We start from the raw sequence: 60,948 nt of genomic DNA on the forward strand, positions 1-60,948 counted from the left end.
TCCCCCCCCTCCTTCCCCCCTCCTCCTCCCTCCCCCCTCCCTCCTCCTTCCCCTCCTCCTCTTCCTCTTCCCTCCTCCTCCCTCCTCCCCCTCCCACCTCCTCCAATTCCTCTCTCCTCTTCCTCCCTCTCCTTCTCTCTCTTCCCCCCTCTCCTCCTGCCTCTTCCCCCTCCTCCTGCCTCCTCCCCCTCCTCCTCCCCTCCTCCCTCTCCCTCCTCCTCCCTTCTCCTCCCTCCTCCCCCTCCCTCCTTCTCATCCTCCGTCCTCCTCCCTCCTCCTCCTCCTCGTCTTCCCTTTCCTCTCTCCTCCCCCTCCCTTCTTCTCATCCTCCCTCCTCCCCCTCCTCCTCCCTTCTCCTCCTTCCTCCCCCTCCCTCCTTGTCATCCTCCCTCCTCCCCCTCCCTCCTTCCCATCCTCCCTCCTCCTCCTCGTCCTCCCTCTCCTCCCCCTCCCTTCTTCTCATCCTCCATCCTCCCCCTCCTCCTCCCTTCTCCTCCTTCCTCCCCCTCCCTCCTTCTCATCCTCCCTCCTCCTCCTTCTCCTCTCCTCCCCTCCCTCCTCCTCCTTCCCCTCCTTCCCCTCCTCCTCCTCCCCCCTCTCCCTCCCCCCTCCTTCCTCCTCCCCCTCCCTCCTCCTCCTCCTTCCCCTCCTCCTCCTCCTTCCTCCCCTCCTCCTTCTTCCCCCTCCTTCCCCTCCTCCTCCTCCTTCCTCCCCTCCTCCTGCCTCCTCCCCTTCCCCTCCTCCTCCTCCCTTCTCCTCCCTCCCCCCTCCCCCTCCTCCCCCTCCTCCCCCTCCTCCTCCTCCTCCTCTCTTCCTCCCCCTCCTCTTCCTCTGTGCCAACATATCTCTGCACCATGGCCTCAGCATTCTGACGATCTCTTCTCCAGAAACAATTTTATAACAAACTAGAATAGGCTTCAATCGCACATAAGCAAAGCGAGACTTTATAGTATTCAAGCACACTTCTGAATGTACTGAAGATACATATAATCTGAATGTAAATTTTATGTCTATTTTGGCTCCCAGAACTTAATGACACGCAGAGTTTCCTACAATGAGTCAATAGCAGATCCCAAAATACAGAACAGTTTATTGGTTGTCTACCAAGCAAGACTTCAAGGCTTTGGGTGTGCGTGACTGGCTCTCGGGCCAAGACCAGACGCGTGTTCACACACACACAGATGCCCTGTCCTTGCCCGTGGCCCAGCGCTGTACTGAGAGACAAGGCCATAAGTGTCCCTGTCACGGGAGGAGGTTACAGAGGCTTGCTGTAGGACGTCACTATTTTCAATCCTATGAGTCATCACGATATTTCCTGAAAAGAGCCACCTCAGCATGTGAAGGCAGGAAATGGCATGTGAGGCCCACGGCTGGGCCTCAAATCCACCTCCATCCACCCGTGGCCGGCGACACGTGGGTTGCTGGCAGTGCCCGTGCCGTGACCTGCGAGCCCAGCAGATGCCAGGTCACCCTGAGCCACAGGGCAGTATTTCCAAACTCAGCAAGACAGTCTTCGAGGACATGCACCCATCTACCCCCAACCGGGGATGGGGCCAGGCCCCCATCCACCACCCCGCCCTCCCTCCCCCTGGCGACAAGGCGGTGGGGCTTCGAGGGCTGGACATTCTGAGGGCCAAGCATTGTCCCCCCACGTCAAGAGGGAAGAATATGCTTGCATTCCCACAGGAGACCAGATGTGCCAAAGGCCACCACAGCCCCACGTGGCTCCCTTGCTGCTCGGCCCTAGCGCCCACGGCGGGCAAGGATGAACGCCCGTCCCAGGCCACCCGACGCGCCGACAAGGCCACTGCTGCCAGGACCACCGGCCCTGTGCACTCTCCCAACACCCCCATCCTCACCGCCGAGGGCCCGCCTCCTCCTCAGGGTGGGGGTGCACAGGGGATGAAGCCCAGAAATGGGTCAGGATGTCTGTTTCCATCATTCTTAGGTGACCGAAAACCATGAAATGCGGTGGCCTGATTTTCAGGTCCTCTCCCCCATCCCAGCACCTTGACCGTGGGGGCCATGTCCACACAGGCCTGTGGGAGGCACGAGATACCCCGGCAGACCACCGTACCGGCCCCATCTCTGTCACTGGTTGCTGGTGACTCCGGGCACTCAGGCCTGGATGCAGCCGCACAGAGTGAAGCCGTGACAGCCACGTGAGTTCAGGTCCCACTGCTTCCCTGGGCTCCCAGGGAGAGGCCAGCCCGCATGGGCATCCCCCACGCCCAGTGGTTCCACTCAGCCTGCACGCCCACACCATGGCCAAGGTCAGCCTTTACCCCCAGAACTCCGAGGCCACTTGGAATGGGCCACAGAGCCTGCGACGACGGCCATGGGTGCAGACCTGGGTCCACCCGCACAGAAACGGGTTCCAGAGGGTTCTAGCAGGCCCCGGAGGCCCAGCTGGGCTTTGGTGGCTCGCCGGCCTGGGCCCACATGGGCCCCAAGCCAGGTATCTGTCCCCCCATCAGACATGACCTCCTCCCAGCGCCTGCACCCTGATTGCTCACCCCCCGTCAGACAGGATGCGCCAGGGGGCAGCGCCGGACCTCAAAGCTGCTTGGTGCACAGCGTCCGTCCCTTTCTCACACACACTCCGTCCCAGGAGCCCAGAACCTGGAGAACATGGCCTGGGCGTCACCCCGAAGCAGGCTGGGGACCCTCAAGGCAGAAGGGCTTCCGTGGAGGGTCCCGGGAGGGTGGGGCAGGGGCAGACCAGGCTTGTCCAGGCAGTACCAGTCTAGTGCCTTGACTTCAGGCTCCCGAGTGACGGTCTGTCATTTCTTCTGGAAACAGCCACCGAGGCGACTCCACCAGCAGCTCTCCAGGCCACATGGGGAAACATGGAGCCACCGCAGCCAAGGCCTCGCATGCAGTCAGGGCCCCAAACAGGTTCAGGAGGCTCGCGGCCCTCAGTGCCCTCTCACCTTCATCAAGGGACCCATTGAAGCCCCGAAGTTCCCTTATCGTGTGGAGCCACAGCCACGGCCCCACGGCATCCCCTGCTCCAGATCTGCAGCCACAGGACCAGCAGAAGTCCCACGTCATGGTTCTCTGCACCCAAAGTCCCATGTCAGGGTTCTCTGCGCCCGGAGCCGTCCCCTCCCCGGGCTTCCCCACCTACGTCCCTGAGCCGGTCCTTCAGCCTCTGGAAGAGGGCCCGGGAGAGGACGTCCAGACGCGGCCACGTGTGTTGACTCTCTGAGGACCACACCTGGGCCCCAGGCGTCCCCCGCCTTGTTCCAGCGCCCCACCCAGCACCCCAAGCCAGGCCTGCGTCCACCCTGCGTAGCCCCAGCGCCTCCTCTCACGTCTGCCCGCGAGGCTTCGGGTCCCGGCACAGCCGCGTTCTGGGCACTCGACCCGCTGTGTTCTTCTGGCACCTTCCAGAGGGCGCCCGCCCCAGACGGCGTGAACGCTTGTGACAGTCCCCCCACAGGGCGCACGGTCGTTCCCTAACTCGGTTCAAGATTTCTCAAGGACGGCGCTCTTGGGTGGCCCCAGCCCGTGGCCTCCTGGGCCTATGGTGTGTGGAGGATTATTTCACTCTTTTTAAAAATGGGACGAAAGCTACTTTTCATGGAAACCTTGGAGAGCATCCTCCACCATATTGGCGGCAGTGAAAAGACGCACACACACCAGAGCAGATGGCTCAGGCTGTATTTACACAACAGGAAAGGACGTTCTGTTACTTTAATGGGCTGTTTTCCCCAAATCCTTCATCTGGACAGCACAGCATCCTGACTCAGGGCGAGCGCAGGCTGGATTCGGTCCACGGCAGGCCCCGAATGGCCCTGGCGCGGTGAGGGCGCCAAACACCAGCTCAGATCCCGCTCCCTCCCGCCCAGCCGGCCTCCTCCCCTCACGGCATCCTCCAGCTCTGTGGGCTTTTCTCCCCAAAAACGGCACTTTGAAGTGCAAGCTTCCCCAGGGCTGTTTCCTGCAGGCGTCCTCACAGGGAAGGGGACACGGCCACACTGAGGGCAGCACTGGACTGCGGGAGGCAGGGGGCTCCCGGGCTCAGTCTGCGCCAGGCAGGGGTGCAGAGGCCGGGGCCTCTGTCCAGGGTAGCTGACGGGTGAAACGCCCGCCTCGCCTCCGGCGGGAGTGTGGGCCTGAACGGGGAGCCCACAGTGCGGATCACGGTGGAGAAGTCAGAAAATTGGAATCAGAGCAAATTGCCACAACATGTGACTAGAAAGTAAGAGCTCTCGACTGAAGGAGCGTCCAACGGCCAAATGTGGGACCACTTCAACCATAATAATAACAGATTGTGTCCCATGGGACATAATAAACACCCAAGGGCTTAGGCTGATACAGATAAATAGTTGATACATAAGGGGAAAGGGAAGCTCTTACCGCGGAATCTAACTAATAAATGTAGACTCGATGATGGAAATAGAAATCACACTTGGCAAGCGACACGGTGATAATTGTCGAAGCCAGAGCCATCAATGCCGGCAAAAACTGGTAGGTGAAAATATAACGAGGAACGGGCTATTTGCCTTGTCCCAAAATATCTTCCCATAAATACTTACTGGTTACCAAGAGGAAAAGCACAAGTTCACAGTGGAGACAACTGGCAGGCAGGGCCCTGAGCACCTGACGGAAACAGCCTTCACCAGGGGAGGGACACCTGGGCACCGGGCACCCCTCAGGCCCCACTTGGGTGGACTTCTGGCCAAAGACACAAACTCGGGCTTATTCATGAGGAAGCCCCAGGCAAACCCCAACTGAGCCATGTTTTGGAAAATCACAGGCCGTCCCTCTGCGAAACCGCCAAGGTCATTAAAGACAAACGTGTACGAAGGAATGGTCTCCGATGAGAGAAACACGCAGACATGGGGCCCGAGGCCAGCTCTCAGGACGGAAAAGGGACGTTTGTGAGGAGGGTGGCAACCTTTGAATCGGGTCCGTAGATTAACCAGCAAGAATGTACCAGTGTTAACTGCCTGATGTTGATAACGAGCTGTGATTCTACGAGACGGTGACACTTGGGGGAGTTGAGTGAAGGGTAGGCGAGAACGCTTTAGTTTTGAAATTATTTTGTAAATCTGAGGTGATTTCTGAATGAAAAGTTACAGAATAAAGTAAGGCTGTTGACGAACAGGTGCTCCCGTGGTCTTCTCCCAGGACCTGCTTTGACCACGGGCACTGCCCACACCACACCACACCCCCCCCCACCAGCGTGGGGAGACTCAAGTCCCTGCCACTCAGCTGGTGGCCGTCCCCGTGGGGCCCAGGCCTCTGTGCACCGGGAAGCTGGCAGGTGTGTCCACTGGGCCTCATCTCCGCTGTCACCCTGCGCACTAAGAGCCATCCAGGACCCGCCCCAAGCCTCCCACTCTCCCCTTTGAACACTAGGACCCTGCCACCCACCCAGACAGGGACTTTCCTGGAGGACAATAAGGGCCAGGACTCCGAGTCGGCCGGCTTCTCACACCCCCTCCGTGTGGACGGGTCCGGCTGCCTACGGGACCTGGACAGGAGCTCCACACCCTCATTTCCAGGTCTTGCTTTCATTGTCCTGCAAAGTGGTTCTAAGGATCACCGGGTCGAGCGTAAGGAAAGGGAGAGGCATTTTCTACAGACGCTGGTGCTGTCGCCAACAAGGGTGACGCACTCATTGTTCCCTTGGCTGAGACGCACGGTGACGTGGTTTCCGGAGCAGCACGGCCCTGCAGGCCAAAACGCCGGGAAGTGGATGGCACTCCTCTCTGGGTGGGCACGAAGGAGCCGCGTGGACACAGACCTGGCATGGTGCCCGGGCCCAGGGGGCAGTCTGGGGTGGGGTGGGGGGGACGTGGGGTCGGTGCACCACCCATGGGGGGCACCGTGAGACCACCGGGTGACCCTGGGGGCGAAAGCATGCACGATGTCCGGCACAGCTAGGAGCAGGTGTGGGTGAGGGACACACAAGGAGGATGCAGTTTTGTGTCTCAGCCCCAGTGAGCAGCCCCCTCCTCACGGGACCACTGACACCTAAGCCTCGTGTTAGCGTGAACTTCACACACACACGTGAAGTACACGCGCGCACACAGATGTGTCTGTGAATAACACGTGCATGCTCACCTACGACAAGCACAGAGAGCAACGGCACACGAACACAGCACACGTAAGGTACGTGTGAGGTGTGCACGACACTCATGGAAAAAACCCACACCCGTGTTCTGTCGTGCGTCTAAGAAGTACAACATGCAAGCATAGCAGCGTCGTGCATGAATGTCACAGACACAACACATAACGCACACGTGCGGTACGCGTAACCCGCGTGTGAGGAGCCCACGCAAAGATGTAGGTAATATCGCACACAACACACATCGCAGCGTGCGCGGACGGCACCTGTAACATGTAGTGTAAACGTGCGACACACTAGAACACACGTGTGTAAAATGCCAGGCACCTGTGACAGCGCGTCTCCACGGCAGGCGTGGTGAATTCACAGAGCGCTAACACCTCCCCCCATTTTCTCAGAGGAGGCCGCACACACCTTCGTCACACATCGTAAGAAAGTGGTTGGTTTGCTGAGTGTCAGCTTTGGAAACATTGTCCCATTTGGGAAACCTGGCCGGTTCCGCTTTCCTGGACTCGCACGCAACTGTGGGCGCCGGCATCTGGGCCCAGCCGCCCTGCACGGCTCACACGAACTCCCGAGCGGCGTCCAACCAGCTAGAAGCTTCCCTGGGTCATTGTCCCCGAGCCTCAGGCTTTTCCAAGAGCCCGCCCCACCCCGAGGGGCCCCTCCCACACACGCCGGGCGCCTGGCCTCTCCTTCTGGAAGCCACAAAGCCTCCTGCGGGAGTGGGAGCCGCCGGAATGAATTGCCACAGTTAGCACTTGCAGCAAGAGTCCCGCATTGTGGCCAAGGAGCATAATAAGTGTGTCGTGAAAGGAAAATACTTTTAATTAAAGCTGCTAAGAACAGTGCCAAGAAAACCGAGGCTGGAACAGGAGTGGGGCGGGGGGCTCGCCCCGCACCTGCCTCTGCTGCACAGGCGGGACGGGGCGAGCAGAGCCGGGCCAGGGAGCCCCCCACCCCCACCCCGAGCAGGCCGGTCAGAGGGGCAGAGAGCGGGCGCCACGGTGAGCAGGCCTGTGCTCCATCACGGCCAAGGTGGGCCCATCTTCTCCCCATTCTCCTTCCTCGGAGCCTAGTGAGGACCCTGCTCTTGGCCGTCAGGCTCTCGCTGCTGAGCCCTCTGCTGAGCCGCCCGCGGCCAGCACGCCCGCTGTGAGCACACGCTGCTGCCCACAGGTCCTGCCCTGCTGCTGACGCTGGGGTCGCCCGGAGAGACGCGTGCACCTCGGACGGCATCCGGGGCCACAGTGACGCCAGGGAAACTTCCAGAGGCTCTTCTTGCTCCTGTTACTCGGAGACACCTGTCAACTCCAAGTAGACAGCCGGGCAAGCTGGTCATGAGCGAGACAAGCTCAGGAGAAGGAATGGGGAGGGGTCTGTGGGGTGCTGTGAGGTCACGTTCACACCCTCCCCAGCAGAACCCGGGAGACGTGAGGGCTGCTCACTGTGGCCCTACAACCTTCGAAAGTCGGCCCCCTAAACCAGGGACGGAGGTCGCAGGAAGGCGCTGGCCGGGCCGCCCCTCAGGCCACAGGTGTGCCGCGGGCACAGGGCAGTCAGCTCCTCACTCGGCTGCATTGAGACCCGTTCCTGGCACGACTTTTACCAAAAACTTCTGTCTGGCTCATCCGACTCCAGGCCGCCTCTGGTGATTTTTAGTTGCTTTAATTTAATTAACTTTCCGAGACCCAGAGCATATTGGTAAAATACAGTCCCCGGTCACATCTACACGATTGCTAACAACCTACCCAATTACAGGAGGGGGTCCTGACCTCGCACCTGGTAATTAAAATTGCTAATCACTAGCAATTATCTGGCTCGGCTTTAGAGGCGAGGGAAACCGTGTGACCCTTCGCTCACAGCGGGAACAATGTTTGTGTCCATCCCGCGCTTAGCAAAGCCGTCCTGGCCCCTGCCTCTTAAGTGCCACTAATAGGAGATCCCACAAAAGAGCTGTGACATCTGCAGGGACGTCCGGGCCCAGGTCTGTGCACACAGGTGCTGGCATAAGGCTGCCAAAGCGGGAGCCCCGAGCAGGAAAATGTACCAATAATGAAGCGCCTTCGCAGCCGGCCTCTCAGCCAGGACCCGGCCCCAGCCCTCGGAGAGCGGCGCACGACCAGGCCTTTTGTCCTGCAGGCCCGCCTGGTCAAAAGCACTGGATGGGATTTCTTTTTTTTATCTTCTCTTTAATGAGTCTTCTCCGTGCTCCAGCAGAAGTGAAAGATGTTGCCTAGTCTTTTATTTTGCAGGGAGCCGGGGCTTTCTCCCCCCATCTCAGAGGGCGGAGGGTCTGTTTTCACTGCTGGGCTGAAGTGGTTCTTGGACAAGACCGGCTGTGACCGGCTGCTGGAAAGAGGCCCTCAACTAGTTCAGGCTCCCAAGAGGCGGCTTCACACAGCCCCGGGGCCCAGCGGGGGCTCCCAGGGCCCTGCCTCTCCATCCGGGGTCCCGTCCTGCAGGCGCACACGCGCCTGCACTTTCCCCCTGGCCGTCTGAGAAGGAGATGGCCGGGCTTGGACATACGAGGTCATCAGCACAACACGGGGACCTACGTGACCCGGACTCAGCCACCGGCAGACAGCAGGGGACACTCCCGGGGGACTTTCGTGCCGGCTGAGGACGGTGACGGGAAAGTCAGTGCAACACCCCCTTTGGCCCTTTATAAAAACATAAAGTAGAATTAAGTACCATGGATTCTAAAGTATGCCTTCTAAGGAAAATATAAAAAGAAAACACATAAAATGAAATGCCTTCCCATGTTTGGCTCCCCACTTAACCCTCTCTCAGCCTGTCTTTCCCTCTCCCTGGAACCCAGGGGTCTGCCCTAGGCTCTCCCCAGAGTGTGGCCATGGGACCCCGGGGGGTCAGCAAGGTCAGAGTTGTTTTCCCGACAACGCTGAGATGCTCCCGGCCTTTTCACTGTGTGGACATCTGCACCGACGCCCCAAAGCAACAGCGGGTCAACTTCGGGGACCTCAGGGTGAACCAGGGCAGCGGCACCCAAGTGTCTGGTGTCGTCACTGTGCTGGCCACCATCACCCTCAGAGCAGGCCCAGAAAATGCCAGTTGCACTTAACAATGTGCTTGATGAAGTCATTTTATGAAGTCTGGCCGCACAAGAATGCGGGGCTGGCCTCCCAGGTGAGACACCCAAGCACCCCCGTGGCCTCGGTGCGCAGAAGGGCCAGCGCGCAGCTGATGCTGTGCAGTCCCCATCTCAAAACTCTTCATTTGTCCTTAAACAAGAGCCCCACACTGTCCTTTTGCACCCAGTCCAGAGTCCGGGTTTTCCACAAAGGCCCTTCCTAGGACATCGGCAGTGCCGTGCACAAGGCACACGTGTGCACACGGCACGAGAGAGCCGTGCTACCGCGAGGAAAAGGACACCGTGCCGCCGTCTGAGCTGCAAGCGAACTGGCCGCTCCCTCGTGGAACATCCCTCTTCCGTAAAAGACCCACCGGCAGCTCAAGGTTCAGACCCGGCTGTTGGGCAGAGACATTGTCCCGGGGAAAAGGGCAGTGCGTGCCTAGATCTTTAAGGAGAGAAGCTGGCAGTTACCATGTGGCCTTTCAAGCAAAAACCAAAGAAAATGGATCTGTGCCCCTGAGCTTGACACACTTGCCTCCTAACGGTGTCTCATCTTTTCTGGCGAGGTCAGTGGGGCTGCCAAGGAAGGTGATCTTTTCTGATATCGCATGACGATGTGTGTCAACACCTGGAAAATCTACGTCACCCTTGTGCCAAACGGGCAAAAGATGTGCTCAGAGCCCAAGACAGAGCAACGGGCTCTAATGTGACAGCGTGGGAACAGCTCACCGCGAGGGTTTTAGACCCCACCGCATAAACACCCTGGAGGAAGCCACCACACGTCGCGGTTTAGTGCGGCCTCAACGAATATCCACATTCACCTGAAAAAGCTGTTGAGATGCCCTTCCTGTCTCCAACCAGGGGTTCCGTGTTGGGCTCCGACGACAGAAATGCAAGAACTTATTTTCTGTTCTCTTAACACTAATGGCATTTCCCAAATGAACATCTATCACTTTAAAATCCGGTGTTACTTTGGCAATAGAAAAATATGCTGTTTTATTTTTAAAAGAATGAGTGCTCTCCTAGCTAATTGATCCACAGGAACTGACGAACTTGATACTATATTCCGAAGCTCTATAATGAGTTCTTGCTGAGACACGAGCGAGGGTCATTCCTGGAAGAAACCACCCTGGTTCTCAGAAGGGCGGCCCAGAGACGTGAAATCCCAGCTCTGAGCCCAGAGTCCTGGGAAACAAGCGTAACCAAAAAGCATTTCCTTCTTTATGAGAACCACAGTGCTTTCTTTTTAGAGTAATAGGTTATTTAATCCAATATGTCCAAACTGTTACCAAGTCGAAATACAATCAATACACAATTGCAAATGAGACATTTTGCGTTACTGGCGTCGAGTCCCCTGTCTCGGGACAGCTCGCCCCCAAAGCCCCTCCCCATCAGACTCGTGGAGCACCGTGGTCCGTGGCTGCTGTGCTCACATCCACAGTTCTGGCCTCGGAAGCAGGCTGGCTGTCATCCGTGTGTGTCCCCACTGGGCCGTGGAAAGAGCTTCCCACGTGATCTGAAATTGGCCTGGGAGCCAGGGGGCGGGGGGGCGGGGCTCTCCACTTTGCTCTGGCCAGCAGCAGAGGCCCTGCCTGCACCTGCGTGGCTCTGCCTCAGGCCCCCCAGGCTGTCCTCAGGACCTCCAGCGAGACCCTGTGTGGAGCCCCCTCCCTGAGCTGCACACGGTTTGCAGTCTAGGACAAGAAATATCCAGCCAAGCTTCCAGCCCCCGCCCCCAGGACATGGCTCCCCCAGAGGAGAGCTTACACAGGGTGTCCAGATCACTCGCCCTCCGAGGACATCTGCCCTCCTCTGGCCTGATTTCTGGTCTGGGAGCCACAGAGCCATACCTACCCTCCCCCCTCTCAGTCTCCGACCAAGTCAGTTTCTGAGGGTAGATTTCTTTTCCACTTTTTAAACCATTTCTCAGCAATCCTACGGCTTCTCCCCCATGGCCTCTCTCTGGATTTAGGCTGGCCTCCACCACCAGCCTCCCTGCCATCCATGCTCCATGCTACGACCCGAGACTCAGGGTCTGTCCACCCACGGCAGGGTGTGGGGGGCTGACAGGGCCTCCCTGACCGCTGACTCACCTGCCAAGCAGCCAAATCCCCAGTGCCTCGGGGTCTGGGAACTTCGGGCTCAGTGACACTATCTCTACCCCAGTTTCTAGTCACCGAAGGTTCCCCTCCAGGAGGCTGGAGAGGTGGGACCCCAGGTCCTCAGCCACGCACCCCAAGATGCCCACAGCCTCAGATGGGCTTGCCTTGAAGAGGGCCACCCCTCGCTGCCACTGTCAGCTCCGGAGGGAGGGGGCCAGCTGTGGGGCGGTGCCAACAACGGCTGCAATTGCCAGAGCCACCAGAGGAGCCCCGGGGCTGTGCGACCCACAGCAGGACAGCCCTGCCAACAGCGGGCCTTCTCCACCACGGCAGCGCCATCAACCTCGGGCAAGTCGCTTCACCTGTGAGATCCTTCAGTGGGACTGCGGTGGAAACTGGACACAGTAAGTGGGGCACCAACACCGCACCCTGCTCTCCAAATGTGATCAGTGAACGGTGGGAGCCTGTGTTATGTCAGTGCACCCAACCGCTCCCAGTCCGGTGAGCCCTCTGCTGCTACCAACCTGTGTGTGCATGTGTGTGTGCGCGTGCACGTGTTACCAACCCGTGTGTGCACGTGTGTGCATGTCACCAACCTGTATGTGCACGTGTGCGTGTGTGTGCACACGTGTTACCAACCCGTGTGTGCATGTGTATGTGTGCATGTTACCAACCTGTGTGTGCATGTGTGCATGTTACCAACCCGTGTGTGTGTCACCAACCTATTCATGCACGTGTGTGTGCACACACGTGTGTTACCAACCCGTGTGCACGTGTGCGTGTGCATGTTACCAACCTGTGTGTGTGTGTGCGTGTGTGTCACCCTGTGTGTGCATATGTGCATGTGCGTGTTACCAACCTGTGTGTGCACTGTGTGCGTGTCACCAACCTGTGTGTGCACATGTGTGTGTGTGTGCCAGCGTGTGTTACCAACCTGTGTGTGCACGTGTGTGCGTGTCACCAACCTGTGTGTGCATGTGTGCATGTGTGTGCCCGCGTGTTACCAACCCGTGTGTGCATGCATGTGTGCACGTGTGCATGTGTGTTACCAACCCGTGTGTGCACGTGTGCATGTGTGTGTTACCAACCCGTGAGTGCACGTGTGCGTGTGCATGTTACCAACCCGTGTGTGCACGTGTGCCCATGTGTGTTACCAACCCGTGTGCATGCATGTGTGTGTGTTACCAACCCGTGTGTGCACTGCGTGTGTGTATATTTGTGCATGTGTGCACATATGCATGTGTGCATGTTATCAACCATGTGTGTGCATGTGCATGCATGTGTGCGTGTGTGCCTGTACATGTGTGTGCATTCATGTATGCATGCATGCTTGTATGTGTGCCCGCATGTGCACGTGTGTGCATGTTTGTGTGTACACACATGGGTGAGGGGAGCAGATACAAATGAACAAGTAACAATATCTACACCTGTGATGATTGATTTTCTGTGTCAACTTGGCTGGGCTCCGAGGTGCCAGGATAGCTGATAAAATATTATTTCTGCTGAGTCTGTGAGGGCGCTTCCAGAAGAGCCCAGCGTCGGCAGTGCTGGGCTGAGTGGACACACCTTCACCCACACAGGCAGCCCCATCCAATCTGTGGAAGACCCGAAAAGAGCAAACGGGCAGAGGGAGGGCATCTTCGCTCTGCCTCTGCCGGGGCACCCGTCCTCCTGGCACCTCTAGTTCTCTGGCCGTCGGGTCTGGACAGGGACGCCCCCTCCGCACCCCGGCTGCCCTGCGCCTGCAGCTTGCAGACAGCAGGTGGTGGGCTGGGCCTCCACGACCACAGCAGCCCGGTCCCCTAACAATGCTCTCCCTGTCCATCTCTGTCTGTCCACTTGTCCTCCTTCTGGGAGAGCAGCTCACCTGAGCTCGTGGTTAAGAGAAGCAAATCTAGAAGATTCCTTTCTCCCACATGACTTGCCATAGCTTCCTCTCTTGCTAAATGTGCATTTCTATTTCACACATCTTACTAAAATTTCTCTAGTTTAAGTTCCTGAAAGAGCAGGCCCTCTACTGCCATGAAACTGCCACAAAACATTCCTTTCTTTTTTTCTCTCTCTTTTTTCCCTTCCCTTCTCTTCCCTTCCCTTTCCTTTTATCTTCTCTTTTTTTTTAAATTTTTTTCAACGTTTATTTATTTTTGGGACAGAGAGAGACAGAGCCTGAACGGGGGAGGGGCAGAGAGAGAGGGAGACATAGAATCGGAAACAGGCTCCAGGCTCCGAGCCATCAGCCCAGAGCCTGACGCGGGGCTCGAACTCCCGGACCGCGAGATCGTGACCTGGCTGAAGTCGGACGCTTAACCGACTGCGCCACCCAGGCGCCCCTATCTTTTCTTTTTTAGCTCCTCAGGTCTCCAAACTGCAAGCCAGGATGAGACCCCTCTCTTCATTTGGCCTGTAGGGACAAGACCCCTGAACCGGGTCTCATGAAGGACCCGACCATTCCTCCGGACGTCTGTCCCTCTGCTGTCCCCAGCAAAGGAGCGTCATCCTTTGCAAAGGAGCGTGCACGTACGTGGAAGTCCATTTGTCAGGATCACATTAGGAAAGCCTCGGAGGACACCGTCTGCATGTGCCCGGGATTCTGATGCTAATTCAATTCTGCAGGGATGAGCAGCAAATGTGAAGGATGGGACCGCGCTGATACCCCTGTGACCTGAAGGAGAAGCTTCCGGGCCACTGCAAGCTGCTGCAGGTGGGGCAGCCTCGCTTTACAATCTCCCAAAAGGTAATAAACCGATCTGTACAAGTACCACTGACGCCTCACATGACAGCTCTCCCAGGAGCTCAGTGGCCTTGCCTAATTAGCCACATAATGACTGGGAGCTTCTCCCCACAAACTGGACCTGGGTGCCGTGCCCTCCCCCACACCCGTGTCACAGACGCTCTGAGCAGCAGGAGTGGTCACAGGAAAAAGTCTAACATGCCTCCCACTTCTGGACGAAAAGACACGTGTGGAATCAGCCCTGCTGCCCAGGATGCACAGCCCTCGCGTCTCCAGACTTATGCTTTCCAACAGGCCCCCGACGCGGGCTTTTCCGTCCTGTGCGGAAACTCCACACTTGCTGCTCAGGAGCACGGCGGACAACCGCTCAGTTTCCAACAGGGAACCTCCTGTGGCCACCCCCTGGGACCCGTGGGTTCCGCGGTTTTCTGGAGTCACCGTGATGACATCATGATCGTAGTCGTGTGAGTTGAAGACCCCAGGGTCAGGGCCTTCCACGCACCATAAAGACCACCATCTCAGCATTTCTGAGCGTGCGGCATGCTGTCATGGGTGGGATCTGCAGAACGTTTCCATCCTGGGGAGCAGAGACCCCCGCCTACAGCCCTTGAACCACAACCCCTATCCCCTCCAGCCCCAGGCAGCCGTGCCAGGCGTCGGCTTCTGAAATTATCAAGGAGGGTCTAATAAGAGAACATGGAAAGAAAGCAGGTAAGCACCGTCCAGGAGGGAAGATCCCCACCGTCCTGGGGTCTGGGCGTGAGCCCACACAGACCCAGGCAGAGTGCACCACCAGTGAGAGCTGCTTCCCTGGACCCGAGACCTTTTCCGGAAGGCTCATCCTTCAGACGGTTGTGGCTGGTCTCCTGCACAAAAGGTGAAAATACACATACAATCAAGCCTTCCATTAAGTCGAGTTGCCGTCTACCAGTAATTCTGGAACTTGTCAGAACTATTTGCTTTTGTGTGCTGGGTTACCTCTGTTCACTTACAGGCTTGAGGTGCTATTTTAAACATTTGCCATTTGGATAACACAGGGTCACAGGCCCAACACCCTGCCCGGATCCTGTTGCCACGGCCGTGCACTCAGCGTGAGCACACACATAGCCGAGACCGGTCCGGAGACACAGAAGGTGCCGGCACGTCCCGAACCCTACAGCACAGACCCGTCTCTACCCGGTGTTGACACTGTGCTCTTCGCACACACAGGAGCTAAACAACCTCATTCACTATGTGGCTCTCATACAGCCCACAAGCTTTGCAAGATGTGTTCTAAGGCCGCTGTTCCACGAGAACCGGCGGCGGCCAGGAGAGCGCTGTTGTCAGGGGGTGCTGTGGCCCTGAGCTCGGGTCGGCTGTCCCCAGCAGGCCGGCAGGGATGAAGCCCCACACACAGGAACCTGGGAATCTTGACCCAGGAGAACGCGTTCCCCGCCCACTTCTGTGCGGACGGCCTGTAAATGAGATGCCGTCCCCACCAGGTTGAAATGCCCTGGTGGTGCTAGGACATCCAGGCTTTGCCACGACTGTGTCACCCGGCTGACACGAGGCCTCCCCAGGTCCCTCTGGGGACACTGAGGGACGCCGCCCTCCAGTGGCCGGGCCACCCTGTCATCACTCATCAGAGGCCTCAGAGAAATCACCTTGAACGCTGAGGCAGGAGAGAGAGGCAATCCCCTGTGATTGATAGCACTAAATACGAAACCGCATGTACCTTGTCCGTGAAGCATGGAATCATGCGCATTGTCACCGGGGGAGATGAATGGAACTTGAGATAACCCTGGCAAATTAGGCGTATGTTAGCGTTAAGCTTTGTCAGTAAGCAGGCTATAAATTACAGACATATTGTAACTCCATAAACTCTTCTAATGAATTGAATGACGGCGGTAATTTAATGCGGAACATGCCAGCTTAACCCTTTTAAGAAATTAGCCCCAGGTCTCCACCACGCAACCAGCCAAAGTGCATTTTCAAAGTTGGTGCTTAGATCTCCCGAGAGAGCATATACAGCGGGCTGTAAGAACTTCTAAAATTTTCCTGGATATTAAAAACAAATGTCCAAGAGCCTCTGAGTAATTACATTATTTCATAGTTAATTCTTTCCTGAGCTTTTTCTCCCCCCACACATAATCTTCATTATAGTCCTTTTTTTCCCCCTAAAACGATCGCACTAAATATATGGAAGCCATAAGCCCCAGCGTGCAGTGCATTTCTGGGTGATTATTGAACCCATCGGGGGGTACCAGGAGCTCTGCGGCTGAAGGCATAGAGACTTTAACCCGAAAGGGGGGCAGGAATCCCACATAAATGCACTACCTGCGGTGTCTTGTTGCAATAATGAAGCGGAATTTATAAATAAGAATCAGGTGCAAGGCAGAGCCTGTGCACTTTCCGGCCGTCACTGACAGAGGCAAGACACCCGTGACAGCTGAGTCGTGATGTGAAGCTGTTTCAGAATCTGCTGTATATTTTAGTGGAAGTTGCATGTAGAAATAACTGACAAATCAGTGTTGATCCAAAGAAAACTTTAAATTCAAATGGGAAAATTAAAGGTAATATGTCATTATTTAGAGTGTGTTGGCACAGTAAAAAGCATTCTTTAGCTTTTACTCAAATGGAAGGATGCAAAACAGCGCCAGTGGACGTAATTACTGCATAACAGGTACCACTCGGCTCCTAATGTTACAAAACTAGGAATTTTTAAAATAAATGACCCCTCTATGGGTGTGTTTTCTCTTTACAGAACACAATTATCTCTTGCTGGATGTGTTAAGCATGGTATGTCCTGCGTCACGGGGTGGCTGGTCTCATCACACACACACACACACACACACGCGGCACAAAACTCCAGCCAGACCTCAGCGCCCCCCGGGTTGTACAGAAGTAGATGTGCAATATGCTCTCCGGCTCCGGCAGGAGTGTCCATGGGGCGCTTGTGTTGAGCTGGACCACGGCCTTTACGCTGGTGGGAAGGACAAGTGACAATTACCCATGTGTCTTGGGTGTTACAACTGCACCCCTAGCCCTAGGGATCTTCCAGCACCTTGAAGAAAAATGTCAGAATATTGTCTGTTTCAGTAACTTCTGAAACACGATCACTGAAGAATCTGAATTCTTTACCTAAAAAGTGAAGTCCAGGAAAACAATCTGTGTGTCACTTGCTGCAAAGACAGAAGACAAGAAATAAACTCTGAAATCCCGAATTTCCTTCTGGGAGTCTGGATTCCTTCTTTTGTTAAATTGGACCCTAAAGGTCTAAGCTCCATAAATAGGCGTCATTCCAACCTCCTGACAGAAGAGCCTTGCAGACGTTTTCTGAGGTCATGGGTCCCGCTCTGCGCACCTGCGGGCTCTCTGCAAGGGGCCGTGGCCGAGACGGTGCGCTCGCAGTGGAAAGAAGTGGGTGCTGCTGGGCTTCCGCCCTCCACGTGCTGGCACCACCTGTGGCCGTGAGGGCCTCCAGCGGACTCCGGGCTCTGCCAGCACCAAGTCACCGTCGACACCGCGTTTCACGAATTTCTCAGCCCACAAGGGTGGCTGCAGGCCCTGATGGCTTATTCCCTCTGGCTGCAGAAGACTTAAAGTCACAGATTCCACCTGAAACCCCCCTTGGAGCCTCTCTCAGAAGACGCAGCCTCAGCTCCCTCCCCTGGGCCCTGGGTCTGGAATCGGCACCACGGCCCAGCCACCTCGCTGGCCAGCCTTCCCTGCCCTGTCCCCACAGACCTGTCCCCAAACACCTAGCATAGGGGACACCATGCCAGCCCCGCGACAGCAATTCCCCTCTTTGTGCGTCTTGCTGAGTCTCATGTGAACACCGCGACTGTTAGCACCTTTTTCTTCAGCGTGAGGCCCGGGACCCGGGCATCACCTCTGCCGGGAGCTTGTGAGAACTGCCATCGCGGGCGCCTGCTGGGCCCTGCACGTCCTGCATCTATGGGGATCCACAGGCCACCTGCGCACAAAGGTTTGAGGCACCGCCATCGGGCCTTGGGGAGCTGGGTCAGGGCTGATGATGCTCGGCTGTGCGCAGATGGCGGCGGGAGGGAGGAGGCGGGCACTGGCAACTCTGGGCCTGACTTTTAAGCTAACACACTAACCCCACACACGGCTGATGGGAGAGCGAGCCACGCCCAGGAGCAATTCTGGGGCGGTCAGGGGATCAAGGAAATCATGGCCCAAACACATCATCCTGGTTTTCAAATGGCCGCCACGCTGGAGGGTTGGGTCCCACGGACACGGGCTCCTGAGGACCCTGAGAGCAGCACCCCTCCCGCCCGATGGAACGCAGGGGTGTGTGAGGCCGGGCCCCCGGCGATTGTGCCGGGTGTGAGTCCAGAGCGCCGCCTCATGAGCGGACTCCAGTAGCAGCATCTGCACATCTCTGTGCACTGCCCGAGAACGACAAAGAGATGCCCGGCAGCCAAGGTCCTCGCCAGCCTGAGAGCTGCCCGATGGTGTGGCTCCCCGGCCACGGCCATCCAGGCGCCAAGTGGGCAGGGAGGAGGGGCTGTGATGGTGGTCGGGGCGGGGCACACCCGTGCATCTGTCTCACTGACATGTGCACCGTGATGCACACATCATGGCTCTGGTTTTGTTTTTTCTAGTGTTTATTTATATCTGAGAGAGAGAGAGAGAGAGAGCGAGCAGGGGAGCAGCAGAGAGACGGAGACACAGAATCCTAGCAGGCTCTAGGCTCCAAGCTGTCAGCACAGAGCTCAACGCGGGGCTCGATCCCCCTCGATCATGACCCGGGCCGAAATCGGAGGCCTAACTGACTGAGCCCCCCGGCGCCCCTCTGGCCTTGGTTTTGAATGAACTAGGAATTGAGTCATCACTTCTGTCTGCAGAGAACAAGAAATTCCTCACAAAACAGTGCACGCCTGAGCGGCCTCTGCAAGGCAAGCCAGATTTGGGTATCTTCTAACGAGGGTCCTACTTCTGGTTCTGTCCTCCAAATGTCACTGCATTTGGGACACCGGCCAGTACTCTCCTCTGGCCCCTCATGGGGACAAACTGGAGGAAAGTCTGGATTTTTTGTGACTTCCCTTGGTCCAGAGGCCCCTCCTGTGGGCTCGGGAGCCTGACAACCTTTCCCCTGAACTGACTCACTCTGCCCCACACCCTGCAGGACCCAAGGAGCCACACCTGAGTCCCCGTCACTGGCCACGGAGGGCACCTGGGCCCATCTTGTCTTGGGCACAATGGGTGTTGCCGGCTTCCCAGAGCCCCTGAGAGCAGGGCACAGGCTCTCGCGATGGGCTGCTGTCCTGGCATGGCCAGTGCCCCACGTGTGGACCCCACACCTCTGCATACGGCTCTGGCCCACAGGACTGGCCCGCTCAGCCTGGTCACCCCGTGATACTCACCGTCCAGGGGAGGAGTGACACCCGGGCCCCCATTCTGCTGCCAACAGCCCAGGAGGCAAGGGGCCGCAAGGGCCGAAGCAGCCTCAGTGTTTTCCTTTGTCAAGAAGGAGCTCCAGAACGCCCCAGCCAGCACCCACCTTCCGCAGTTACAGACATCACTGTCTGCAGCTGCCTCCCCTTTTCCGCGTGTGATGGCGTGCTTTCACTTGGCTCCCAGGCAGTGTGCAATCCAGATCCGTGTTCAGTCCCCGCCAGTTGTGTATGGCTGCAGTGCTGGTGCAAGGCTCTGGATGGCTGTATGTGGTCGTGCACGGCTGTGGGTGGTCAGATGGTCACGTGATTGTGGATGCACATGGTTGTGCATAGTTCTGTATGGCTGCAATGCTGGCATGCAGTTGTGAATGTTTCTAGCAGCCTTTCTGGTGTGAGCCGGGTTCAGCTCTACTCTGGCGAATGAGACCCTGCAAACACCACCTTCCTCACATGGACCATAATGTTTATGCCACGGATCTTACACCCAGACATCAGTGCAGTCCAGCAAAGCCCAAACTTCGTGGCTGAAAACAACAGCGTACGATCACCTCCATGGTGCTGGGCTGATAGGCTTGGCTAGGAGCTCTCCCTCGGGACCCCCACTTGGCGTCAGCTGGGAAATAATGCTGGCGGTGTTGGAAGGCACCCGCGTGGCTGGTCTGGACCCAAGCATGGGTGGTGGGACTGCCGGGCACTTGTTGCCTTGCTGTGTCCTCAGCCTGTCCCTTCACATCCAGAAAACGTGTTGAGTTACCCAAGTCTCACATACTATTCCTCAAAAATTAGTTATAATAGCTCAAAAACCCACAGCCACTGCAAAATACCTCAGGAATGTGCAGCAGTGTCGGGGAAGCTCCCGCCGTATCAGCAACGACTTGGGGCTCTCGCGCGGGGGTGCAAAGCCTCCCAGGGCAGGGCGGGCCCTTCGCTTTGTCCATTTATTTGATCAGATCTTTGTGAAGAGCTGCTCACCAGTCTGGACGGTCGTGCCCCAGGCACCTGACAGCACCGTGGCTGGTGTGTGCGACGCACAGACAGGACACGTCTGCGGATCAGTGTGTGCTCCTAGGGGCCCGTCTCTACGGATATAACATGAGTATAAACAGACTTACCAGCCGTCGCTTCAAACATCAGCCATCAGATGTCAACAACACCCAGCTGGACATGCTCCCCTTCTCTTAAACTCAAACGACTCCTTTCAAGGAGGCAAATGCCTGTCCCCTTCCCTGTGCCCAGGGATTCACACTTGGAAACACGTCAGTTTCCTCTTCTGACAGTCTGTTTCCATTTCCTCTATTGAGTCAGCCATCATACTGTTCTCCACATGTGGGTTAGTCGTTCCAGGTAAAGAGAGGTTAGTGCTATCTGTCGTGAAACAGGGAGGTGGAATCGGCAGCCCTGGGGGCCTTGCTCTGTAGCACATTCCAGTTGCTGGCTGATAGATGATGCATCCACGCAGGCAGCTCTCTGCTCTCTCCGCAGAAAACACACACGTTTCCTGCAACAAGTAAGTAAATAGCTCTCAGATAAAGCCCGAAGGCTGTCTACAGTCTCTTCATGCCCACCCTGGAAAGCTGCTGGCTACTAAAGCCATCAAAGTTTGGACTCCGACCTGACCGTACAAAGACAGTAAACAGCGAGAACCTGCCTTGTACTGTGAGCTGCAGCAGCTTTAGAACGAGCAGCTCTCAGAGGCTCCAGAACGGACCCAACCCCAGAGGCTCGCATCCGTCAGGTGCTCCAGAGGACAGCTCAGTAAGGACACCTGGCCCTTTGAAAGGAGGCATCAATCTTGTTGCTTAACCCTCAAAACATGCACTGATTTCAGTCAAAGGAGAGCAAAGCTGTTTCAGAAATTCTTAATAGCTTCCCTTCTTGAGGACGCTTCACCTCGGAAACTTCCACTGACTTCTCCTCTCAGACGCCCACGAGGAGCCGGTAGATGCTGCCTGGCGATCAGAACTTAACGGTACAATGAGGCAGCTCCCAAACCCTGTTGACAGAAGAAGAGAAAATCTTAAAACACTTTCAGAAGTCAAATCAGTGGGCAGCAAGACAGAATAAAATCGGGAGGGAAAGAACAGGGTGGCTGGGGAAGAGGAGAAGAGATGTTGTCACTTAGATTTGAGTGGGATGGAATGGCTAGAAAATACCAGAAAGTCACGGAAATGCTCTCCAGGGCTGAGATGTCTATGCCAACGCGAAGACACCATCACCCATAGGACACTTATCACTCCTTTAATCCTCATTCCCACCGGGGGTATGAGCATCAGCAGCCCCACTGTACAGATGGGGAAACCGAGGCACCGGGAGTCCCAGCTCCTGCCTGAGGTCACGGACGACCTGAGCTCGGCGGTCCGGCTCCTAAACATGGTGCTCCCACCTCTTCCACACCCACAGACACAGCCAGTATTTGAAAAGAGGTGCAGGGTGCTAAGGGGTGGGGTACAGAGGGGGAACAGGGTCTGCAGGAAGGTGAGGGAGGGTGCAGGGGTGCAGGATGCAGGGGTGCAGGGTGCTGGGGGTGGGGTACAGAGTGGGGGCAGGGTCTGCAGGAAGGTGAGGGAGGGTGCAGGGGTGCAGGTTGCTAGGGGTGGGGTACAGAGTGGGGGCAGGGTCTGCAGGAAGGTGAGGGAGGGTGCAGGGGTGCAGGGTGCAGGGGTGCAGGGTGCTGGGGGTGGGGTACAGAGTGGGGGCAGGGTCTGCAGGAAGGTGAGGGAGGGTGCAGGGGTGCAGGGTACAGGGGTGCAGGGTGCTGGGGGTGGGGTACAGAGTGGGGGCAGGGTCTGCAGGAAGGTGAGGGAGGGTGCAGGGTTGCAGGGTGCAGGGGTGCAGGGTGCTGGGGGTGGGGTACAGAGGGGGGGCAGGGTCTGCAGGAAGGTGAGGGCAGATGCAGGGGTGCAGGGTGCTGGGGGATGGGGTTCAGAGGAGGGGGGCAGGGTCTGCAGGAAAGTGAGGGTGGGTGCAGGGGTGCAGGCCCTTGCCTGGGCTCTGGGGTCACATTGGAGATATTCCAGAAGCTGACTCGTTTTACTTGGCAGCATGTACTTAGGTGTGCTACGGGGTCAACGTGATGGGAGATGTGTGCAAGTGGGGTGCAGGTGCAGCTGGAGAAAAGGTGGGAAGGAAAATCTAGGTGGGGTGTTACCACTGGGGCTTGGCCAGCCCGCCATGCCACTGCTGTGACTAAAACCTCACGTGGCCATCTCTCCTGGCCCGGCCCCTCCCCCCTCCTCTGTCTCCTGGCTCCTGGCCTGCCCCCTCTTCCTGTCTCAGTCTTCTGCATGTGCCCAGAGGGGAGCGGACCCCAAAACGGGGAGCACCGGGGATGGGGCAGGCTCTCTGAGGGTGGGATGACCTCAAGTCCCAGAGGCATGAGGAGCCGTTCCCCAAAGCTGGCACGGTGACCTGGAGCTTCTCCAGAAGGAGTGGCATCCACAGTAGGTGGCCCCATCAGTCCCCCAGTGGCACGCACCCCTTAGCAACTGCCACCATCGACCCGGCGTCCTGACGTGAAATTTGCACGGCGGAGAAATGCATCTAACACCATTACAAGACCAAACTCTGATGAGGCTTCACTCCCTTCAAAATGAAATGAAATTCGAAACCTTCAAGTTCAAAACAAAATTGTAAGATTAGGTTTTTATTAATGTAGATATTTGCATGGTTATGCTCAGCCAAGTTTTTCTTTCCTTTGCCGGGGTGGGGGGCGGTGGTGGGGGCTATCCACTGAGCGCATCAGTTGGCCGTTTGCAAAGAGAGAACTGGTAAGTGGCCTGGCCTCCTATTCCCATCAGTGTTCTTCCTCCAAATGACACAGTAATGGCTTCGTGGGAAGCAGAGCATCCGTCATCCGATTGCCAGGCCACCTGGACGCCAGGGCTCAGGAACCAGCATCTTTTTTTTTAAGATCAAAATTCATTTGGAAAACTGGACTCAGTTATTTCAAACGACAGTCTGAGGAGACGTGTGCCTGGAAGTATTTGGAGCTGTCCCCTCCAACAGAGAAGGACCGCGTCTCGGGACAGCGCCCAAATCCCCCTCCCACAGAGCACGCAGCTCTACTTCCTGGGTCGTGCGGCATCCTCCCGCGCGGGGCCCACCACCAGGGGCTCTACGTGTCGGCCTGTGACCTGCTCAGGGCTGGCACGAGCTTGATCTCAGAATAAAATTAGCCCTGATCCCTCATCCCAGCGGAAATTGTATGACTCTCCCTCTCCACTTTCTTAATGGTTTCTTCACTATAAAGCCACAATCGAATGACCATGTCGGCCATCTCCAAGGTTTGGAATTAAATGTCCCTAACATAAATCAATAGAAAGGAAATCAAAACGGAGAGGCCAATTATTTTTGCAGATGTCTTTGTGCAAAACAACTTTGCATTGAACTCTGGGCCACCTGGAGACTGCAGAAGGAGCCTCCTTCCAGTTTCAGGGACGCTAATGTAACGAAGAACTTTCATGAGCAGATGCTGATGACAGGATCTATTAAAATGGTCTCACAAGGCTGGCCCATCCACCTCCCAGAGCTACTAGATAACAATATTAGAAAGTTCAGAATTCTAAGTGTTCAATTTCAAATCGACAGACAAGCGGCCTTTGCAAACAGCCCCGCTGCCTCTTCTCGCTTCCCCCCTCAGCTTCCCAAAGAATTCCACGTGCACGTGGGTTTTCAGGGTACCGCCTTCTCGAAACGGGGGGCTACAAGAAGGCCCCACGGACACGTTTAGAATCGAGTGGAGGGTACCTTCAGGGAGCCAGCCCCTCCTCCCTCCGGACACCCACTCCTAGCGCTCTGGGGCCTCCTCAGCACAGCACAGCCCGTAGGGACTAGTCCACTGTGGTCCTGTGCCGTCACTTACCACGATTTACTGCAGCTAGTGAAGCCGTTTCCTAAACTAATTAGCTCTTGGGTATCAGCGGCTGGTAAATTATTAACATGTTATTCCTTCCAAAAGTATTGAATTTTTAAATGGTAAGCCCCAATTACATAATATTTTAAGCAAAGGAAGAACTCTCTAATGGTAAAAATTCAGCCACCTGAGCCAAGAAGAAAACAATCTGTGCCTTTATGGTTTTAAGGAGCCGCGTACTGTGTCGACATCTATGGTTGGTTCTGTGAACTGCAGATTCCCGGCTGAATTTCTGCCGTGGTCCCCCAGAGCCCAGGCAACGCAGCGGAACTGGGATTCTATTCTGAACACTTGAAAGTCAAAAGAGAACCATTGTGCCTCCACCTGCTTTCCCGGCTCCAAAGCACGTTGGCTGTTACTTATTCTGCATTGTTAAAAGAGACATGAGTTCTTACAAAGAAGCATAAACTTGGCTGAGTGGGTGCTGGAGATATGTAATTCCAGTGGGAAAGCAGACAGACCCAGCACCCGTCTCAAGGCTCTGGTGTCATCTTTAAAAAGTCAGCAAATGAGGGGCACCTGGGGGGCTCAGTCAGGTAAGCCTCCGACTTCGGCTCAGGTCATGATCTCGCAGTTCCTGGGTTTGAGCCCCACGTCGGGCTCTGTGCTGACAGCTCGGAGCCTGGAGCTTGCTTTGGATTCTGCATCTCCCTCTCTCTCTGCCCCTCCCCTGCTTGCACTATGTCTCTCCCTATCTCTCAAAAATAAATGAACATTAAAATTTTTTAAATAAATCAAACAAAAAGTCAGCAAATGAGAATAATATTTTTCAGTCATTTGCAAAATGTAACAGCAGTGAGAGTGAGCTTTTCTGCTAAGTTGATCTGACCTGTAGAGCATGAGAACAATAAAAAGAGACCTTTGCACTTTTTTAAACTGACAGATTCTACCACTTTTCTGGATGCCCACAGTTCTCGGTGCACGTCCCTAAGAGAACACGAGAGAAGAGGAGAGAGCGGAACCAGATCAAATGGAAGAAGGAAAAACTGGGTGTGAGTGTGTGTGTGTGTAACCAACGAATCCGTGCTGGGACCGCGTGCATCCACAGATGCCCAGACCTGCTCTACACACGACCTTCTGTCCGTGTGCAGAGAGCACAGCCTCTGATGTCCTCCCCGGAGGGATTTCAGGAGAAAAGATAACATCCCAGGTGAAGGTGACATTCTTAACAAATGTGGGTAAAATGTCACTGCCAGTTCACACAGTCAGCCAGAAATTTCTTTACGTTAATTACATGTCGTCCGACAAGCATACACACAGGCAGGCCCCTCATATCTGTACACATTTGCTAGCACTTTTGTTCTGATTTTTAAAGAACCTTGACTAATTCACTTGAGCGCGGAGCTAATCCTCCAGCAGAGGGCTAAGTATAAAACAAGTAACATTCTCAAACGAGTGACAGAAATGAGCAGACTGGGGGTCATTAAGTGCTCATTAGCTGTATGTTGTCACATTAACTACGGGGTGTAACACCAATTTTCTCTTCTTTGTCAGGAGCCGACTCGGTCCCCTTTCACGGGGCAGGCCCCCGGGGGGTATGCTGCCCAGAGCGCGCCCCGATCAGCGCTGCCCACGTGAGGTTCTCCCAGCTTTCTCTCCGTCACCCCCCATTTCAGCAGCTCGCCAGGAAGAAGCCGTTACTTGGGTCTGTTGGCCACAGCGACGAGGAACTGAAACGATCAAGGATCAGAATAGGATTCTTTCCACACGCGCCAATATTCACGGCTGAGAGGGCCAGGGGTGTGGGCAGAGTGGTCTGAGTTGAAGTCATGGTTCTGGAATCTTAAAGATGGTCAGGTAATCCAGACATTCAGGGTTTCCTGTTTCAATTCCTGGTCGCCCTCAGCCCCACGGGGAGGGGCAGCGGTGGCCCCCGCCCTTGGCCGTGACCGAGGAAGCCCATGCTCCCCCTGCGCGCGGCTGGGGCACGTCCTCTCCGTTTCTCCGCCCTGTCTCCCTGTTCGTCCCTCCGGCTGATGCCCTTGTGAACAGAAACCAAAGACCTGCACTGAAGCTCGGCTAGCAGAGGTCCCCTCCTCAGCAATACGAGGGCACAGGTCTGGGCAGACATTTCCAGCACAACTGTAGTTATGAAGCTCTGCTACCCTCACACAACACCGCATCTTGTCTATCATATTCCATTTTGACAAAACTCTACCCCAACGCAACATCAGGTTCCTTACCTGAATTCAGGAGACTGACTGAACCCAACAGAGACTGAAACCATGGAAGCTGGTCTCAGCAGACACATCGGCTCAGGTTTCCTAAGCCGGTCTTTGCTCTCATGGAGCTGGTCTCGGCCTCTCTTTGAGGCCGACAGAAGACACGCTCTGGGGGGAGACGAGGAAGCCGAACCAACGAACAAATGAATTAAGGGAGGGGCTTCCTCACGTGGGCAAACCTTTCCCCGCTGCTCCCACAGAAGAGGCGGTGTCACCCCTGGCATTTCACTTTTGCAGCACCCCCCACCTTGGGATTCCCTGTAGAGGGACCTCAGGACACAGAGCTGTCATCGGGGCCCATTGAGGTCAAGTGGGCACCCCCAGGGACTGAGCCCACCCTGATGCGGCCTCGGGCGGGTTGGCAGCCCGGGCAGGAAGGGTCACTGGCATACCACACAGCTGCACTTCATGAGCACAGGTCCCTACCATTCATCTGCAGGGCACCAGAACTCTGTGGTTCTGACACAGTTAATTGTTCCCAGGACTCTATTTTAAGCGCTCTGAAGACAAAAGTAAGAAGACAATTATACAGATTGCAGAGACCAGAGAGAGAGGAGCAGGGAAAGGGAGCTCAGAGAGCCAGCAACAATGTAACACAAACAGCTCAGCAAATAACAGTGCGGCGTCCCCGCTAATAGAACGTTGTAACACCTGAATACACCCGCACGCCTGATTAGGCGCTGACAACATACACCCATAAAGGAAGATTATAAGTTGTAATATGTCTTTGCGAGAAGCAGCATATTAACCACTGTTTGTATACTTCTCCAATTAGATTCCTGTAATTCTTCATTTAGAAAACAGTTTACATTATAATAGCCAGCATCACTTCTGGTTTTGAAACAATTGATTATATGTATACTGCCAAATTATGGGTCTACGGGATATTTTCATAAGTGAAAACAACTCTGAACGATCTTCGAAAGGATCTTTAACTGGGGCGTCTGGCGACGTGCAGACAATCACCTGCGCCCACTACCCCTAGGGCCTTCCAGTCAATGGAAACATCCCATTTTTCCCCTCTCTGGTTTTCCAGGAGCAGAGATTTGCTCCGTGGACCTGGAAACCAGAACAGCAGTGCTGGTCACAGCTCTGTCCCTGACCCCTTGGCTCTCTGCCCCACGGACCCCAGCCCTTCAAGCTGTCATGCTGGGCAGGACCATGAGCTGGTGAGGCCAGTGGTTTATTCTGTGGCCAAAGGTGCCTCTTCGGTACCTGAACCCCAAAATTCTGCCAGCCCCCCACCCCGCCTAGAGCTGGCCAGCGTGGAGTCTCTCCTGGGACGACGGAACCATGTCAGAAGCCGTGTAGTCACGAGACAGGCCAACAGCAGAACCCCCAAGACAAGACGTTGGTGAGGAGGAGAGCCACTGAAGGAGGGACCGGCAAGGGCACAGGCAGGTGAGGCAGAGATGACCCCGGGGGCCCTGACACAGCCCAGTGAGTAGGGGCTACGTGGCAAGAGGGGGAAATAAATGACCCATGGGAACACCTGTCCTCGTGGGATGGCTCGGAAGCCGAGGCTCGGTGTGACTTCTCTGAGGTCACCAGCTAGTAAGCGGCCGAGCTGGGAGCTGAGTGAGCCTAGTTCCCAGTGTGCACCACCTCTCAAAGCTTGGCCACACTGCACACGAACCCCCTGGTGATTTCTAGGAAAGCACGCGTGGACCTCTACCAGGAAAACCCATCCCCTGGTCTTGTCACTAAGCACAACGAAGTCTGTTGATGTTACTTGTAAAACAAACATGAGAATTCTCCAGGAGACGCAGAGACGGCCGAGGACAAGGGGCCTCAGGACCCGAGGGACAGCATGGCAATGGGTCCCCTGGGTTCTCAGATTGCCTCATGAATCCCAGTGGGGTCCAGCTGGAGATGCTGGCAACACAGAAACACCCACAGACCCAGACTGCTCCCTCCAGCCAAATGACAGGGACGTGGGGTCAGCCTCACGATACAGACGACATTTCCACAGTACAACGCCTCTACCCCAGCCAGACACCACAGAAAAAAATGTTCCCTGTCTCCAGCCCACCAGCCAAAGTTGCGTGAGGAACCTAGCCTTGCACCCTCACTGAGCTCTTAAAAGGGCCCAACTCACTGTTGGGGACACCGGTGCAGCAGGCTGAGCACGGCAGCCGGACCCCACCCCATCGACAGTAACGATGGCTCCAGGGCAGTGTCAGACGCCTGCCTACGGAGAACAAGGTCTAAATGACCCCAGAGTCTTATACGGCGATGCACGCACCGGCCGGATGTCAGTCAAAGCCCACTCATCGCACCGGGACGGGACAGGTGTCTGAAGTAACTGCTGAGGATTTCAATGCACTGATCATACAAATGCCTCCCCGAGACTTTACAAACATGCTCGGCACAAGTGAAAAATAGAAAGTCTCCACAAAGATACAAAAGCTTTCAGCAAATGCACAGGGAATGTAAAGAACCAAGCGGATATTTTAGAACTAAATATCCGCTAAATGTCTGAAGAGTTAAAAATCTCACAAGATGGGTTCAATAGCAGGAGAAGACAGAAAAGGATCAGCGGAGGAGAAAAAGGTGAAACAGTAGAAATTCCCCGCTGTCACTGACCATATTGGCGGACAAACGAAGAAGGAATCTATGATCGTATCAATTCACGCAGGAAAACATTTTTGACAATTCCTTCCAAACCGATCTAAAGGTTTAACAAAATTCTCATTGAAATCCCAGCAAAATTTTTCCGCAAGTATAGACAATATTATCATAAATCTATGTGGGTTGTACATGATAATTATAAGCTATAAAGTATAAAACTTTTAGAAGATAAGAGAAATCTTCCAGACCAAGGGCTTAGGGAAGAGACAGGACAATTATGGAAAACATGACTACACTGCGTGGCACATTCTGATTGGGTGGGTCCGGGCCTCAGGCGGTGAAAGAATTCACCCCCCAGGACAGAACAAAGAGACAGAGGTTTGTTGAATATATTGGGGGTGGGGTGGGGGGCGGCAGGACAGCAGAGAGACTGTCCGCCAGGAGGCAGTGGTGAGGCGCTGTGGTTACAGGATGCAGTGAGGAAGCATGGGGACGGAGGAATTTTCCCTGTTTTGGTAATCTTAGGAGCCGGGCCTGGTTGTAGGGAGTCCATTGGTCCGCTGGGGCCGATGGCACTTCAGGGTGGGTCGCTTACTGGGCCTCTTGCATTCAGCCTGGCGGTCACTCTAGGCCCCTGACTCAGACTTCCACTGCCCAAGCTCGTTGCCTGAAAGCGGCCTCTACACGTTGCATTCAGCAAAACCAAAAACAACCGTTGTTCCGCAGAACACCTTGCAAAGAAGATGAAAGGTAGGCTGCTGACCGCGAGAGACTGTTTGCAAATGGAAGCGCTAATAAGTACTCGTACTTAGTAAGAATAAATATATAATGAACTCTCAAAATTCCACACTGAGTCAGAAGTGGGCAAAAGACATTCTCGTCTGTGGGACGGTGGTCTGCCAGAGATGTGTCTGCACACCCAGGCCTGCAATCTCCAGAGCCTGCGACTTTTCTGACTTAATATGGTCGCGGTAACTGCGGTTGTAGGTGGAATTCAGATTGCCAGCCACCTGAATTTAGAGGGAGGGTTGATCCTGGATTGTCCATGGGGGCCCGAATGAGGACTCTCCAGGGAAACAGAGCCAGGAGGCGGTGTGGATGCAGAGAGAAAAGATTTATTTTCAGGAATTGGCTCACGTGATTGTGGAAGCCGACGAGTCTCAAACTGAAGGGCAGGCTGGAGCCCACGGAAGAGCGGACACTGCAGTCCAGGTCTGAAGGCCATCTGCTGGGAGAAGTCCCTCCTGCGCGGGAGGGATCAGTGTTTTTGCTCTAATCAGGCCTTCAACTGATGGAATGAGGCTCACCCCCATTATGGAGAACAGTCGGCTTTACCCAAAGTCCAACAGTCTGAACGTAAATCTCATCAAGAAGCCCCTCATGGAAACATCCAGAATATTTGGCCACATGTCTAGGCCACATGGTCAGCCAGGTTGGCACCTAAAATTAATGCTCACAGAGAGCCCCATGAAATCTCAAATGTCTATATAACCAGCACAGGGAGAACCAGAGAGAGGACAGATGAAGATGGAGAAGACCAACCACAGCCAAGGAACGCAGTGCCTTCTGGGCACTGGAAGAGGCAGAGGAAGGAAGTCTAGAGAGCCCTTGGAAGTCACACATCGCTGCCGTCCACCCAGTGTGGACTCTGGCCTCTGGGACTATTAAGATGATAAATTTATGTTTCTTTCTTAATGTTTTTATTTTTGAGAGAGAGAGAGAGAGAGCACAAGCAGGGGAGGGGCAGAGAGAGAGGGAGACACATATCTGAAACAGGCTCCAGGCTCTGAACCGTCAGCATAGAGCCCGACATGGGCCTCGAACTCACGAACCATGAGATCGTGACCTGAACCGAGGTCGGATGCTCAACCGACTGAGCCACCCAGGTGCCCCTAAATTTATGTTGTTTTAAGTGAGTGCTGAGGACACGCCTGCCCCAGGTGGTTCTCCCCAGGTTTGCTCCCCAGCCCCTCACAGGGAAATGCCCAGAGCTGCCTTCTCCCGGTGGCATAGGTAGGAAGTGGGACAAAAATTAAGAAAATTGTCAATTACTGATCAGATGCAGGTCATTTGGGGCTGATTGTTGTAGGAACTGCTGCTTAACCACTCGGACGGTGGCCCTGGACGGTGGGTCACAATTCTGTCACTCGAGGTGCCGCTGTCCATTTGTGTTTTGTTTCCACTGTCTCATGCTGGGGCTGCTGGCTCAAGGACCTGAACAGCAGAAGTCCACACCACTGGTCTATATGTCATCAGTCCATTAATTAGCTCAAGTGGGACATGAAACCCACCACATCACCCGCAAACCTAAGCCACGTTAACATGCCTGACGGACACTGCAGATATTTGCAGTGTCCTTCATGATCACTCCCGGAGGTAGAAGGGTTCCATTACATCCACCAGGAAGAATACCTAAGCAAAAATCTGCAAAAGTTCCCCATTTCAGCAATAAAAAAAATCAGAACTCTAAGAGACCCCTGGCAGGCCAGCCATCTTCAGAGCCATTATCAGGTTTTAGGAGGCATGGTTGCTCTCTTTTACCCTGGTCCACTCCCCTGGGACCCCACACCTGTTTACACAGGAGCAGTGGCCTGGGCAGACCACCCACCCCACTGTGAGCCTGGGGACAGGTATCGGTCTTGATCGGGTATGACCCAGGCGAGCCAACCAGAGTCCTTCCTTTGGGGTTTTCTCACAGATGCCGATGGAGAAAAGCCTAGAATGTCTGAGACAATGAGCTGTGGGACATATGTAGCCATGCTCCTGTCTTGGGATGAGTGTCCACCACCGGAGAGAAGTCAGGGCTGCTGAGAAGGAGGGAAAGGGGGACAGTGGCAGACCTGGGGCATCAGCCCTATTCTTCTCAGACCCCTGGAAATGCTGGTCCCAGTGCTCACCATCCTCCTTCCAAGGTACCTCTTGTCACTTACGCTGATTTTGGTTGGCTCTGCCACGTGCCCTTAGAGTCTTGATTACTATCCCACCCCTCGGGCTTCAGGGACTGCAGGACAAAAGAAGGCTCCAGAACAGGAAGTGAGCATGCTAAGGGGATCTCTGTTACCCTACTGCCCCAGTCAGCCTCCCTGCTTCTTCATAGTCACACAGCCCCGACACTGCCCTCCCCGCACAGGGGGCAGGACGCCACTCACTTCCTGCGTGACGTCACAGGACCCTGGACACCACGCTCCCTGCATAAGGGGCGGGACCCTGTGCACTTCCTGCCATGACGTCACAGGATGCTGGACACTAACCTCCCCGGAACACGGGGTAGGACCCTGTGCCCTTCCCGCCATGACGTCACAGCTCCCCAGACATGGCCCTCCCAGCACGAGGGTGCAGGACCCTGCTTACTTCCTGCTGTGAGGTCACAGGACGCTGGACACTACCCTCCCCAGAACACAGGGTGGGACCCCGCTCACTTCCTGCTGTGATGTCACAGGACCCTGGACATTCCAGGGTATCCTGGAGACCAAGGTCTTCAGGGCATGGTCTTCTTCCTTCAGCTGGAGGGAACATGGCAGGAGACAGAGGAGTGATCCTGTTTGTCCTGCTGCTGTCCTGCTGGTGCCACACGGAGCCCCAGCCCATCAACATGACTTCAGGTACAGTCACAGGTGGGTGGCTATTGGGCGGGTGGGAAACGCACGTCTCCCTGGGGCTGAGTCAGGCCCCTCCCCACCTCCCCAGTTTCCCATCCATTTCTGGGAGAGAGTGAAGCGAGTTGAACACTTTTCTACCTTGAAAGTCCTTTTCAAACTCCAGAACCCCATGGGGAAGGAGCGTATGCGATGTATTTTCACTTTTTATCACAGATGATTTCTAGGGCGCCTGGTGGTTCAGTCGGTTGAGCGGCCGACTCTTGATTTGGGCCCAGGTCTTGACCCCAGGGTCATGGGATCCAGCCCCGCATTGGGCTCCATGCTGAGTGTGGAGCCTGCTGGGGGTTTTCTCTCTCCCCCCTCTCTGCCTCTCTCCCCTGCTCATGCACATGCTTGCTCTCTCTCTCTCTCTCCCTCTCCCCCTAAACTAAGGAAACAAAGACAATTTCTAACCTCCCGAAAGTCGAGGGGCAGCACAGAGACCCTGCCGCCCCCGCCCCGTCCGCCACCCTGCACTTCCTGCACACACACTGCTGCTGTCCCCGGGACCTTGTAGTCCTGTCCAAGGGGTCTTACCGCTTCACGTAAACCTTTTCTTGGTAACGTGAGGCAGTTGTCCCTTACACGCCGGTGTCGTGAAGACCCGGACAAAATTAACGGAAGCCTGCACAGCAGCTCATCCCGGCTGCACCCGATCCACCGTGGTCCCCAAATGTCCTTGTCAGGGAGGGTGCCAATCACACCCAGGACGGCCCCCGCGTGTGCCTCTGGCCCCCGCCCTCCCATGCTGGCCCCTTCTGCATGGAGGATCTGAGCGGGGACAGGCCGACCGGGACAGGATGGGACTCTGTGACTCCCCAGCAAAGGATGGCAGTGAGGAGGTGCTCCGTGACCCCCCCACCTGACTTCCTGCCAGGATGCTCTATTCTCAGGCCACCCGGCCACTCTTACACCTGCCACACAGGTCACCACAGATGGAAGGAACAGGGCCGAGATGGTCCCCCAGCCCCAGCTCCCAAGGATGGCCGAGTGGACCCTGAAGGCTCACTCACAGGGTTTGGGGGGCTTCTCTGAGAGCAGGACCATGGGTGCTGCCCGAGCCGGTTCTGTGTCCCCTCCCGCCCTTGCCACGCCCACACGTCCCAGGGGGGGACGGGCCAGCTGGCTGCAGTCGGGCCAGAAGTCAGGTGGCCCTGAAAGGACTGAACATCCCCAACTTCCTTTTCTTCAGCAAACTGAGCTCTGAGGCGCTTCCCAAGGACAGTGTCCTTTGCGACGCCGTGGGTGCGGACGGGGCTGTAACAGGTGGGGCCGTGTGTCCCCCATGGGAGGGCGCGTCCCTCCAGGCTGCTCCTTCCTGCTCAGACTGTCACGTGCCAGTGCCCTCGGGAGGTGCTCCCAGCGCCCAGGGACAGAGCACTCCTCCAGCCCTAAGCCAGCCCGCCCCTCCCCCACCTGGTCTCCTGTCCAGACAGGGACACCCTTAGGTGACCGTCATGGTCTTCCCGGCTTGAAAGGCCAGTTAAGGGCAATCCCTAAATCATTTTCTGAAAGGAAACAGTGGGTTTCCTTATGGGCTTGCGGCTGGGGCGCAGGGGTGCGGGAGTACCCGTCTCCGGGGGTCCCAAACAGACCAGCTCCGGCCGCTGACAAAATCCAAAGGTGGAGACAGTGGTGGTGACACGAGAAAGGAGTTTATTTCGGTGAAGCCAACAGCCAGAAGACAGAGCGGACTGGCGTCCCCAAGACTGTCTCCAAATGCAAAGACCCTTCCAGGTTTATCTGCAGAGATGTGGGACAGAGGCCAGGGCACAGGCGGATGGACAGGAAGGGTCATGTGCATCATTGTCATGGGGTCCATCACGTGTGGGCTCCGGCCGGCTCAGGCAGTTTCCATTCCCATCGGAGGAGGCTTTGCCCTCCGAGTCTTGCTTGAGTTAAGGGAGAAGCTGGAAATGAGAACTTCATCTACTAGAAAGTTGGCAGCCAAAACTGGGATGGTTGAAGTCCCCCCCCCCCCACTCTGGGGGCTTACCGCCTCTGAGGGCACTGGTGCTGTTGGCCAACGTGAGTCGCCCTGACCACGAGGAGAGACGGGAACGGCAGCCATGGGCCTGGTTTGCCTTGTTTTCCCCAAATTAACCAGAGCACAGCCGCAGAGGTCAGCAGCGAGCCCTTCCCGGTGTCCGGGATGCGCACTGTGCAAATATGGAGGAGTAGTCAGGGATCCTGGTAACTCCGGCGCCCGGCGGTTTGAAGCCGAGAGACTGTCAGTCGGAGGTGACAACAGGCGAAACACGCCACAGCCGCCACCGTTGACAATGCACTTTGAAAACCGTGCGGGTATTCTAGAGCATAAATATTTTTCTGCACACGCTTGCTGCCTGACTGGCACAATACTCCCATTATAATCACGGGACAGACACAGAATGAAAAGAGTATTTTTGACAAAGTGCTCGCTCGACGCAGCTGTGCCCATTCTTAATGACTCATTAATGCCTCATCCTCGGCGAACTGTACTTTTGTTTGCCTCGTTGCCGGGAGGTCAGCACACTGGGAAGCGATTGTCATCTCCGTGCAGACCTCCTTGCAGAGATTTCCGCATTGTTCTAAGCCCCGCGTGCAGATGAGGCCATTGGTATGCAGATTGTCCGTCATTAAAACCATTTGAAAATCAGCGTCGTCACTGGTTTACTGTTGGAACGAGAGTCTGCAGACGCCTGCGAGCTCTGTGCAGCCGGGCAAGGTGGCGCTGCCCAGCGGGTCCCGGGCGTGCCCTCTCCCCTCCCCGGGGGCGGGAGGGGAGGCTGACCTTGACCCTGAGTCGAGGAAATGGACGAGGACACCCAGCTCTGAGCAAAAGGAGTAGTAGGGAGCCCCCGGCTGGTGCCGCCATGCGGAAACCCTCACTCCATGCACTGCCGGGGCCCCAGCGAGGCCGGGGAGGCTGGGGGTCGGGCGTCCAGGGATCCCACGGAAGTCTGCCGTCTGGCTCGGCCGGCTCACCCCTGACCCCGTGCCTTCCCTGTAAACAGACCACCTGGAATCACTCTGCTTCTGAAGGGGAGTCTCTCTGGGAACCCCTCCCAATCAGAGAACCCCCACCGTTCCCCAAATCACGTCCCTAAGCTCCCAGAGGCACCGGCCTCTGGAGCCCTTCAGAAAGGACGTGCGCGTCCCTCTTGGTTGGCTGTCCGCGGAGCACGTGCAAGGGCAGTCATCCCTGTGCCAGGACGCGTGTTCCCTTCCGAGGGACGGTGCCAGCGAGCACTGCCCCACACGGCAGGAGTCAGAGCACAGGGCACGTCCCTCTACCACACGGCCGCCTTGCCCGCCACTTTCCGGATGAGAACCCAGTCCTGGGAATCCCTTGCAGGCCTCTCCCCTCTGCAGCGGGCTGGTGGGCGCCGCAGAGAGATCAGTGCAAATTCAATGAATTGTTAAACTATTAGGGTATTTATTTCCTCCTTAGGTCCAACCACTGAAATGCCACCCAGCTCAAAAGATCCGGAGGATATACCTGGAATATTTGGTAAGGAACCTCCTCATATCGGTATTTGGCCTGTATCTGGAGGGGTGGGTGCCTGTGAATGGGTGCTCCCCAGAAAACCTGGTGGCACAGGTGAGGGTGTGATTTGGTTTGAGGTTAGAACCACACGCCATGGCCACAGCCATGGCCACGGCTTCAGTGCTTTCACCTGAGTCAAACTCCCAAGAATTCAGGAAAGAAGTAGAATTTTAGGCCATTAGACGCAAGAAGGGCCGTGGAGCATCGCTTCTGAATGCAGGTCCCCAGACCAGCAAGCCATGCCAGCCAAGAGCACGTAAGAAATGCCCAGTATCCAGCCCTCCCCAGAAGCCCTGCTGTCCTGGGAATCGCTGACTTTAGCACTGCTCAAAAGAAGTACAACGCAGGCCACACATACGGTTTTAAATTGTCTAGTAGCCATATATTTTTTAAGTGTTTATTTTATTTTTGAGAGGGACGGAGAGAATCCCAAGCGGGCTCCGTGCTGCCAGCACAGATCCTGACACGGGCCCTGAACTTAAAAACCGTGAGATGGCGACCTGAGCAGAAATCAAGTGTCAGATGCTTAACTGACTGAGCCCCCAGGCGCCCCATCCAGTAGCCATATTTTTTTTTTAAAAGAAGCGGGTGAAACTTAATCACATTTTGTTTGATGTTATCATTTCAACGTGTAACCAACATAAAAGTACTAATGAGGTATTTTCAGCCTTTTGTCACACGGAGTATTCACAGTTCAGTGTAGTTCACGCTTAGAGGATATGTCAGTCGGACACGCGTGGGTCCCACATGGCCAGAGCTACGGGGCCCCCAGTTCTGGTCCAGCCCTCACTTCACATTTGTAGAAGCAGAGAGAGGGCTCCCGGCAGTCTCCCTCCCGCTGGGACGGCTCTCCCCCTAGGCTCCGGCTGGGGACTCGGACTTCCCTGGGTCTGAGCAGGAGCCCTAGAAACTCAAACAGCGGAGTGCCTGTCTGGTTATGTGGGCTCTTTCCAGCAGCGTCTCTGCCATGACTTTGGACTTTGCTGCATTTCCAAGTCTGATGCAGCAGAGGCCCTGGGAAATCCTCTCTGACCGCCAGAGGGATGGCAGACAGACAGACAGGTGGATTGGCAGATTACATGAATGAGCGAATGAATGAATGTTCCAGTTTGGTCTGGGGCTACCGCCGTCTGCTCATCTCCGCGCTTCCCGTCTCAGACTCAGAGGCAGTTGTTCCGATGCCCACAGGTGCCTCAGTCCCCCTGAAGCAGGTCCTGGCCATAAAATGACAGGACATCAGCTCTGTGTGTGGTTCAGGCCTTGGGGAGAACTCAGGTGCATGGAGGCCCCTGCCCCACGCAGGTGTGAGCTTAAAGGTGTGACTTAGATGCCCTTAAAAATGTTACGTGCAGGTCAGGTAAGTCTGAGGGTGCCAGACCTGGAAGGGCGAGGCCTCGTCAGGTGAACTTTCCAGCAAGAAAGGGGCACCAGCAGGTCCACGAGCGATGGAGACAAACGCTCCCAAGTTTCCTGGGGGCTCTGACCGTCCCGGGCCCCACAGGACCATAGTCCTGACACCAGCACCCCCTCCATCCCGTGGGCCGACCCCCCAAAGTCCCGGCCACTGTGGAGAAAATTGGAAAGGATGAGTCACTGGGATTTCTGATCAACTAAGCCCAGAAGGGGAGCTGAGGCTCCCTCTCCACCCACCCCATACTTCCCCCGGATGGGGGCGGGAGAGTAAGACATCCGCGTCTCTGGAAATAAGTGAGGCCACCGAGTGAGAACAGCAGGGGCTGCCCATTCAGAGCTCCCTGTAGCAGGGCATCCGCCAGGCCACCTCCACGTGCATGTGGCAGAGACTCAGGTGGGTGGGGCGGGGAAAGCTCAGGGTGGAAAAGAGGTGGCTGGGGGCAGGGACCCTGGGGGAGATGCTGGCCCAGGACAGATGGGGGGGGAGGGCTGGGGGAGGTGCTGGCCCAGGACAGCTGGGAGAGGGGCCTGGGGAAGGTGCTGGCCCAGGACAGCTGGGAGAGGGGCCTGGGGAAGATGCTGGCCCAAGACATCTGGGGGGGGCCTTGGGGGAGGTGCTGGCCCAGGACAGGTGGGGGGAGGGGCCTGGGGGAGGTGCTGGCCCAGGACAGCTGGGGAGTGCTTAGGGGAGGTGCTGGCCCAGAACAGCATGGGGGGGGGGGCGGCTGGGGGAGGGCCTGGGAGAGGTGCTGGCCCAGGACAGCTGGGGGGGGTTGCTTGGGGGAGGTGCTGGCCCAGGACAGCTTGAGGGAGGGGGCCCAGATGTGGGTGCTGGCCAGGACACTGGGGCAGCTAACCAGAAGCAGGTCCAGGGATGGGTTAGGGAAGCACACGGGGCTTTCTCTGGTTGGTCCCAGGTTGGAAACAGGACAACAGTTGGGGAAGCCGTCCTGCCCTCAGGGGCAGATTGCCCGGGGTGGAGGTGGGACTGCAGGAGTGCCTTCTGGAAGCCCCCCCCCCACCCCCACCCGCCGGCCGTCTGGGCTACGGCGGTCACCATGGGCTGGTTTTATTTTGACGTAGGTCTGGTGCTTGTCCGTTTGTATATTCAGTATCTCATTTATCAGAAACAACAATTTACCCACAAGAAACTAGACAGAATTCGAAGGCAGCGTTGTTTCAATCTTACAGCAACCTGATGCTCTGTCACTCCCTGAAGGTTTCTGCTATGATTACATGCACAGTGCCTCTGGAGGCCTGTTGGAATTTGTCGTTTGGGTTTGCTCACCTCTGAGGTGTCCCCCAGCCCCCCCTCTGAAGGTGGTGTGAGGTCGGCTGGCTTCGGCCTCCTCTTGGCCCTGAGGACTGTCCCCGCCCACTTTGAGGACCTCTCAGGATGTGTGCAGCTGATGGTCTCTAGTGTCCCCAGGAGGCCACCCCCTTCTTTCCTGAAGTAGACTGGTTCCAGGAGCTCCCACTGCTTTGAGCTGGTCAGTCAGGCTCCTGTCCCGGCCCCTGGTGGGTGCTCTGTGAAGTGCTGTGCACAGTCACACATGTAGAGTCCTGCCCCTTGCACACGGCTGCGTATTGCTCCAGACAGAGACCAGGGACCAGGGCTGGGCCGCCCTTGACGCCCAGGCACCTGGACAGTTTCTGGTACACAGTAAGTGCTCAATACAAGTTATTCCCATGAATATCCGCTCTTCTGTCTGACCCAAAATCTAACTAGACACCTTGATCTCGGGGACTTAAAATGGGCTCTTCTGCACAATAACTGGCCCAGAAGAGTGGCCAAAATCTTCTCAAGGTGGAAACAGGTGTGGCAAAAACCACTGGCCACATGAGCAGGGCCAGAATGGCAGCAGTAAGGGGCTGTGCTCCCGTGTCACCAGCAGCTCGGCGACATCAAGTCATGGCCCTGAGGCCACCCTTGAGCTTCTGCCTGTGGTCATGGATGGCGTCCACAGCCCCAGAACTGTGTCCACTTCCAGGGCAGGGAGAAGTAAGGGTGTGGGGGGTGAAGCCACCCACTTCTCTCTACCGGGAGAAGCAAAGTTCCTGTCAAAGCCAGTGGGCTCGCTGACCTTTGCATGTCCTGAGCCCCCAGCTGCCCCACGGTCCCAGCCAAGTTCAGCTTCTGTGGGGGAGGTTGGAGGACGCCACACAGAGCCGTGCAAGAGCGTCTTCCCGTACATGGCAGTGAAACCTTTGTTTCCAGTGATGCTTCACGTCTGTTCCCCTGGACTCCTGTAAGTCACATGACTTGGAACCCGGGTGGGCAGCCGTGTGCTTTGCCCAGGATCTCAGGGCTCCCAGGATGTGGACCAGGAAAGTCTGGGCAAACTAGTCATCACCTGCTAGGTGGGCTCCAGCCTCAGCACCTGGACCGACTGCTCAGGGTTCCTTGTAGGTGGCAGAGGTTGGGCGACTCCCAGCTGCTGTCTTTTAAATTACATTAGTCTCCACCACGGTCCTCGACTGTGCTAAGGGCTTTCCACATACACGGCTTAATGTGACACTCATAACACGCCTGATGAGATAAAAACAGACCCATTTTACAGAGGAGAAAACTGAGGGTCCAAGTAGAAGCTGCCTGGGTCGTGACCCAGTGACAGCGAAACCAGGACGTGGGTCCCGTCTATCTGACGCAAAGCCCAGTGCGCTTACTTTAGAAGCTTCCTGGGAGCTGTCAGGGAGATGTAGAGGGAGAGAGAAAACAATGCTGCGTTCTGCAGAAATCGGGAAAGACCGTGTGCCTCCAAGGGGACGGCTTGGGGAAAGTCTCAGAGGGGACAGAAGGACAGAGGGGCAGAGAGCAGAGGTGGGACGGCACCTGGGCCAGGCTTTCTAGCCTCGTGTCTTTGGGGAACAAAGTTTATTGTCCAGGGCATCTGGATGCCCTCAGGTTTTCAGGAGTTGTTGAGGGGGTCAGTGGTCTCCCACCCCAGACAGGGCACTTTAGAGATCGCAACCCCCGTCCGTCTCCACGGTGCCCCTGGAGTTCCGGTTTCTAGTCCCGCTTCACAGACTGCCTTTGGTCCAGGTAGAACAAGAGGGTACCATTCCTGCTCCGTTGGTTCTAACATGTCCTTATGTGCTTTTCCCAAGATGAAATTCTAGTCCAAGAGATGTTGAATCCAAATAAGTCATCAGTGGCTGGAAAGCACATGACAGCATCAACATTGTCAACAAAGTTGTTCAACGATAAAAGCAAGTATACATTTTTTACACCTGTGATTGCGTGTACTCCTAGAGGTCTGTGGTTGTGAAGACACAATCCTACCAGTTTACATTCTTTAAGGCCAGCTTACTTCTGGGGCAAAAGCAAATGGCGATGTGCAAGAAACAGGTGTCCGGAACCTTCTCTGTAACCTTCCCGAGATTGAGGCGGCCAAGCCGAGGCTGGCGGAAACGAGTTCCTCTTATTTTGGGGTGGTCTCGGGGGTGCACACGCAAGCAGGTTCTTGTGCTCAGGATGCAAAGGCGGCTTAGCCACTGCGGGAACGGGGGGGACACATGGAAACAGGGACTTGCGACCACCCGCTCACTGACTCGTACCTAAGCGTTCTGAGAGCGCGGGCAGTGACACTGACCCCATTGCACGCGGGACAGAACAAAGGTCTGAAGAACCTGCCCGAGGCCACATCGCGAGTAGTGAACGTGGGGAGAGAAGGCGCTTTTCCAAAGGGCGGTTCCGTGGTGTCCGGGGTGCGTGTCGATCAGTGAAACAGCTCGCTGAGAACCAAGACCCAGTACTTGGCTGACAGTTGCTAAGGGGACGCCGGGAGCAGAAATCCACAAGCAGTGCGTGAACTGCATTCAGCAGCCGGGAAGTTCAGCACTTTCTTGCAATTGTGCGCCCAGATGTGAATTCTGGTTCCTGGGACGAACACCACCCAGCATCTGCTGGGGCCCAAACTGCCGGGTTCAAGGTGGTCAGATGACGCCTGACTCCGGTACATCTCAACTTTCCAAGGCACGTTCTCAGTAGACCTTGACAACTGTTAGCGTTCCGTAAGATACAGTGTGGACCCAAATGTTCGTGTGTGTGTAATCAAAAATTTGTTTCCTTATTTTTTCCATGGTCTTCATCAAAGATGACAGCATGAATGAGGATTTTGAAGTTGGTGGCACTCAGAATTATCAGGGACTCTCCGATAATTCACAATTCTCTACTGGCAGTGAGGACAAAATTTTCAATAATGGTAAATGCAACACGGTAATGCCCTTGCCTTAGGAGAAGGTGGTGGGGAGGACAGAGGAGCCAGGCAGATGTACACGGGGACGTCCCCGTCACGGAGAATGAAAGCGTGGCTGGGGAGAGCTTAAGGCTGCTTCACCCCAGTGGGGCTGATTTCCCGTCTCCATTGAGGAACCGCCTGCCCACCACCCCTGCCCGTGGTCCTGACCCTGGAGAAGCAGAGCCTGGCAGGAAGGTCCCGGCAGGCAGGTGGCCACTAGCCGGGAGGAAGGGCCGCCACACTGCCCGCCCCTCCCACACGTCAGCTGGGTACCTGCCCCTCCCTGGGGGTCAGGGGCTGGGCAGGGAGAGCCAGTGTCGCCCCCCCCCACCAGGGAGGTTCCCCCGGAGTGAGGGAAAGTGTCCCTCCAACAGCCACGGTTGCTGAAATTAACTCCATGTTCAGGCTCTGAGGCTGAGGAACTAGGCCCCCACGGGGTGACAGATCTTTTCCTCACCCTAAAGATGACGCAAAAGAAAGGTGCCCATGTAGCTCGCAGGATGCCTGGCCCGTGAAGGGTTGTGGCAGGCTCTAGAGAAGAGAGCTTGTGAAATGGCAGCTTTCTGCTTCCATCACTCCTTCTGGGTTTCTTTATTGGGATTTTGCCCTGAGGAAGAGCTTGTCCCTTATTTATTCATTCACTTACCCCAGATTTGCCTTTGGGGGTCCCTCCATTTGGCTCTTTGGTCTTGTTACTGTGCCCCCTCCTTCTGAACACCTCCCCACTTTCTGGCACCATGAGGTGTTCTGGGCCTCTAGCCCCCCAGCCCCAGCCCTGGAGTCGTGATTCTTTTTCACCAAAGGATGGAACTTAGAAACAAAGAAGTGGGTGTCAGGTGGACTGGAGTAGAATGTCATTGCCGCCTCCATCAGGCTGGGCTGGGAAGTATGTGACCACACACAGAGACACACACGCACACATTCACATGCACATGCAGAGACACTTACACACAGAGACACACACTCGTGCACACGCAGAGACAGGCACACACAGAGACACATATTTGTGCACATGCAGAGACGTGTGCACACAGAGACACACGCTCGTGCACACAGACACGCATGTGCATATGCAGAGACACACGCTCGTGCACACAGACACGTGCACATGCAGAGACACACACTCATGCACACGCAGAGATGTGCACACACAGACACACACTCATGCACACAGACACGCATGTGCACATGCAGAGATACACGCTTGTGCACACGCAGAGATGTGTGCACACAGAGACACGCACTACACATGCAGAGACGTGCACACACAGGTAGACACGTACATAGATAAGCACATACACACACAGACACACATGTGTGTGCACACAGGCACATGCAGACGTGTGTGCATATGCAGACCTACAGACACACATGCGTGTGCAGATACAAACACACACAACCAGTCACGCACACACAAATGTGCAACACAGGCGTACACATGCACAAACACAGAGGCACGTGCACACGCAGCCATATTAAACTGTCTCCCTCTTTCTCTACGTAAAACCACGACCTGCAGCTGACAGGCCTCCATCCCGCTCCTTGGAACTTTCTTAAAAATCTGGCTCCCATTTCCACAGTAACTGAAGCACTTGCTGAGTCTAGAGGCTTTGGATTGCTCCCCCCACCCCTTGGGAAAATCAGATTGGCCGACAGGAGAGCAGTGTCGGTGAGGAGTTCTTTGTCTCTGTCTCACGTGTGGTTCGCAGGGTCACCCGGGGCACGTCTTTCCTCCCGCCCTTTCTGTGTGCCCCTCGTTTCCAGTAGTCAGGCTCATTCCTCATGCTGTTGATGTTAGGTGTTTGTATTTGAATATGTGGGCATTACTATGGTTTTGGAGGTCATCATGATAGACAGAGGTACGTACCGGAATCCGCTAGTGGCCCACCACGTGCATGCCTAGTGGGCCGTCCCCACGAGTCCCGTGTTCCCTTGGGCTCAAATGAGATTCACGTACACTCAGATCACCTCCCTTGTTAGGTGAGAGCGCCCACCAGGCTCTGCTTTGTCCCCTCACACCAAGCTGGGAGCCACTGCACACCCTTAAGGGAGCTGGTGCCTGGTTCTCCAGCGGGGCACGCCCCTGTGCCAGTGAACCACGCCTCGTGCCCGCCGTCTTTCTACTTGTTTCCACTTTACATTGTCTCTACAGTTCTTCAGGGTGCCACGGCAACAGCCTGCTGGGCGTGTGATTGCATGTCGTTGGAGATGTAAATTCTCCTAATTGGGAGGTGGGGCCAGCAAACAAGTGAATACAAGGTCTTGATAGATGACGCCTGACTTGATACTTGTGCCATGGCTTTCCAGAACATGTTATTTTTTAAAGCTTATTTATTTATTTTGAGAGAGAGAGAAGGTGCAAGTCATGGAGGGGCAGAGAGAGAGAGAGAGAGAGGGAGAGAGAAAGAACCCCAAGCAGGCTCCTCACTGTCAGTACAGAGCCCAACGTGGGCTTGAACCTACGAACCGTGAGATCATGACTGGAGCCAAAGTCGGACGCTTAACCGACTGACCCACCCAAGCGCCCCCAGAACACATTTTTAAATAAAATTTGAAAATGATATTGCATTTCAACTTAGTGTTTGAAAATAAACCATGGCCGAAACATTCATAAATGTGTAATCAAAACCCTGTCTACCTGTTTTTTCCATGTGCGTCATCGAAGAACCCAGTACTGACCAGAGTTACCGGCTCGGCAATCCTGAGGGTTACAGCGAATCACAGTTCTCTTCTGGCGGTAAGGACAGAGTTTCCAATGACAGCGACTGTGACTCAGTAGCTACCCCTGCCTGCATGCCGGGAGGACGGGGCGGGAGAGTCAGTCTGCCTTGCTGCTGTTACAAATGAGGACATCTTTGCCCTGCGTGCTGTAACTGTTTTCTTTGTGTATTTGAATGCTGTTGATTTTTGAAGGCTAAGTATTATTCTGCTCCCTTCTTAAATCCTTTTATTGTTTCAGTTCATTTTAACATTGATGCTTTCGGGTTTTCCAAACATACTGCATTATCACGTACAAATAGAATTTTCTTCTTCTTTACCAATGTGTATGCATCTCATTGGTTTCTCTTGTCTAATTGCATTAGCTCGTGTTTCTAGAATAGTGATTGGAAGTAGCAAGGTTAGTGGGTTTCAGTGCCTCATTCACAGTCTTAGCAGAATAAGTTTAGCCAATAAGTAAGATTCTGGCTTTTAGACAAAGACTTATGTATTTTCATGTGCAAAAAAAAAGTAGCCACCAACTTTTTTACATTTTGTCCCGGCCATTTTCATTATCTTCGGCAATGCTAAAGTTTTTTCTTTAGATCTATTAATGCGGTGAATGATGTATGCATGGATTTTCCCGTGTTGAACCAACCTTGCATTCCTAGAACAGATCTCACTTGGTCATGTTCATTGTTTTGGATCCTGCTCGTTGGTGTTTTATTTAGTAATTTTGCACCCAAATACAGTTCATAGGTGGTATTAGTCTGTAGTGTTTTTTGGTACTTTTTATCAGATTGAAATGTCAGTGTGATACCTGCCTCATAACAAAGATTTAAAATTTTTTTTTCTTTCTTTTTGAATCTCTTAGAAAATTTAAAGAGCATTGAAACCATCTGGTCTTTTCAGACTTGTCAGAAATGCCCTGTGAAACCATCTCATTCTGGTGCTTTTCCTAGAGTAATTACTCAGTAACTCTCTATTTCTTCTAGGCAAAGTGATTCATTTAATCTTTCTTAATCAGATGCAGTCAATTTTAGCAATGCATATTTTTTTTAGAAAAACATCCATTTCTTCTGTGTTCTCAAACGTATTTGCAAGGAAGTCTCCAACTCATCGCATTATTTTAAAAATACCATTTGTTTCTACTGCTATTTCCCCCTTGTCATGTCTTATTTTATAAATATATGCTCTTTTTTTTATCTTCCTTATTAGGTAAACCAGCATTTTGTCTAATGTATTAATTTCTTCCCACGATCTAGGGTATTGGCATATTAACTAACTACACCGAGTTTCCATTCTGCACCCCTATTTATCTGTGTCTTTGTCATTACTATTTCCTTCTTTATGCTTTTTTTGTAGTGAGCTTTGTTGCCTTTCCCAGTCTTCGGGCTGAGTGGCTCACTGACTTCATTCTACCGATAAGTGGTTGGTGCTCTGTTCTTTCAATGTGTCCCATAGATTCTCATATATCATGTTTTCATTGTCATTATCTCCCAGAAATTCTACAAATTTTAGTGCATAGTTCCTTTTTACCCAAAAGTTGTCTGAGAGGTGTTTTCTGATTTCTAGGTAGTAGGGCCTTTTCTCTTTGTGTCTGTTAATAATTCCTAGTTTGATTAAACTATGATCGGGAAGTGTTTTCAGTAGTGCTACTGTGTGGCTGATGTACGTTTTCTTTGTGACCTGACATTAATTTCTGTGAATGCTGCGACAGCACTGAGAAGGTGTGCACTCTGCCGGGGTGGGAAGGGTACTTGTAGTATCTGCTTATTGATGTGGTTTAGGCCCCTCTCTGCTCGCCTCCTCTTTTCTCCCTAATCTTTCCCTAGAATGGGGTGTAAATCCCCCCCATACACATCCTTGCATTTCCTGTAGTTTTTGCTTTACAAGCGTGATTCTTGTATCATTTGGCGCAAGGATGTTCATGAGCATTATCTCTTCGTTACGAACTCTAGCTTTCGGTATTAAAAAGAGCCCTTCTTTGTCATGTTTAATGCTTTCGGGCTTGGATTTTACTTTCCCTGATGTAAGGGTCACTACCACCTGCTTTCTTGTTATTTCAATTTACCTGCTGTGTCTTTGTCCATTTTTTCATCTTTACGTAAATAAGCTGTCGCGCTGTAAGTACACAATGTGTACTTGGATCTTGTGTTAGCCCTTTCAGTGAAGAGGAAACCGCCTCATGAAGTCCAAAGCCTCCCTCCAGGGGGAGGTGTCGAGGAAGCAGAGCCTGGCTGTGACGAGGCCCCAGGCCCCCAGTCACTTCTTCTTCCCGCCACAACCTGAGCCAGACCTTCGAGCGTTTGGAAAAAGCTGAACAGAAGTGTTAAGACAACTCCCACTTCAACCTGGCCCCTAAAAACTGAGAGAACGATGCACAGTAGAGCTGGGGCACTGGTCTCTGGGGAAGCATGGCCCCTGCTTTGTTCCCTGCCCGCCCCCCCCCAGCCCCACGAGTCCCCTGTGTGCTCCCAAAGGGGCTGCTGTGTCCTCCTTGTCGCCCAGCGCTTTGTACCAGGCAGGCGTCCGTGGGCTCTGGATGAACCAGCTGTCAAGGGGATCCTGAAATCTTGGGGTTCATTTGAGCAAAACACTGGCCAAGATGCCACTGTGGGAATGTGTGGAGGAAACGTGGATCCATTAACACCCAAAAAAGCAACATTCCATAATGTTTCACAACTTCACAAGCCACTGAAAGGCAATTCGATAGAATCGTTGCGTGTTGCGCGTGGCGGGTGCTCTGGGACCCATCGGGGAACCCAGGGAGGCCCGTGTGATGGCGGAGGAGCCGACTGGAGAACCAGGAGAAAAACGGAGAAGGAAATCTTTTCTCTAAGCTCTCGAACAGCGAAGGACAAAGACAGGCCGTGGCAGAGCAAGACAGGACGAGGACATGAGCGCATCCGGAGAGAAACCGTCTCCCTCGTGAGAGTCAATGCCATGGGCTCCCCAAGCCACCTTTCCCCAGGAACCGGCCTCCTGCAGGGACACCACGCGTGGGCCAGGAAATCAGCTTCCCGGGGGCAGCGACACTTGTAAGGCCGGTGCTGATGAGGCTCCTGTGCCTGAGACCCAAAGGGCCAGGTCCTGCCGGCGGGGAACTGTGAGCACGTGAAGACCATGGGCACAGGCGGCCCCCCACCCTCTGCCAGCCCCCCAGGCTGCTCCCGAGGCTGTCCTCCTGCGTGCTGGCTTCCTGTGCTGTTGAGACCTGTTGTTGCTCTGTCCTGGGGGCAGAAGTCCCAGATGAAGGCTTTGGCAGGCGGCTCCTTCCAGGCCATGAGGGAGTCCCTTCCACGCTCTCCCAGCTCTCAGGGGTCTCCCCAGGCTTCCTGGGTTCCCTGGCTTGCGGCAGCCTCCCCGACCCCTGCCTTGTTACCACATGCCTGCTCCTTACGCACTGCTCTGCAGCTGAATGTCCTCCTCTAATTATGACGCCAGTCACGCTGGATCGGGGCCGCCCTGCTACCCGTGGGCCCGGCTCTGAACTGGTCACAGTTGCCGCAGCCCCGTTTCCACAAAGCCACCACGTGAACCCTAGGGCACCCCATGATATCGCCTGGCAGTGGACACCCTCTGTCAGTGCCCGGAAACAAGCCCGGGGTGTCCTGCCGGATGTGGACTGCAGTAAAAAAGAAGTAAATGCTCTGCCGTCTTATTTTCACTAAGAGATCGTGTGAGGGTCAGAGGAGCCTTGTCTGGTTTGCTGGGCTGTTCTCGGTCCCGGTGACCCAGGGCCCCTGACGCCCGGCCCTGGCCAGGGAAGGGCGGGGACCGTGGGGTCCTGCGGGGCGGTGGTGGTGGGGAGGCCCCAGCTGGCCGGCCGGGAGGTTGTTTCTGAGTGATCGGTCGCCTGGAGCCCCGCCCCCACGTTCCCGTGAGGAGGCTGTGGTCTGGGTGGGACAGTGACGTTGCAGACTTTGGCCCGTGAGCAAGGACGGACCTGTGTTCAGTGTTGCCAGGCCGCTGCTGTGCTAAAGACTGAGAGCCGTGGGTGTTATTTGTGGGCTGCACGTGCATTTTTGCCCCAAGCCGCATTGTTGTGGGCGAGAGACCCTGAGGCAGTTCAACCAGCACGTGGTTGTCAGTGACAATAGCAATACTTCTTCAGCCCGTCCTTGAGTACCTCGCGGTCGGAGACACAGCCCTGCAAAGTCGTGGCTCCCACATAGTGGGGCAGGTGCTGAGGAGGACGGGGACAGGTGACCTGTGGACGGCCCGATACTGTCGCGTGCGCAGTCTGAAGCTTCGAAGGAGCAGGGAGTTGTGCGTGGAGCACACTGGGGTGGCGGCCCCTGACCACCAGGGGAGGAAGCCACCGTCACTCCTCCCCCGATCCAGGAAAGCAGATTTTGTGGCTGTGCCACAGCCAGTGAGAGAACAGCCATCGCCCAGGGGATGCCTCCTCCATGACTCCAGGTCCGACCGCGACAAGCGTGGCTGCTTCTAGGAAACCCCGCGGCCCCCGGAGGCCCAGAGCAGCACAGGCAGGGCCCCCCACAGGCATGCTCTGGAGGGCACCACACTGGCCCAGGGTAGCTGCAGACAACAGGCCCTCGGCAGAGACTTCCCGAGCGAGTGGGCAGGAGGGTCGCTGCTGACGCCGGCATCCACCGGGTCTGCCGTCTCCCAGAAGCCGCGTAAGCATAGTCCTGTCCTCAGAGCTAGCAGACAAGACTAAGAAACCCACCGTGTGGAGCATGAGGCGTGTATCTGGGTGACGGCGATGTCGGTGGAGACGCACAGATGGACGCTCCAGGTACAGGGACAGGTAAGGGCCTCACCTGAGAGAAAGAAAGCTTAGTGTCTACAATGATCTTTTGACTTGAAAAGCCATCACTTCTGTCCTTCCTTGGGAGGAACCATAGGATCCCACGGTTGTCTGCGAATGTTTTCTAGTCGAGGCTTCTATCCACTCCCCTCTACGTTTACTCCCAGTACTCCTCCGTGTGCATCCACGGAAGGGGGACACGAAGTCCAGAGCTCCGCTAACTGTGATGGGCCCTGGCCTGTGCGCCCCTCCTGGACAGGCACCAGGAGGCACCCTTCACGTGGCCCCGGACCTAGCACCCGGCACAGCGGCTGCTGCCTGGCGTTTGCCGAATCAGTGAGTCAGCAGGTGAATAGTGCAAGTGTCGTCGTCAACGGTGCATAAGTATGAAAGGTAATCGTCCCTCTGTGACTGTTACAACCATTGCAGCAACAGTGACGTTCTCCCTCTCGGAGCGCTCACGGTGTGCCTGGCCCCGTCACGTTCAAATCACCCCAAGGGACCTCACGGCACCCGTGTCGGGACCTCAGGCCGGGGAGCCGAGGACCTAGCCCTGGAGATTCACACCGCTTCCAAGGGCATTGGAGAACCCGGGGCCGGGGCTCCCCTGCGGCTGCCTGGAGCAGTGAGGACCAGCTCTGTGACCAGTTCTTGGTTTTTCTGGCTCTGCCCGTGGCTCTGCACCCCTGCCTCCCCCTTCCTGTCTTTCCCACCTGCACTGTGAGTGTGCAGGACGGGTGCCAGGGAGAACAATGGAGGTGATTTTACCTTTCAGGTGTCCCTGCAGGAAATGATTTCCATCTCAGAAGCCAGCAGCCAGCACTTCCTGCCTCCCTGGGGTGCCTCGGGGGAGGGGCCCTCCCCAGCTTTTGTGGGCACATCTATCTAGAACTTTCTCATGGCCACAAGATAACATCATCTCCAGTCCAGTGTTCTGGGCCAGTGAGATTTGTGGACACTCTCTTCCCTTCACACTGACTTTAGGACAAAGGGGACTTCTGCTCATTTATCGTCCTAGACCCCCAGTTGTGCCGTGATTTCATCTACACTGGGTTAGAAGTCAGTTCATGTCATTTGTAGACAAACAGGCCCCTTAGAAACCAGTCTTCTTTGTCTCTGGTCAACAGCGAGCAGGTTTTGGAAGCTTCCAAATTAGAAGGAATGAGTAGATTAGAACACCTCCCTGAGGACTAGGGTCTTAGGCTGAGCCACTAGAAATGACCGTGCAGATCAAAGACAGTCCGATACCCGCTCCCGGGAACATTTTGGGGCCCCTGCGGCTCAGCGTAGCTGGGCACCCCCAGGCGTCCCTTCTCTCCGAGCCCACGCAACACGCAGGCCCTCTGGGAGCAGGTGTGCATCCTGGGCCTGTGGCCACAGGCGAGGCATTTCCCGGAGCTCCAGCCCCCGCCCCCAGCGGGCACATAGGAGGGCTCTCAGCGGGGCGGTCAAGCAACCCCACGTGTTGAGGACTCATTGCGCAGGGCTACGCTGAGCTCCACCACCGACTGCCCCAGAGACGAAAAAGTATAGACACCACAACGTCGTCCTCCTACGCCACACCTGGGGACAGCGCGGCAAAGAGGGTTTAAAGTACGCTCCAAGGAATGAATCTCTAATGTGAAATTCTGGCCGCCACAGCAGGGCACCTCTTGGAAACTGACGGGCTCTCCTTCCTGGGCTGGAGCCCTTCTCTCCCGCTAAGCGATAGGTGGGACTGCTCATGTGATATGACCGTCCCCTGGGGGCATGGGTCATTTTCTGCTTGATCTCAACCCCGTGGTGTTTGTCATCTGCCAGTGGAAGTCCGGCTAACCTTCCTGCCATTCTTCTCGGCGGAACGGGCCTGGAAGCGGACAAGTGTCTGTGGGACATGGGACGTGGGAAAAAGTGCAGGGCAGGGAGGAAGAGCCTGTCAGACCCCGGCTCCACCGCTCACTGGCTCTGCCGTCTTCGAACCTGTTTCATCATCTGTAAGCTGGGAGTCATAGTGCCTTAAGCTGTGGGGTCATTGGGACAATTAAATTGGTTGAAAAGGTAAGAACTCGGGGCGGATCTTGATTCATAAGAAGTGTTAGGCGTTATTACTAGACTTTCTGTGTTTTAGTAAGATTCAGTGCGATACAGGGAAATTCATCCTTTCTAGAGTCATGTAACCATCACCACAAATGACATACAGAAGAGGTCCGTTACCCGAAAATTCCACGCTCCTTCCACGGAGCCCTAATATACTGACCTGTGTCCTGTTTCTATGATTTTCCCCCTTCTGGAATGTCATACACTACAAAGACCACGTAGACCTTTGAGTGTAGCTTCCTCAACTAGCACAACGCATCTGAGATGCATGCATGTTTGCCCGTAATTATTCGGTTCCCCTCACTGCAGCCCCTGCTGGCTTACTCACTCACCAGCTGAATGAGCTTGGGAATTCCAAATAAAGCCACTGGAGATATTCCCATACAAGGTTTTGGGTGAATAAAAATGTTCCTTTAGTTTAGGTAAACAGCTAAAGGTATGGCAGCTATGTTTTACTGTATAAGAAACTGTCAACGGGGGGGGGGGGGCGCCTGTGTGGCTCAGTGGGTTGAGCGTCTGACTTCGGCTCAGGTCATGATCTCAGGGTTCGTGGGTTCGAGCCCCGTGTCGGGCTCTGTGCTGACAGCTCAGAGCCTGGAGCCTGCTTCGGATTCTGTGTCTCTCTCTCTCTCTCTGTCTGACCCTCCCCCGCTTGCACTCTGTCTCTCTCTCTCTCTCTCAAATATAAGTAAAAACATTAAAAAATTTTAAAGAAGAAAGAAAGAAAGAAACTGTCAGCAGAAGTTGCATCCCTGCTAGCAGAATTGGAGCTGCCCTGGGTCCTCCTCAACACCTGAGAGAGATTTTCTGTCTCCGGGCCGCTCTAGCAGACGCACAAGAGTCTCACTGTGGCATGGGTTTGCACTTCCCTAGTGACTGGTAATCCCAAGCGTATTTTCCTGTCTTTATTTGCCATCTGAAGATCTCCTTTGGTCTAGTGCCCATTTTCCTTAGTCTGTTTTCTTACTGTTGAGTTTTGAGATGTGTTTACACATTCTGGATACAAGTCTTCTGTCACGTGTGTGATCGGAAAGATTGCCTGCCAGTCTGTGGCTTGCTTTGCATTTGCATACCAGTGTCTTTCAGAGATCAGAAGTTCTTAACATTGGTCAAATCCAATTTATCAAGTTTCGTTTTCAGTGTCAAATAAGACATCTTTGCCTCATTTAAAGTCACAAACATTTTCCACGTTCTCTTCCGGAAGTTTTAAAATTGTAGATTTTACTTTAGGGCTGTGATCCATTTTGAGTGAAGTTGTGTATATGGTGTAAGATAAGGATTCTTTTGTTTTGGTTTGATTTCTTGCATATTGATGTCCGGTGCCAACACCATTTTTTGCAAAAACTCCTCTTTCTCTGTTGAATTGCCTGTGCACATAGTTGACAATCAACCAGTCATTTGTGAGCCTGTTTCTGGCCTCTTACTTTGTTCCACGGACTTAAGATCTACTCTTTTTCAGGTGGCACATTGCCTTGGCTACAGTACGTTGATACCAAGATTTGAGATCAGGTAGTGTCCTCCCGCTTTGTTCGGATTTTCAGAATCAACTTGGTTGTTCTGGTTTCTCTGCCTTCCCGTATACATTTTAAAAGTGGCTTGTTAATTTCCGCAGACCATTCTGTTGGGACTTTGGTTGGAATTGCTACGAGTCTATACATCAGTTTGTCAGGCACCGACTTCTTAACCGTATTCAGTCTTGCCCTCTGTGGAGGACTCTGTGTATGTAGGTCCTCTTTGGTTCCTCTCACCAGAGTTTTGTAGTGTTCAGCATAAAGACTTTGCATATGTCTTATTAGATTTATGCATAAGTATCTCATAATTCTTGATGTGATCATAAATGATACTGTTTTTTAAATTTCAACGCCTGGTTAGTCATTTCCAGTGTATAGAAATGTGATTGTTTCGTACAAGACTCTGTAACCTTCCCCCTTGCTCAGCTCACTCTTGTGTTCCAGAAGCTTTCCTGTAGATTATTTAGGATTTACTGCTTACTGAATCATATCATCTATGAATAGATTTTTTTTCCTTTCCAATACACACCTTTTATTCATTTTTCTTGCCTTACCCCGCTAGTTCCAGTACAGTGTTGGAGGTTAAATACGAGTGGTCAGAACAGGTGCCCTTTCATAAATTAGGTGTATCTAATTGCAAGCATAGAGCACTTTTTTGGTAAAAAGTCAGATAGCAAATATTTTAGTCTAAGAGCAATATGGCCCCTGCTGCAACTATTTAACTAGAAGCAGCCAGAGACCACACATAAAAGAACAGGTGTGGCTATATTCCAACAAAACTTCATTTACTAAAACCGGTGCTGATCCATACTTGGCCTGTAAGCCATGTTTACCAATCCCTCGTCTACTGAAATGATCAGTTGGTTTTTCTTTATTCTGTTCATATGGCGAATTACATGTCTTGATTTCTGAGTGTTGAACCAGGCCTGTATTTCTGAGATAAACCCGTGATACAGTTTCCTTTTTTATATCCTTTGGATTCAATTTGTCAAAATTTAGTTAAGAATTTTCGCATTTATGTTCATGAATGATGTTGGCCTATAGTTTTTTATACTCGATGCTTTTGTCTAGCTTTGGTCTCAAGGTACTAATGGCCTCACAGAATGAATTGGAAAGTACTCCCTTTCCTTCGGTTTTCTAGATCTGTCTGTATGAAATAAATATTACTTCTACATAAAATGTCCGAAAGGATTTACCAATGAAGAAATTAGGTCCTGTAATTTCTTTGTGGGAAGGTTTTTAAGTACGCATTTTATTTCTTCTGTAGATAAAGGGCTGTTTAGTGTATCTGTATGTTCTTTGGTGAGCTTTGGTGGTTTGTGTCTTTAGATGAATTTTCCCATTTCATCTAAATAGCGGTCTCTCAACGCCCTTTTTAATGTCTGCAGGAACCATGGGGCTGTCATCTCTCTTGCTCTTGATATCAGTAATTTGTGCCTTTTTTTAACTCCCTGGTGGTCTGATCAGTAGTTTATCAATCTTATTAATCTGTCCAGAGAACCAGGCTTTTGGTTTCATTTTTCCATGTTGTTTTTCTATTTTTTTATCATAGTGATTTTTTCTTTTAATTTTCTTTTTTTCACTGCGTATTTTGAGGTTTTTTCTCTCCTTTTTTTAATGACTTGTTAATGTGAATACTTAGGTCGTAGACTTGAGGCTAACTCTTTTTTTATTGTGAATGTTTAGTTCCTTTTAATTCTACTTTAATCCCGCCCTACAAATTTCAATATGCTGTGTTTTTATTTTTGTCCGTTCAAAATGCCTTATAACTCATCTTTTAAATCTGTTCTTTGACCCGTGGGCCATTTAGAAATGTGCCATTTCGTTTTCAAATATTTGGAGACTTTTCCAACACCATTGTGTTAGCGATTTATGATTTATTTCTGTTTTGGTCAGAAACACACAGTGTATGACTTAGATCTTTTTAACGCATTTTTAAAAACTTTAAATATGGCCCAGAATACAGCGTTCTTTAGCAAGTACTCCCATGTCTGAAAAGAACGTGTACATGTTGTTGATTTGTGGAGTCACAACAATTATAAATGTCAATTAGATCACGTAGCTGAACTCCCTTGTTCAGGTCTCCTACACCCTTGAGTTCCTGTCTCCCCATTTACTCGACTATTAAGAGAGCAGAATTTATGTCTCAGACGATCACCGTGGATGTGCTCACCGTGCCTTTTGGCTCTACCAGTGTTCATTTCACGCCCTTCGAAGCTCTTTCATTGCACTTCATCCGTAGGCATAAAAATGTGGAATTGTTCTATCTTCTGGATGAATTACTGCTTTAACAGTAAGAAATGACCCTCTTTATTCCTGGCGATATTCTCTGTTTTTGTCTAATATTTAAATAGCCACTCTAGCTTTCTTTTGATCAGTGTTCGCATGGCTGATCTTTTTATTTCATTTTTTACCTCCTTGTGCTTTATATTTAAGGTGGGATTTTGTAGACAGTGCATAGCTGGGTCTTGTGTTTTTATGTAAATTGACACTCTGTGCTTCTTGAACATTTTCGATATGGTGTTACGATAAATTTTGATATTCTTGCCCTCTAATTCTACCTATAGAGTCATTTCTGGGCCAGTTTTGATTGGTTGACTCTGGTCATTATAGGTCATATGTCATTGGTTATTCTCATACCTGCTCATTCTTGTTTGGATGCCAAGTATGAATTTCACTTTGTTGGATGTTGGATATTCTATTTTTAAAAAATATTAGCAAGCCTTGCTCTTGAACCCACTTAAATAACTTTGAGGTTCACTTTTAAGCTTTGTTAAGACCAAGCAGCCCTTACCCCAAAGGCTAATATTCCCCGATACCGAGGCAGTAAAACTCAGAGCACTCTACCCGATGTCTGTGTATAATGAGGCTCTTTACATTTACCAGCGAAGACGCCAACCTTTTCTGGCCTGTGTGAGCTCTGGAGATTGTTCTGCCACCTTTTTGGGTGGCTCTTGTTCCACGCTAAGGCTTCCTGTGGCTTCTCACTGACCCCTACTCAGCTGGAGAGAGGGCCACCCTCTGCAGTGTCCGAGTTCCCTCGCCTCTGCTGCTCTGGCCTCCCCAGCCCCGTCCCCTCCTGGTGACACCACAGGGCTCTGCCTACGTCCTCCCTCATCACACAGGACCAGAAACACTCCAGGCAGGAACCAGAGGCTCATGGGAGCCCCTTGGCAGTCCCTCCTCAGGGGTCACTGTCCCTTGTTGCCCATTGTCTGATGAATGGGAAATCATTGTTTCATATAATTTTTCTAGTTTTTTTTTATTAAATTGGGAGGACAAATCTGGTCCTTGTTACTCCCATCTTTTCCAGGTGTGAAAGTTCAAATAGCGGGCTCTCACATATAGGAAAAGCCTTGCATTTCAACTCTGGTCAAAGCTTCAGGGTGGCCTAGAAGGAGCAGAAGCCAGGGGCCCTGCCTCCCGGGTGCTTTCCCAGCTGGACCACGTGCCACCCCAGTGACCTCAATGCTTTGTGTCCCTGGGGTCTCATCCACAACTGGAAAGTAAACATTTCCCACAAGCCTCATCAGTGCATTGATTTTTCAGGTGGAACCACACCTACACAGTCCGTGTAAATGTCGCCATGGCACGTGGAGTCCTAACTAAAGATCATAGTCCAGAAATGAGCATTTTGAGATGCACATGTTTTATACTTATTAATGAATTATGTGTTTCCCTAAAATTCATCAGTCTGAATTATCCACCAAAATTTCCTAAGCAATTTCCTCTAAAAAACATAAATGTGGTTTTAAATATTGAGCGAGAGCATGATGTTGGCAACAATCTCCGTCACCAGAAGGAAACAGGTGGATGGCAATTGTGGCCTCCAGGAGGAAGCTGGAAACGAGGCACCAACTATTGGAAATGGCCTTACTTTCCACAGTTTTTTTTATTTTTTTCAGATTTTCAAATTCTACCATGGGCTTATAATACTTATAAAAATACGAATTTGTTACCATAAAATAACTTTGAGGAATGTTTTAAAAGCCAGAAGCACTGGGGCGCCTGCGTGACTCAGTCGGTTGAGCGTCCTACTTCAGCTCAGGTCGTGATCTCACGGTTCGTGGGTTCAAGCCCTGCGTCGGGCTCTGTGCTGACAGCTCGGAGCCTGGAGCCTGCTTCGGATTCTGTGTCTCCCTCTCTCTCTGCCCTTCCCCCACTCATACTCTCTCTCTGTCTCTCAAAAATAAACATTAAAAAAAAAAAAAAGCCAGAAGCACCTTGAAGGATCTGCCGAGAACCTCTCTCTCTTGTTGCTGGAACAGCCAGCCCCCTGTGTGTTATCCAGAACGTCCAAAAATGCCCCACGACCCAAAGCACCACTCCTGACCTCTGGAATGTGCCTGGACTCCGGGCTCTGTTCCAGCCTGCGTGCCGCACGGGACACGGATAATTTTATGCCCTAATCAGTGATTCGAGGCTGGCCTTCGCTATAACAAAAGATTCGTCCTCTTGCTCGGTGAATACCTGCTGAGCACAGGCTGGGAGGCTCCAGGAGAATGAGGGGCTGCGCTTTTATAAGCCCCACAGAGCAGCCGGCCACCAGGCAGGACCCGCATGGTGGACAGATGTGCTGGCTTGAACGTTTTCTTTGCATCTTCCTGCTGCGCTCAAGTGGAGTTTCGGGAAACCTTCAGGATGGCAGTGTCCTTGTTATGCTTGGAGAGCCGGGCAGCCAGGAAGGAGAAGGGGGAGAGCGCCCCGGGCGGTGGCAAAGGCCACACCCCCGGGGAAGGGAGCCTCATGGGCCTGTGGGTCTCTCCCCGCCGACCCGCGCCGTGAACGCACACTCTGCCCTCTCTGCAGCGGTGAGATGGGCCCCGCGATTCTGGGGTAAGGGCGGTTCCGGGATGGGGCGTGAGATGTCATAAAATACGCGTCCAAGGGACCGGGAGCATCACCTGAAGGACGCAGGCTGGGGCGGCAGCATGAGGAGGAAGCCCCAGGGCCGTGTCCATGACCGCCCGGGGCCGCATAGGCCGCAGCACTGGCTCGGGGGCAGGCCGCCCTCACCTGCGAACTGGTGTCTCCAGAGCTGTCGTTCTGAGGCTGAAAAGGTGTTTGGAATCGTGACTTAACCCTTGACCAAATCTTGATCATTGTAACTTATTTTTTCCCCACAGGAAGGAATTTAAAAAATGATCAATATAAAAAAACATCAATTCTGGACAAAATCCTTCAAAACATTGGAAAATCTTCAGGTAAGTGGAATAATAGATAAGTGGGTCCTTGTGCTGGGATGCCACCCCCGCCGTGGAGAGAAGTAAACTGTCTGCTCCAAGGGACAGCTCTCTGGAGGGGCGGGTGACTCTCTGGGGGTCCCTGGGCAGATCGGGTTTCGTGTGTTGTCAGTGCGGGACTCCTGGCCCATTGAGTCCAAATTCCACGAGTCCTGGACCACGTGTGGGTGTCCCCTCCCTTCTCAGCTGTCCCTGGGACCTGTGGGCCCACCACCACATACCACAGGACCAGGCCCACAAGGTCCCCAAGCCTCCCACCCGGGGAGTCCCACACCTTTGAGCACCCCCACCCTCCGCCCTCCCCACTCCTCCCATCCCTGCCCTTTCAGACAACTTCCTAATTGCTGAAGTTGGTCCACGAATTTCCCCTGGTGGCTTCTGCCCCGGCCCCATGCTTCTTCCTGGAACTTTCCAGAACACTCCTGAGCCTCTTCTCCAGGCCAGTCCTCCTCCTGGCCTCCCAGCCTCTCCCAAGTAGACTCTGTAGTCCCGTAGACAGTTCGAATCAGCACCTCCTGCGTTCTTTCTACCACACACCAGTCCACGCACCCTGAGACCGCCGGGTTTGGGGGTGCATCACGCCCACGTTTCAAGCTAGTGTTAGCGAAGACTTCCGGGGGGTTGTAAACAGGCCTCGGTGCAGCCCCATTAGTTGGGTCCTCGTAGAGCCAAGTGCAGGACCAAACACACCTGGCCACCTTCATTCACCTCCATCAGTGCTCACTGGGCACCTACCACGGGCCCACACCCTTCCCAGTTCTGGGGACTGAGCACCGTAGACACGGACCCCTGCCCTCGAGGCACCCACATTCCAGGGGAAGGTTAGATCGCCCTCCGCTCCAGCCTGCTGGGACACTTCTGTGTCCGGCGTCTTCCGGTCAGCCGCTCCTTCAAACCTCCCCGCCCCCCCTCGCCCCCCGTCATCGTCTTTCGGCCAGCCTGCTATCTTGTCCTTTGTTTAAATGCCCAGCAGGGTGGAGCCACAGACAGGTCACTAGAGACCTCGCATTGTGTGACTGGTCACCAAGCAGCCAGGAGCCACTCTGCGGGGCCAGAGCCAGCCCTGGGGCCCTGAAATTGCAGGCCCCCCACGGTCTGCACTTCCCCCCAGTGGGACAGCCCAGTGCAGTCGGGGGTTGAAAGGGGGGTGAGTGGTTGCCCCGCCTGCCACAAACTTACCGACCGGTACTGACATCCAGCCACTTTCTGCTGCTTTAGTCAGATGTCAGGGAGACTTTGCCAAATCCCCAGTCCCCAGGTCCTGAGAGTTCTGTCGTGAGAACAGGAATGTCCCTATGGCTCCAGTGTCTGAGGCAGGACCTTTCCACGTTGCACGTCCTGCACGTTGGCCCTGGGCCTGCCTGTCTGGGGGATGGGTGGCAGGCACTCCTCTGGTGCCAGGGCTGGGGGCCCAGCAGTGCATACACGGGAGGGACCAAGGTCCTTGACCTCCCAGAGCCTGACATCACAGGACTGCATCCACAGGGGGTGCCCCTGAGGGGAGGGGGCACCCCCAGCCCAGCCCAGTAGTGTTCAGAGGGGCCCCCACTTGGTTTGGAGGCAGAAGGCCGTGGCAGTGAGGCATTAAAGGGTGCAGCCTGGCCCCCACTCGGTCCTCCTTCTGTGACCACCTCCCCGTGGCTCCTCCCCTCTCTGCGTCCCGGCCTGGGCTCCCCAAGATCCTGCCAGGGCTCTCCCCACCTGGCCCACTGCCGCCCTCACCCAAACCCACACCTTCCCCCTCTCCCTCCTGCAAACAGTGCCTCCGAGTTTGCCCTGACCTCTTGGGGCTTTGGCTTGTCCCCTGTCGTCCTCTGCACCCTTGCAAGCCCGTTTCCCCCCACCCAGGACTCTCTCTTCCTGCGGTTCCTTCCAGCCCCACAGCACCTGTGACTGCTGCCCACAGACTGGGGACACTGGAGGCTGGCTTCACGCCTGTAGTCCTGCACCAGTGGGACAGCCCAGGAGGGTCCGAGCCACAGGATGAGCAGGGCGCCTAGGATTTCTCAAGAAACTCTCTCTCCAAACAGGGAGCTCTTCCCAGTAAGTGGAAGAGGAGAGTGAAGCTCCGAGGAGACGCAGAGGACGGTCAGCAAGGCCACCCACCCCGAGGGAGCCCCCTTAGCAGGAAACTCCAGACTTCGTGAGACCCCACAGCCCCACCCTCAGGAATAAAGAGCATATATGTGCACATACTGTTGACCACGCTGTGCGAGGAAGTGTGTTTTATTCATGAGTCCCAAGTAGAGCTTATTTGTTTAAATGTTAAGGTGGAGGGTATGTGGGTTTCCTTTTGTTTTTTTTTAATAAACAGAAATTACTGAGTCTGAGAAAGGAAAGTCTTGAGAGGCTCCTGTTTTCTAACAGGATAAGGCTTGAGGACGCTTAGCTTCTGAGGGTTGTGTCCATGAAGAACCAGAGTCACCTGCTGCCCCCCTCCCGTGGCAGCGCCCTGCAGGGTGCACACACGTGTACACAAAACACACACGGAACTTCTCCGCATTGGAATGTGTACTGAGCACGGGAACACGCAGGTTGGGTCCCTGTGGTGCAGACGGTGTGAGCTCCAGGGGGCGTCTGACCCACCTACGGCATGTTCGGGGCTGACCAGAACATTTCTCTGAGCAGGTTTTCTTACGCAGACCCACTCTATGGACAGGTTACGCCTCTGCTTGATTCATGGGGTGAGGCTGGGAAATGTTACTCG

The 60,948-nt window shown here is 54.2% G+C and overlaps 1 protein-coding gene across 4 annotated transcripts; it reads left to right on the top strand.

Moving 5' to 3' along the window:
- The first annotated feature begins 32,533 nt into the window (after nucleotides 1-32,533).
- LOC122484899 (sperm acrosome-associated protein 7-like) lies at nucleotides 32,534-60,441 on the top strand. 4 transcript variants are annotated; one of them, XM_043582973.1, is made up of 7 exons: nucleotides 32,540-32,730; nucleotides 36,188-36,247; nucleotides 40,805-40,906; nucleotides 41,794-41,901; nucleotides 44,603-44,674; nucleotides 58,125-58,202; nucleotides 60,272-60,441. In XM_043582973.1, the coding sequence occupies exons 1-7, from the start codon at nucleotides 32,547-32,549 to the stop codon at nucleotides 60,286-60,288; spliced, it is 621 nt and encodes a 206-aa protein (XP_043438908.1). In that variant the 5' UTR covers nucleotides 32,540-32,546; the 3' UTR covers nucleotides 60,289-60,441. The 4 variants fall into 4 exon arrangements, with proteins under 4 accessions (XP_043438929.1, XP_043438908.1, XP_043438940.1 ...); XM_043582982.1 differs by having other exon boundaries at nucleotides 32,548-32,718; XM_043582994.1 differs by lacking the exon at nucleotides 40,805-40,906 and having other exon boundaries at nucleotides 32,534-32,730.
- The last annotated feature ends 507 nt before the right edge of the window (nucleotides 60,442-60,948 follow it).

The sequence above is a fragment of the Prionailurus bengalensis genome, chromosome A1 (genome assembly GCF_016509475.1).
Source record: "Prionailurus bengalensis isolate Pbe53 chromosome A1, Fcat_Pben_1.1_paternal_pri, whole genome shotgun sequence".
NCBI lineage: Eukaryota > Metazoa > Chordata > Mammalia > Carnivora > Felidae > Prionailurus > Prionailurus bengalensis.

What these genes read in the sequence shown, in the direction of transcription:
- LOC122484899 (XM_043582973.1), top strand. Translation starts at nt 32,547, where the DNA reads ATGTCACAGGACCCTGGACATTCCAGGGTATCCTGGAGACCAAGGTCT. An exon ending in AAAGTTGTTCAACGATAAAA is followed by an intron (nt 40,907 to 41,793) that starts GCAAGTATACAT and finishes TCTTCATCAAAG; the next exon opens with ATGACAGCATGAATGAGGAT. An exon ending in GGACAAAATTTTCAATAATG is followed by an intron (nt 41,902 to 44,602) that starts GTAAATGCAACA and finishes GCGTCATCGAAG; the next exon opens with AACCCAGTACTGACCAGAGT.